General features: G+C 43.7%; 3 protein-coding genes across 5 annotated transcripts; 1 reads left to right on the top strand and 2 right to left on the bottom strand.

Moving 5' to 3' along the window:
• LOC8076834 lies at positions 19,814 to 22,205 on the bottom strand. Its single transcript, XM_002439680.2, has 4 exons — positions 22,048 to 22,205; positions 21,761 to 21,929; positions 21,179 to 21,251; positions 19,814 to 20,637 (listed from the first exon to the last, which is right to left on the bottom strand). The coding sequence occupies exons 1-4, from the start codon at positions 22,076 to 22,078 to the stop codon at positions 20,386 to 20,388; spliced, it is 525 nt and encodes a 174-aa protein (XP_002439725.1). The 5' UTR covers positions 22,079 to 22,205; the 3' UTR covers positions 19,814 to 20,385.
• Positions 22,948 to 27,053, bottom strand: LOC8077954 (UDP-D-xylose:L-fucose alpha-1,3-D-xylosyltransferase MGP4). The gene is made up of 4 exons (XM_002439679.2): positions 26,511 to 27,053; positions 26,266 to 26,427; positions 25,968 to 26,183; positions 22,948 to 23,630 (listed from the first exon to the last, which is right to left on the bottom strand). The coding sequence occupies exons 1-4, from the start codon at positions 26,979 to 26,981 to the stop codon at positions 23,421 to 23,423; spliced, it is 1,059 nt and encodes a 352-aa protein (XP_002439724.1). The 5' UTR covers positions 26,982 to 27,053; the 3' UTR covers positions 22,948 to 23,420.
• Positions 35,551 to 51,217, top strand: LOC8076833 (histone-lysine N-methyltransferase, H3 lysine-9 specific SUVH4). Of its 3 annotated transcripts, XM_021448454.1 has the most exons (16): positions 35,551 to 36,145; positions 36,368 to 36,433; positions 38,658 to 38,747; positions 38,872 to 38,952; positions 39,039 to 39,093; positions 39,228 to 39,337; positions 43,329 to 43,508; positions 44,395 to 44,493; positions 45,397 to 45,495; positions 47,500 to 47,549; positions 47,686 to 47,774; positions 48,052 to 48,250; positions 48,481 to 48,586; positions 48,666 to 48,848; positions 49,288 to 49,521; positions 50,811 to 51,217. In XM_021448454.1, exons 1-16 carry the CDS (start codon positions 35,660 to 35,662, stop codon positions 50,922 to 50,924), a joined length of 2,241 nt encoding a protein of 746 aa, XP_021304129.1. In that variant the 5' UTR covers positions 35,551 to 35,659; the 3' UTR covers positions 50,925 to 51,217. The 3 variants fall into 3 exon arrangements, with proteins under 3 accessions (XP_021304129.1, XP_021304130.1, XP_021304131.1); XM_021448455.1 differs by lacking the exon at positions 38,658 to 38,747; XM_021448456.1 differs by lacking the exon at positions 44,395 to 44,493.

The raw sequence follows: 72,089 nt of genomic DNA, 5'->3' as shown, positions 1-72,089 counted from the left end.
GATGACACTATCAAATACTCCCTCCATCCCTTTCTTGAACTAGGAAAATACCCCACGCGTTGCCGCGGGAATTTCAAATAATTTAATAAAAAATTAGACTATTTATATTTATAGTTATATGAATGAAATTATCTTAAATTAATTTTATTGAATGATTTGACACATCAATATGAACAGCTAAATGCATGTTAGTAGATAAAGAGATGACTATCATAATTACATGTGCTAGTTGGCTATAATTGCAAGTTTTAGTGGATTGTTGATGTGGATAGCTTGCATGTTGAGAGAAATCTCTAGTGGGGTTTAGCTTTATAAGAGTATAAGATAAGACGAGTGGTAGTAGTAGTACTAACAATTTAGGATGGATTGAGTATTTTGGTAGTAGTAGTACTAATAGTAGTAGTACGACTACATTTGGTTCCATTACATAAAAATTAGTAACACAAACAGTTATTGCTAATCGATAAGTTTGTACATTATTACAAATAAAGTAGTACGATTACATTTGGCATACATCTCATTTTGGGAGTGATCCTATGACACACTTCTTTTGACCGTCGGAGCGGAACCAAGGCTTCATGCCACTCTTGGTTAAACGGTTCTCGACTTGATTGATCTTGCGTGGATGGTCGGTAAAGAGCGAGAACTCTGCGTAGTGGTTGTGTTCTTCGGGACTCTGGACTCCATCTGCTCCCACGATCCTCTGCTTTCCAGACACAACCACATGCCTCTTCGGGTCTTTGGGCTTTGCATAGTAGGCTACCTGCACGACACAGTTTGCTAGTACCCACTGATCATCTTTATAGCCGACACTTTGGAGCTCCACAGTGGTTAGCCCATACTCGTCCACAACAATTGCCTTTGGCTTGACCCATTGGCACCGAAAGATTGGTATCTGTAGTTCACCACCGTAGTCAAGTTCCCATATCTCTTCAATCTGCCCATAGTATGTCTTAAAGATGGCAACGGGCAAGAAATATCCGCGTGCCCGCGGGCACCCGACCCGGCAGGCGCGGATACGGGCGTCACTTTGTGCCCGCGGGCACGGGCGCGGGCACACAGTTGTGCCCAGCGGGCAAAGATATACGGGCAAGAGAATACCTTGCCCGCACTCGCAAATCCGCCAAACCCGCACTGACAAGTGGGGTCACTTAAAAAGAGGAGGTATATATTCTTCAAATTAGGGTTTTTTTTCTCCCAAATTGTTGTCCCAGCAGCCGAGTAGTGGCCGCCGCCGCCACTCGCGCGACCCTCTCCTCGCCGTCACCAGTGCATGTTGCTCCCCTCCTCACCGTCACAACTCACAAGCCATGCGGCTCTTGCTTTACTCTCCTCCACTCGGTCGCATGCGCGGGCTCTGCTCTCCTCCACTCGGTCGCGTGAGCGGTCGCATGCTGCTCCTGCTCTTTCTCCACTCGCGGCGACTGCTCCTGCTCTTTCTCCACTCGCGGTGACTGGAGACACCCACTACCACAGACCCTCGCCGTCACCCACGTGACTTGACTTTTGCTCCTCCACTCGTGGCGGCTGCGTCGCGCCTCCCTACTTGCGCCGTGGTCAAGCTGCTCTGCACCGGGTTACTTCACGCCGGCGCACATCCTCGTCCTCGTCAAGCTGCCTTCCCCGTCCAGTTGCCTTTCGTCGCCAGATCTGGCGGGCACGCGGGCACGCCCGCGGGCAAGGAATGCCCGCGGATGGCGGGCGCGGGCACATGATGGCACCCGTGACGGATGACGGGCGCGGATACGGGCACGCAAGTTTGCTCGCGGGTGCGGGCATGCGGCACTAGTATCCGCGGGCATTGTGCCCGTTGCCATTTTTAGTATGTCTTGGTCTCCCCTGTGGCCTCGTCGATGCCCTCATATCGAACACCGCTATTCTGTGGTGCGCTCTTCCTGTCCTTCTGTTTTGTGTGAATCCTGTATCCATTGATATCGTATCCATGCCATGAGGTTATCTGGGAGGATGGACCGGATGCAAGCCTCGCTTCATCAGTTTCACCATAGGGAGGTATGCCCTGCTGTTGGATCCACATTGTGAAATTCATCTTGTGCTGTCTCTGTACCCATGCCTCTGTGCGTCCGTTACAACCACGGCGAATCTCCTCTAGGTGCATCTCAACCCAAGTGTCCATGACCACTAACTGATTAAGGGTGCTGTGATGAGCCTCTTGCAACTGTTCTTCTTGTACATCTGTGCATACTTTCCTCCCCGTGCACCCCATACCCATGGTTCTGCCTTCATGCACAGGGACGGGCAGCCCAATTGCATTTCCATCCCAAATGTATTTCATGCAGCAGTTAATGGCCTCCTCTGTTGTGTATGCCTCAATCATAGAGACCTCCGGGTAAGCACGGTTATGGACATATCTATTCAGGGTCGACATGAACCTCTCATACGTCCACATCTCGTGTAGGTAGACGGGCCCAAGTTCCTGTATCTGATCAACCATGTGCATCATCAAGTGTGGCATAATATCAAAGAATGATGGCGGGAAGCACATCTTGAGTTGGCAAAGTGTCTCTGCAATGAACTGTTTTAGTGCTGGCAACTCAGCTTCATTAATGACCTTTTGTGTGATAAAGTTGAAGAAGTAACCTAGGCGTGTGATTACCATCTTCACGTACTCTGGTTCCATAGCCTTGATCACAATTGGGAGGAAAACTGTGAGCATGACATGACAGTCATGTGCATTGAAGCTGGTGAGTGTGAGGTCCTTCATTGAGACTAGGCTCTTGATGTTGGAACAGAAACCGGTTGGCACCTTGACACCTCTAAGCCACTGGCAAATGTCCCGCTTCTCATCTGTCATGAGGTTGTAGCTCGCACCCGGAAGGTCCACTTTCCCGCTTTGTGCGGTCGGTGTTGGATGAATTTCGGTCCTAATGTCCTGGTTCACAAGATCCAGACGTGACTTCAGACCATCCTTCGTCTTAGTCTTGATGTCTAGCAGGACCCCGATCGTGCTCTCAAACACATTCTTCTCTAGGTGCATGCAGTCGATGGCATGAGGCGTATCTAGCTCCTTCCAGTACGGAAGGTACTTGAAGAAACACGACTGCTTTTTAAAAGGAACAACAGGGGTAGGCTTTCCTTCTTCCTCCATCGTACCCCGCTTCCTCTTCTTCGTTGTTATGGTCTCACCTTGCTCAACTTTCTTCTTCTTCCCAAACTCAAAGTTTATGCCCTTGACAATGTCAAAAACCTTTTGCCCATAACCCGTCTTCTTGGGCTCAACAGTTTCAGGTTCTGCCTGGTTATCAAAGAATTGATTCATTGAAGGGTGTCGGTACCTGTGCTTTTTGTCAAGGAATCGCCTGTGCCTCATGTACACCAACTTTTTTGATGCACTAAGGTAAGTATAGCATGTACCGTCAATGCAGACTACACAACCTGACTTACCTTTGATCTGCCCCGATAGTGAAAAGAGGCTAGGGTAATCGGTGATGGTGACAAAGATGATGGCTTTAAGAGTGAAGTACTCCTTTCGTGATGCATCCATCATATTGACCCCTTTTTCCCATAGTATCTTCATGTCCTCCATGAGCGGCTCTAGGAACACATCTATATCATTGCCTGGCTGTCGTGGTCCAGAAATAATCATGGTTAGTAAAATATACTTGCGCTTCTGACATAGATATGGAGGTAGGTTGTAGATGGTTAGGATGACTGGCCATGTGCTGTGGGAGCTACTGAGGTCACCAGACGGATTCATCCCATCGGTACTTAGTGCGAACCTAACATTCCTCGCCTCATCACCGAACTCTTTCGGAAACTTGGCGTCAAACCGCTTCCACTGCTTGCCATCAGAGGGGTGTCGCAACTTGCCATCATCCTTCATTCGTTCTGCTGATGCATGCCACGACATCAGTTGGGCATCCTCTGGGTTCCCGAATAGCGCACGTAGGCGATCGATCACTGCTAGGTACCACACTGAGAGTGCAGGGCTTTTCCTCTGCATGTAACCCCCTTCTTCCTCATCCTCGGGAGATGGGATCTGTTTCTTGGCCATCTGGATCTTCGCTTTCTTGTTCCCTCTCTTTGTTGGTCCCTCAACATCCGCGTCTGCACGACAACCGGTATTCCTCTTATATCGGCTTGCGCCGCAGTGCGGACAGCTCTGCAAGTTCTCATACTTACCCCGATATAGAATACAGTGGTTAGGGCATGCATGAAACTTTTTAAGCGTCATCGCCACTGGACGGATCATCTTCTTCGCTCGGTAGGTATTGGCAGGCACCTTGTTACCCTCTGGGTATGAGTTAGCAAGCCTCTCTAACAGGTCATTAAAGCTTGTGTCGGACCACCCATGGCGAGCCTTCAGCATGAGCATCTGGAGGTTAAAACTCAACACCGTCAAATGCTTTGGACAACCCTCATACAGGGGATCAATTGCTGTCTGCTTCATCTCTTTGAAATTCTCCAACCACTTCGGATTTCCAAACAGAACGTCATCTTGATCCATACAGTTAGCAACATTTAAAAAAATCTCCACATCTTCGGGCCCCAAGAAAACATCACCCTTGAAAGGTCCTATTATGGCTAGAGGGGGTGAATAGCCTATTTAAAAATTCTACAAACTCACTAGAGCAAGAGGTTAGTAAATAACGAAGCGAAGCTTTTTGCTCTAGCTCTAAAGGGGTGTTTGCAAGCCACCTATCCAACAATTCTAGTTGATATAATCTGTAGGCACACAAGAGCTATGTCACTACTTACACTAGAGAGCTATCTAAAGTTTCTATACAAGAAGTAAACTACTCTAGTTTGCGGGAAAGTAAGAGAGATAGTTTGATCTTTATACCACCGCGTAGAGGGGATGAACCAATCAATAATATGAAGTCCAATCACCGGGAGAAATCCAATGAACAAGCACAATGGAGACAAACAATTTTTCTCCCGAGGTTCACGTGCTTGCCGGCACGCTACGTCCCCGTTGTGTCGACCAACACTTGGTGGTTCGGTGGCTAAGAGGTGTAGCACGAGCCTCGTCCTCACTAGGACACCACAAGAACCTACCCACAAGTGAGGTAACTCAATGACACGAGTAATCCACTAGAGTTACCTTTCGGCTCTCCGCCGGGGAAGGTACAAGACCCCTCACAATCACCGGGAGATGGCCACGAACAATCACCAACTCGTGCCAATCCTCCTCCGCTGCTCCAAGCCGTCTAGGTGGCGGCAACAACCAAGAGTAACAAGAAAACCGCAGCTAGAACGATCCCCAAGTGCCACTAGATGCAATCACTCCCAATCTCACAAAAGATGTTTAATCTATGAAGGAGATAAGTGGGAGGTGTTTGCTTAGGCTCACAAGGATGTCAAGTATGTTAGAATGCCAAGAGTGTAAGCCCCAAGCCGGCCAAACATGTATGTATAGCCCCTCAAACAAATAGAGCCGTTGGCTCTTTCACTGGGCGAAATACGGGGTCACCGGACGCTCTTAAAGGGGCACCGGACGCTCAACACCAGCGTCCGGTGCTCCAACGTTAGCCACGTGTCACCTTTTGAAACGCTCGTGTCAGAGTCTAACGGTAACCTGCAGAGCACCGGACGCTTAGCAAGTTAGCACCGGACGCGTCCGGTGCACACCAGACTCATGCGCAGAGAGTTCTGCAAACCTGCGGGTCACCGGACGCTAAGCACCGGTAGCGTCCGGTGCTCACCGGACCCATGCGCAGAGAGGGTTGCAAAACGCCCGCACCACCGGACGCTCAAGCCAGCGTCCGGTGCCTATCGTCCGATGCCTTACCCTAACTGGGTCAGGCACTGTCTGCACCGGACGCTCAGACGCAGCGTCTGGTGCTCCAGAAGCCAGCGTCCGGTGAGTGTTTTCTCAGCGAGAAACACTCCCGCGACTTCTCCAAATTTCCCATCAGCGCAATAGAAAATATGCACTTCATTTTCTCGAAAAGCGCCGAATCTCGCCTCGCAAGCTCGGTGGGAAGGAGAGAGGAACCCATCCTCTCTCTACCCTTCAAACTCCACCTCCTTCTCAAAGTGTGCCAACACCACAATGTGTAAACCAACAAGTGCACATGTGTTAGCATTTTCACAAACATTTTCTTCGAAGGAGTTAAGTTAGCTCACTAGGTTCTAAATGTATGCACATGAACAATGACACCTAGTGGCACTTGATAACCGCTTAGCCAAAGAATTCCCCTCTTTATAGTACGGCTATCTATCCTAAATGTGATCACACCCTCTATGGTGTCTTGATCACCAAAACCAAAACCCTAAGCAATACCTTCGCCTTGATCTCCATAGAGTTTTGTTTTTCTCTTTCTTCTTTTCCAAGTTGAGCACTTGATCATCTTGTGGTCATCACCATCATCACCATGATCATCACTTGCTCCATCACTTGGCATGTACCAACCTCATTAAGTCTACACACACTTATTATGGAGGTTAGTACTAGGGTTTCATCAATTATCCAAAACCAAACTAGGGCTTTCAATCTCCCCCTTTTTGGTAATTGATGACAACCCTTTTTACAAAGATTTTCAATAAAATTTTCTTGGATTCATGTTGCTTGCCCAAGCATTTTACCATGTGCAAAGGTTATGGACAAGTTTCATAAACCCAAATTGGTAGCAATTGCTCCCCCTACATATGTGCTAAGAGTTTGGATTTGAAAGCTTGCACATATGCTTGAATAGGAAATATAGGAGTCAATTTCTACCAAATGATGCTAAGGTGTAAAGAATGGACCTTTGAAGCGTGATACCAATCGGAGTTGCCAATATACACCATCCTTAGCACCATTAGTAACTAGACATTCACAAAACTAGAACACCCCATGAGATCAACGTTAAAAACAAGGTTCTAGTACCACTTGTGAAACAAGTAAAGGTCTAGTTACACTACCTATGCATGCTAGTTCTTAATTTCATCAATCAAACCTATAACTAGCATACACCACACAAGCAAGGCATCAGAGAGTAAGCTTCTAAAGCTAATGCAAATGCAAGCAAACATATGTGATGCACATTCAAGTGCAACATACAAGTTTATGAGCTTGCTCCCTGTACTTGTGTGCTTCAAAATTTTAATTGATCCCCTTCTTTTATCATGTTACTCTTATCATGTTACTCCTCTATCTTAAATCTTTGGGAAATTCTCTCCCCCTTTGTCATCAAAGACCACAAAAGGTGAGCTCAAATTTTAGATAGGTTAGTGTGAAACCATGTGAAGTGAGATCATTTTCCCAAATTGGTCCAATCTAGATTACTTGCCTAAGATATTTAACTCGGTTTGATCCAAGGACAAGCTTCTTCACACCTCCAAATAAGGGTTATCTTGTACCATGTTGAGTTAAACACTTATAGCTCATATCCTAGATCAAACACTAGGATTGCAAGCCCACAAACATGTCATATGCTACCACTAGATCAAGTCAAGCATAGAAGCAATAGTGGTACCATATAAGCATCAAATTCATTTGATTTTCATGAATGAGCCTAAGACATGTAAAGAATGACTAGATGCACTAAACAAGTCCTTAGCAAAGATGGATGACATGTCAAACAATTTCACCTTGCTTTGCTCGAAAGAGAGGCATGTCATAAAGTGGGGGTGCATCAACACATATTTGAGAAGTCAAGTATGTTCAATTCATTCCTTAGCTTGCAAAACCTCTTCTCATCAAGTGGCTTGGTGAATATATCGGCAAGTTGATCATCGGTGCCTATACTCTCAATGCAAATGTCCCCTTTTTGTTGATGATCTCTTATGAAGTGATGGCGGACATCTATATGCTTTGTTCTTGAATGTTGGACCAGATTGTTGGTGAGCTTCACGATACTTTCATTGTCACATAGCAATGGCACTTGCTTGAAGTTGATTCCAAAATCTTTCAATGTTGCCTTCATCCATAGGATTTGTGCACAACAACTATCGGCCGCAATGTACTCCGCTTCGGCAGTTGATAGTGCAACACTATTTTGCTTCTTGGATGACCATGAGACAAGTGATCTTCCCAATAGTTGACATGTGCCCGATGTGCTTCTTCTTTCAACTTTGCATCCCGCATAGTCCGAATCGGAATATCCAACAAGTTCAAACTTTGCACCTTTGGGATACCACAAACCAACATTTTGTGTATGCTTCAAGTACCTCAATATTCTTTTAGTTGCCTTCAAATGGCTTTCTCTTGGTGAGGCTTGGAATCTTGCACACATGCATACACTAAACATGACATCCGGTCTTGATGCGGTCACATAGAGTAGGCTTCTAATTATAGACCGATACAACTTTTGATCCACCATATTTCCACTTGTATCATTATCTAGGCTTCCATTTGTTCCCATTGGAGTGCTAATTGCCTTTGCATCATCCATTCCAAACTTCTTGAGCATGTCTTTTATGTACTTGCCTTGACTCACAAATGTGCCATTCTTCAATTGCTTGATTTGAAGACCAAGGAAGTAACTAAGCTCTCCAATCATTGACATCTCAAATTCATTAGCCATCATATTTCCAAACTCTTCACAAAATTCTTGGTTGGTTGATCCAAATATGATATCATCAACATAGATTTGCAACACAAACAAGTCCTTGCCAATCTTCTTGGTAAAGAGAGTGGTGTTAACCTTGTCCATCTTGAAACCTTTAGAGAGTAAGAAATCTCTCAATCTCTCATACCATGCTCTTGGTGCTTGCTTCAAACCATACAATGCCTTTCTTAGCTTGTAAACATGGTTGGGTTTCTTGTCATCTTCAAAACCGGGAGGTTGCTCAACATAGACTTCTTCATTGATATAGCCATTGAGAAATGCACTTTTCACATCCATTTGATATAGCTTGATGTTATGTGCACAAGCATAGGCCAACAAGATCCTAATTGCTTCCAATCTTGCAACCGGGGCATATGTTTCACCAAAGTCAAGACCTTCAACTTGAGTATAGCCTTGTGCTACCAATCTTGCTTTGTTCCTTACAACTATCCCATCTTGATCTTGCTTATTACGAAAGACCCATCTAGTACCAATAACATTGTGATCACTAGGCCTCTCAACTAATTCCCATACTTGATTTCTCTTGAAATTGTTAAGCTCTTCATGCATAGCATTGACCCAATCAACATCTCTCAATGCTTCATCAATCTTCTTTGGCTCAATGTGAGACACAAAAGAGAAATGCTCACAAAATGATGCTAATCTTGATCTAGTTTGCACTCCTCTTTGAATATCACCAATGATATGATCCAATGGATGATCTCTTGCAATATTTGTTGGTTGGAGTATTTGCACTTGATTGCTTGCGCTTGGTTGATCATGGGATGATGTACTAGCTTGTTGATCTTGCACTTGAGTACCACTTGTACTAGCTTGATTTTGATCATGAGAACCACTAGCTTGCACATTAGAGGTAGGAAGCACTTGATCTTTGTCATCTTTAACATCAATCACTTCTCTAGGCCTTAAATCACCAATGTCCATATTCTTCATTACATCGGCCAATTGAGTGCCTCTCACATCATCTAGATTTTCTTCTTCCTCTTGAGAGCCATTGGTTTCATCAAACTCAACATCATGCACCTCCTCAAGAGTACCACTAGCCAAATTCCAAACTCTATAAGCTTTGCTAGTAGTTGAGTAACCAAGCAAGAATCCTTCATCACATTTCTTTTCAAATTTGCTCATTCTAGTGCCTTTCTTCAATATGTAGCATTTGCAACCAAAAACCCGAAAGTATGTAATGTTGGGCTTTCTTCCATTCAAGAGTTCATATGGTGTCTTCTCCATCATTGGGTGACAATAGAGTCGGTTGCTATAGTAGCAAGCCGTGTTGATTGCTTTGGCCCAAAAAGAATGACTCACATTGTATTCACTCAACATTGATCTTGCCATGTCAATCAAGGTTCTATTCTTCCTTTCAACAAGACCATTTGATTGTGGAGTGTACTTGGCCGAGAATTGATGCCTAATACCAAAATCATCACATAGCTCATCAACTCTTGTATTCTTGAATTCACTTCCATTGTCACTTCTCACTTTCTTGATGGTTGTTTCAAACTCATTGTGTATTCTCTTGACAAATGATTTGAAGGTTGCAAAAGCATCACTCTTGTCACTAAGAAAGAATACCCATGTATATCTTGTGAAATCATCCACTATCACAAATCCATATTTGTTTCCACCAATGCTTGTGTATGTGGTTGGTCCAAATAGATCCATGTGCAACAACTCAAATGGCTTGCATGTACTCATGATGCTCTTCTTTGGATGAGTGTTGCCAACTTGCTTTTCGGCTTGACATGCACTACAAAGCTTGTCTTTCTCAAATGTGACATCTTTCAATCCTCTAACAAGATCATGTTTGACTAACTTGTTCAATTGTTTCATTCCAACATGACCAAGCCTTCTATGCCATAACCAACCCATGCTAGATTTAGTGAGCAAGCATGTTGACAATTGAGCTTCACTAGCATTGAAATCAACCAAGTATAGATTCTCATATCTAAAGCCTTTGAATATCAAGTTGGAGCCATCTACACTTATGATCTCTACATCATCAACTCCAAATATGCATTTGAAACCAAGATCACAAAGTTGAGCTACGGATAGCAAGTTGAAGTTCAAGCTCTCTACTAGTAGCACATTGGAAATGCTCAAGTCATTGGATATAGCAATTTTACCAAGTCCTTTGACCTTGCCTTTGCCATTGTCACCAAATGTGATACTATCAACACCATTGTCATCATTTTGATTGATTGAATTGAACATTCTTGAATCACCGGTCATGTGTTGTGTGCACCCACTATCAAGCACCCAATGCCTTCCTCCGGCTTTATAGTTTACCTACAAAACAAATCAATGTTTCTTAGGTACCCATACTTGTTTGGGTCCTTGGAGGTTAGTGACTAAGCTTTTTGGTACCCAAATGGCCTTCTTCTTTGGACCCACAATTGGTGTACCAACAAACTTAGCATGCACACCCTTCTCACCCTTGGTAAGCACATAACAAGAATCAAAAGGAATGTAAGGTACATTAGCATTTTTCTTGTTCTTGTTCGTTTTGTTGCAATTAAGCTCTAAGTGCCCAACTTGCTTGCATTTGTTGCAATACCGACCATTGCTCTTCACAAAGCTAGGCTAGTGAGTTGCAAAGGCTTTCTTGCCTTTCTTGGGGGTATAGCCTAATCCCTCTTTATTGAGAGAAAACCTTTGGCTACCCAAGCACTTTAGCAAGCGGGCCTCACCACCATAGGCTTTGCCTAGGGCATGAGTGAGCTCATCCACCTCTCTCTTGAGAGTCTCATTCTCAACCTTTAGTGAGGTGTCACAAGTGACACTAACACTAGAAGTGGAGGTAGAGTTGGTGGTGGTGGATGAAGACCTACAAGAAGAGTTAGTGGCAACAATAATAGGTTGGTTGGGTGATTCTTTAATTAAGTCACATGTTGTGCCCACATCACATGATACAACAACCTTTTCCTTGTTCTCTTCTAACAACAAGGAGTGAGCTTTCTCAAGCTTGGTGTGAGCCTTGCCAAGCTTCTCATGGGCTTCCACTAGCCTCTCATGATTAGCATTGAGCTCATCAAAGGATTGCTCAAGAGCTTTTAACTTCTTGGCCAATTCTTTGCACTTCTTGTTTTTAGATTGAATAAGAGAATCGGCTTGTTCTAACATGTCCATGAGTTGTTCATTAGTGAATTCATTTTCATCATCACTATCACTATCATGTTCATGTTCACTTTCACTTTCACTCTCATCATATTGTACCTTGTGGCCCTTGGCCATGAAGCATGAAGGAGTGTCGAAGAGTGATGGCTTGTTGTTGATAGCAATGCTAGCAAGTGCCTTCTTCTTGGATGCTTTGTCATCATCACTTGAATCATCATCCGAAGAGGCATCACTATCCCATGTCACAACATAGGATCCACCCTTCTTCTCTTTTTGAAGACCATCTTCTTCTCCTTCTTTTCTTTCTTCTCCTTCTTGTTCTTCTTGTCATGCTCATCATTGTCACTATTGTAAGGACAATCCGCCACAATATGATCGGGGCTTTTACACTTGTAGCATAGCCTCACATGCTCCTTGTTCTTGAAGTGATCTCTTCTCTTTCTTGTGTGATAGCCCTTCTTCTTCTTCATCTTGCCAAACTTGCGGACGAAGAGTGCTAGTGCTTCATCATCACTATCATCATTGGAGCACTCCTCATCACTTGATTCTTCCTTCTTGGCCTTGCCCTTGTTCTTACTCTTGGATGAAGAGCTAGCTTTGAATGCTACACTCTTCTTCTTCTTGTCATCATCATCCTTCTTCATGACTTCATCATCATCATTATCATTGTATTGATCTTCGGTCATGACATCTCTAAGTACCTCATTGGGAGATACACCCGTCAATCCACCTCTAAAGATAATTGTTCTCAATGTCTTGAACCTCTTGGGCAAGCACATCAAGAACTTGTGAATGAAGTCCTCATCCTTCACTTTCTCACCAAGGCCCTTGAGATCATTGATGATGACTTGGAGCCTATAGAACATCTCTGGAATTGACTCATCATCCTTCATCTTGAAGTTTGATAGCTTGTCCTTGAGCATGTACAACTTGGCACTTTTTACCGTTGTAGTGCCCTCATATGTTTCTTCAAGCCTTGTCCACACCTCACTAGCCTTCTCAAGATCTTTGACTTGCTCAAACACCTTTGAATCAATACCATTGTATATTGTGTTGAGAGCCATAGTATTGCATTGCTTGTTTGCTCTCTCATTGTCGGTGGGGTTAGCCGGATCAAGAATCACAAAGTCATTTTCGGTGACTTCCCACACTCTATCATTTATTGATCCAAGATACATTTTCATCTTTCTTTTCCAATAGTCAAAAGAACTTGTGCCATCAAAGAACGGTGGTTTGCCCCCAACATGGTTGAACACTATTTGATCCATAATTTGAGCACCAAGGTTGTTAAGCCTTCACAAAACGGTGACCACGGCTCTGATACCACTTGAAAGGTCCTAATATGGCTAGAGGGGGGTGAATAGCCTATTTAAAAATTCTACAAACTCACTAGAGCAAGAGGTTAGTAAATAACGAAGCGAAGCTTTTTGCTCTAGCTCTAAAGGGGTGTTTGCAAGCCACCTATCCAACAATTCTAGTTGATATAATCTCTAGGCACACAAGAGCTATGTCACTACTTACACTAGAGAGCTATCTAAAGTTTCTATACAAGAATTAAACTACTCTAGTTTGCGGGAAAGTAAGAGAGATAGTTTGATCTTTATACCACCGCGTAGAGGGGATGAACCAATCAATAATATGAAGTCCAATCACCGGGAGAAATCCAATGAACAAGCACAATGGAGACAAACAATTTTTCTCCCGAGGTTCACGTGCTTGCCGGCACGCTACGTCCCCGTTGTGTCGACCAACACTTGGTGGTTCGGTGGCTAAGAAGTGTAGCACGAGCCTCGTCCTCACTAGGACACCACAAGAACCTACCCACAAGTGAGGTAACTCAATGACACGAGTAATCCACTAGAGTTACCTTTCGGCTCTCCGCCGGGGAAGGTACAAGACCCCTCACAATCACCAGGAGATGGCCACGAACAATCACCAACTCGTGCCAATCCTCCTCCGCTGCTCCAAGCCGTCTAGGTGGCGGCAACCACCAAGAGTAACAAGAAAACCGTAGCTAGAACAATCCCCAAGTGCCACTAGATGCAATAACTCAAGCAAATGCACTTGGAATCACTCCCAATCTCACAAAAGATGTTTAATCTATGAAGCAGATGAGTGGGAGGTATTTGCTTAGGCTCACAAGGATGTCAAGTATGTTAGAATGCCAAGAGTGTAAGCCCCAAGCCGGCCAAACATGTATTTATAGCCCCTCAAACAAATAGAGCCGTTGGCTCTTTCACTGGGCGAAATACGGGATCACCGGACGCTCAACACCAGCGTCCGGTGCTCCAACGTTAGCCACGTGTCACCTTTTGAAATGCTCATGTCAGAGTCTAACGATAACCTGCAAAGCACCGGACGCTTAGCAAGTTAGCACCGGACGCGTCCGGTGCACACCGGACTCATGCGCAGGGAGTTCCGCAAACCTGCGGGTCACCGGACGCTAAGCACCGGTAGCGTCCGGTGCTCACCGGACCCATGCGCAGAGAGGGTTGCAAAACGCCCGCACACCGGACGCGCACCACCGGACGCTCAAGCCAGCGTCCAGTGCCTATCGTCCGGTGCCTTACCCTAACTGGGTCAGGCACTGTCTGCACCGGACGCTCAGACGCAGCGTCCGGTGCTCCAGAAGCCAGCGTCCGTTGAGTGTTTTCTCAGCGAGAAACACTCCCGCGACTTCTCCAAATTTCCCACCGGCGCAATAGAAAATATACACTTCATTTTCTCGAAAAGCACCGAATCCCGCCTCGCAAGCTCGGTGGGAAGGAGAGAGGAACCCATCCTCTCTCTACCCTTCAAACTCCACCTCCTTCTCAAAGTGTGCCAACACCACAATGTGTAAACCAACAAGTGCACGTGTGTTAGCATTTTCACAAACATTTTCTTCGAAGGAGTTAAGTTAGCTCACTAGGTTCTAAATGCATGCACATGAACAATGACACCTAGTGGCACTTGATAACCGCTTAGCCAAAGAATTCCCCTCTTTATAGTACGGCTATCTATACTAAATGTGATCACACCCTCTATGGTGTCTTGATCACCAAAACCAAAACCCTAAGCAATACCTTCGCCTTGATCTCCATAGAGTTTTGTTTTTCTCTTTCTTCTTTTCCAAGTTGAGCACTTGATCATCTTGTGGTCATCACCATCATCACCATGATCATCACTTGCTCCATCACTTGGCATATACCAACCTCATTAAGTCTACACACACTTATTATGGAGGTTAGTACTAGGGTTTCATCAATTATCCAAAACCAAACTAGGGCTTTCAACCCTGCTCATCATCATCACCGACACCGTCTTCAAACAGATCATGGAGGCCCACCGATGCAGATGGTTGTCGTCCCCCATCATTCACCGTTGACGAGTTACCTCCGCCAGATGCACCTGTCACACTTGGATCTGCTTCTTCACCGTGATACTTCCAGATGGTGTAGTCCTTGACGAAGCCATGCCGCATCAAGTGAGACTGCACCACGTTATCTTCCTGTACAAGGTTGTTCTTACAACTATTGCACGGACAAATGATGCGCTCTCGACCCAAAGACACACGGTGCTTTTTCGCAGCGGCAACAAACTTTCTCACATGTCCTAGAAAAGCTAAATCGTTACTGACCCTCGGTATCTTATACATCCACTCTTCTCTGTCCATAGCTGCGACCACCTAGCACACACAAAGGGAGAAAAACAAATAAAGATATATGAAAACATGTGAGTAGCCCTAAATCTAGTTTTATTTCTCTCCTCCATTTGGATCTAGATCTAAAACATTTGGATCTAGATCTAGATCTAGCAAACCACCTAAATAATGCAAAGGGAGAAATGAGAGTTAGAGAGTAAGAAATCCACCTCTTGCAATGCCCCCCTTCACCAAATAAAAGGGCAAAAAGTTTTCCCCTCTAAGATATTAAATATTAGGGTTTTGAGGTCAAAACCCTAATAAATGAAGAAGGAGCCACGGGGAAGAAGAAGGGGGTCGGGGTTGTTGCTTTTATAGGCACAGACTTAACTGTGGCGGGCAGTTTAAAGAAACCGCCACGGTTAATGAACAATTAACCGTGGCGGTCGCTGTAAAAGAAGCCACCACGGTTGAAGCATTAACCGTGACGGTTCGCTTAAGCGGCCCGCCATGGTTAAACGATTAACCAAGGCGGTTTCCCTAAACCAACCGCCACGGTTAATAGATTAACCGAGGCGGTTTATTTACGACAACCGTCGCGGTTAACGTAAGATTAACCGCGGCGGTTTGCTTACAGTGACCGCCACGGTTAAACAATTATCCGTAACGGTCGCTCGGCTGGCAGCCCAGCCCAGGTTAACCGAGGCGGGCCGCCAGCCGGCCGCCTCGGTGGCCCAAAACAAAATGTCTCCTAAAATTTTTTTTGTAGTAGTGCTTCCAAATGCAGTTTCGCTTTGATGTAACACTGTCTCCCATGGAATTTTATTGTTTTGGCAGATCATGTGAGTATGAATACTCCAACACAGTTTTGTTGACTTCCAAATGTAGCTTTGCTTTGATGTAACAATGTCTCCCATGGAATTTTGGGGTTTCAGTGGTTCATGTGAATTTGAATACTCCCGAATTTCTGATAGATGGGTTGCTGGTGATTGAGATCCATAGTATAGTAGGGTTCAAATATTTCAGACGTTTGTAGTTTTCTCTTGCTGACCATTGATATCCCCAATAATTTCAAGACCATTGCATCAACTCATATTTTGCCAGCAGCTCTTGTTACTCTTGGCTCTGATCAAAAGTTAAAAGTAAAATATGCCAGTATATATGTGCCGCACGTGCATGGTTTGATTCGTTGTATGAGTTAGGATCTGAGTTTTAGTTTAGAGCTCGTTTATCTTATCTGCAATTGTAGTTGGGCATCTAGGTTGTTCTGTGGATGAACTTCCCATTGGCATTTGTTAGAATTTTACATTCTTTCTGGCATGTCCTTAGTCCTCACAGTTATACTAAAAATCACAGTCCATTAGAAATTCAGATTGAGAGGTGCTTATAACTGTAGACATCTATTAGGCATGGTATTTAGGCTTTGCAAATGTTGTTGAATTTGCTCTCTTAATGTTAATGACACTTTGAATTGATAGACTTTAGTTGAGATCAATTGAATCATCTTTTCTTTCGGAAAATCATATTATAAATTCAGTAAAGTTCATTTCACATAGCACATCAACTAGCTAATTTGTATAAGGTGTTGCAGATTGAGAAAGATATAGGCCAAAAGAGAAAAACACAAAGGAAGCTACCATAAAAAAGGACTAAGTTTGCATGCACGTAAAGAAGCTTTGAACTACACTGCAATTATGCAATAATAACCAGAACTAGGTTTGCATGCTCAAACACGTGAGGAAGGCTTCCATGCCTGCGCCTATGTATTTCTTTCATTTCAATGTCCTATCTTAGCAAATGCATTGAGTAGCTCAGTAACTAATGAGCCTCAGGTTCACTCATGTGAAATCATTGTCAAGGTAGCACATAAATTTTCTAAAAAAATGCTCCAGTAGCCTTCTACATTTTCATTTTTTGCCAATCTTTCTGAAATCCACCTACTTCAACTACACTATTGAAGTAGCTGTTAGGGTCAAAAAAAATTGTATGCATTGAGAATTTCTATGAATTTTGTGTTGCATGGCTTCTTTGGACACTTTATCATGTGGGTTACTCCATGCGTTTCCATCCTCTATTGTTTATGTTTTCCACTAATATTGGGTGGGTGGAGGCAAATGAAGTCTCGGCCCATGTAGCCCTCCTGAGTCAATGCCACATTCTCGCATTCACTAGGGCCTTTGTTTAGTTCCAAAATATTTTGCAAAATCGACACCGTAGCTCTTTCGTTTGTATTTGACAAATATTGTTCAATCATAGACTAACTAGACTTAAAAGATTTGTCTCGTCAATTCCGACCAAACTGTGCAATTAGTTTTTATTTTTATCTATATTTAATACTTTATGCATGTGTTTAAAGATTCGATGTGACGGGAAATGCAAAAATTTTTGGGAACTAAACAAGGCCGGAGTTCCTGCACTTGCTACATCTGACAATGAGCAGCAATGATCTAGTGAGTGGGAGAAGCGTTGTTTAGTTCTAAAAAATTTTGAAAACAGACACGGTAGCATTTTCGTTTGTATTTGAGAAATATTGTCCAATCATGCACTAACTAGACTCAAAAGATTCGTCTCGTCAATTTCGACCAAATTGTGCAATTGGTTTTTATTTTCGTCTATATTTAATACTCCATATATGCGTCTAAAGATTCGATGTGACGAGAAATGTGAAAAATTTTGCAAAATTTTCTGGGAAGTAAACAAGGCCATGCAAAAGAGGAAGGAGGCTAGACCAGTATTAAATGGAGATGGTGTTTTTTTGGCATTGGAGAGATGAGTATATATTTCAATGACATATAAGGTGCTTTTTAAGTTGATTGATGTTCCCTTCCTGTGGAGTGGAGACTGTTCAAGAAAAGTCGAGAAACATGGTGAAATGCTGCAATTACACAAAGAAATAACACTCATGCTAATATACATGTTCAAACTTAATATTATCATGATATTTTTATTTTGTTCTCATTGCAACGTATGGACAATTACTTGGGAAGGAGCAGCTTATGCTCATCAATGGTGTTCAGTGTCGAGAATGCACAAGGAATGTCATTTTCAGCAATACTCCCTCCATACTCGAATTTGTTGACGTTTTAGACAGGATTGCGCTAACCAAGGAATGATTAAGTAGGGATTAGTTTTCCTGTTTCGCCCCTATTAAATAGCGTTGTGATTGCTTCTTTGACAATAATCTGTCATAGCTCGAGTGGCGTGAGCTCCATAGGCCGAGGCCAGAGGTCGCTGGTTCGAGTCTTGGGGCCAACCTTTTTCTTTTGCATGGCTGCAGCGCGTGTTGCGGCCTTTAATCACGCTCGTGCGAGAGTCCACAAGTTGCTCGCGCGAGAACCTTTTTCTTTTGCATGGCTGCAGCGCGTGTTGCGGCCTTTAATCACGCTCGTGCGAGAGTCCACAAGTTGCTCGCGCGAGAGCCAAGAATAGGTGGCGTCCAAGTAACGAGGCATAGAGTGATTAATGGCTAGAGTTGAAAGGATGCATGCTAGCCAAGGGCAAATCTGTCCAGGCGGGGCAGCGCGAGCGTCTAACGTCAAGCTTTACGAAATCGTGGAGGGAGCCCAGAACGTCAACAAAATCGAGTATGGAGGGAGTATGAATTCTTGTGTGACAGTGTGAGAGGTAATAGATGCAAGTCATAATACTCAATCAAACATAGGCAATTTCAATGTCCTTTCTTTCTAATGGCTCAATGTATGTCTTTGTGTCGAATAGATCTAAAGCCACATATATTTATATAGTAAGTATAACATATTTTGTTTTAAGGTTTTGTGAGAGATTTTTCAAGACTTTATTACTCATGTGACAGACATTAATATTTACATATATATTTGAACTTGTGTACATGATGGTATGAAGATACGACAAAACTTATTCGTGAATTTATTGAAGCACAAAAGAAATGGATATCGAAAAAATTTTCCGGCTGATATAAAATATTATCTTAGCTACATCACGAAAAGGTCTATACATATATTAATTTCATGAACTCTGTTTTTAGATTAAATGTTAATTTAACATTAGTAAATAGTTTACAGTATTATTATCTTATTGTGCGATCCGTATATTTTTTAATACAAAAGGTTAATTGTCCCGTAGCAACCTATGCGTATGAACCTAGTTAGGATGACGAGTGTAGCTGAGTTGTTATTTTCTTTATACTCGATGGATGTTCTGGGTGATGCCAAGTTTAAAATGAATATTAATATTTTCTTCCATCAAAAAAGACAAAGAAGAGGGGAGATTGATGATCCAGAATTACTTTTATTTTAGTACAAATTTTAAACTCTGGATCCGAATAGAAGGAGCACTAAATGGTATCATACATCAGGATTATGAAATAACGAAAAAATTAAGTCAATTCTTGCAATTTTTTTAAGAATTGATTTTTGCATTTTTAGGTGTCAAAATAAAGAAAACCCATTCTAGTGGATCCGTGTGGTAAGGAAAAATGGGTAATCTATTCCTTAACAAAAAAAAAAATTGGAGATTATGTAATGCTTACTCTCAAACTTTTTGTTTATACAGTAGTGATATTCTTTGTTTCCCTCTTTATCTATGGATTCTTACCTAATGACCCAGGACGTAATCTTGGGCGTGAGGAGTAAAAATCCAAAATTTTTGGGAATTTTTTCTTTTAAATTAAAATTGAATTTATTTCGTACATTTATTTATGAGAAAATCCGGGGGTCAGAATTCATTACAATTTGAAAGTCCCAAATGATCCGAGGGGCGGAAAGAGAGGGATCCGAATCCTCGGTACAAAAAAAATTGTACAACGGATTAGCAATCCGCCGCTTTAGTCCACTCAGCCATTATAATTCTCACGGACCAAACAAACAGCCTATTCGCTTGAGCTTATCAGGCGAATCATGTCGGTCATTCAGCAGTGTTTTTTTCTCACAAGAAATCAGCCAACGGTACTTTTTGCTATGGCTTATCAATCAAACCAAGAGTACTAATGGCATGATCTACGAGAAATCAGCCAACAGTACTATTTTTTAAGCCTAGCAGGTCACAACACATTGGCATTTATTCCGGTAAAATACATGTACCACCCTGTTGCTTCCTGGAAAGTGAATTTTGAATATACAATACACAATTTCACCCAAGGGGTCTGCCTGTCGCATTACATTAGATCTTGTTGGACTTGACGAGGTACACGACGGCTCCGGAGGTGGCCGCCGGGATGACGATGTCGTCGGAGATCGCCTTGAGGCCTGGGACGACCCTCTTGGCGAGGAGCGCGCACACCGGCGCGCCAAAGAGGATGACGAGCATATCGATGGCAGCCTTGCCGAAGGTGAAGCTGTCTATCTTGAGAATTTCCCTGGCGATTTTCTCAAATTCCTCTGCGGTCACGTTCCCCCTTGCCCTGTGGAAATCCTGTGCTTGAGGGAAACAGGAACTGCATGAAAAGTCCACTCTACGGTAGGGTTAAGGATGAGACGGTGTTCTAAATGGATACTTGTGGTTTTTTTCTAGTGTAACTAAATAAACTATATTTAAATGAATTAAATATAGTTTATTTAGTTACACTAGAGAAGAACTGCGGGTATCCATTTGGAGAGCCACCCCCATTCTTAGGTAGGGTGTCGTTATTTCAACAACACGAAAATGTCGGCAACGAGTTTCGTGGGTTTCGACTGAAAAGGATGCCGCAAAACAAAACAAAATTCTAAATTATATGCCATTTTGTCTTTTCTACATACATTATTTGTTATATAATATATATATATATATATATTAATTAAAAAGAACAAAATATCTTATAAATTAGAATAGAATAGAGAGAATAGGCACGAACTCATGTTGGAAGTCAAGTACTACTTCTTGGTATTGGAGCAGTCAAAAAAGAGAGATACTTGTACTTGTACAGAAGAAACCTAAAGAGATTTCACATCGGCACAAAAAAATCACCCCTCACCTGGTACTTTTTCTTGAGGTCGTCTTTTGATGGTATCCTGTACTGCAACTGCCCACGCTGCTCGCAAAATTTTCTAAAGAGTGCAAGAGAGAGAGAATGCGTAAGAGCAAAATCTTGTTTAGGTATACTCACTTCATTCTAAATTATAAAGCCGCTTTGATTTTTGGTTCATCGGTTTTTCTAGGTAAATCTAGATATGTAGCAAAATCAATTAACCAAACAAATCAAAACGACTTATAATTTAAAACGAAAGGAGTGTAATAGTATTTGATTGCGCCATTTTTTTAGCACTCGATGACCCATACATTGAACGACTCCATGTGCTATCATCTTCTACGAATGATCCATAACTGCTTATAACTAAAATGAACATTCAGGGCATGCTTAAGAATCATTATGGGAATTAGGGTTACTCAAACCATTCATCTAACCACGCACATATACTATACATATAGCTAAAATGTAATAGAACTGCATTCCGTGCACAAACAAGGCCACAAAGGGAGCAACCAAAATTCACAATTTCTGTCCATTAAGAGCCCAGGACGTATATATATATATATATATCAAAAAAAAACTTACTCGATAAGATCGTAAATGGCGTGGTAGAACTCATCGAACTCCGTCACATTCTTCACTTTGGCGTCGTAGTTCTTCTTCATGAATTCGATGAGCGCGTTTGCGTCGCTGGATTTCTGCGCTTTCTTCGCGTCCTCCTTCTCGGGGGTCTTCTGCGCTGCATCCTCACCCCCTGCCATTCAGAGCGACCAGTTCAGTTTTTCATTCGCATGCGTGCCTCATTGAAGTTCAGCATGAATAATAAGAGCCGCTGCATTTCCACAGTGAATTGGTGTGGTGTTTTGCCATACCTTGCTTGGCCTTGGCAGCTCCTTGGCCCATCGAGTCCCGAATTCTTTCTTGTTGCCACAATTCACAGTTGGGGAAGTAGTTTCCCGTGCGTGCACATACAGGCACGGCCGCCGCGAGGATATATATGTGTATAGGAGCCGCAGTGATGTGCCTTGTGTGAGACAAAGGCAACGGAATCGCTCCGTCTGAACGCAAAGTCAGGTACGCATCAACCAAGGAAAGGGCACAACACAAGGACGCCAGTGACTCTGTCCTAACGCAAGCTTAGATTCCCTAGCTTAGCACATGCCATACGTACACCGTCAGCAAACATTTCTGGGATTGGCAACGAACCTAGGGGGCTGGGATTGGCAACGAACCTACGGGGCTATTTGGTTGCCTGCATCCACAGGTTGCCTGCATCCAGTGGAACCAGGCTGGCTAGATGCAGGGCAGCTTTGTTTGGTTGCCTGCTCATGCCCGTGGCTAGGCTCGGCAGAAACGCCAGAATCGGCCGTTTCTTCCGGACCAGGCTCGCTGGCTGCAGGGATTAGTCTGGTTAATGATATATTAGTGTATGATTAGTAAATATCAAGTGATATTAATATGTTTTAAAGATGTTTAAGATATAATTAGGTAAAACAAAAATTTTTAGAGCATATTTGTAAAAAATAAAAATCATAATTCATAATCATGACTTTATATTTTTTTTATCTCATATAACATATCTTCATATAGGCAACCAAACAGTATCTCTTCTCAGCTAGATTGAATAGATACAGTCAACCAAACACAACTGTGTTGCATCTTCTCAGCTGTCTCATGTGAGTCTGGCTCTGAGATACGAGCCTGGCTCCACTGCTACGCGAACCAAACAGCCCCTAGATGTCCTCCCAAAAACAGCGAACGCACGGTCGACATTGCGCAGATTAAAAGACTAAAGCTTCAGTCCCAATTCATTGGAGCAATAACATTCACTAAACCCCTAAAGCTAAAAAGTATAACTTAATTTCAGCATTGACGATACAGCCTAACAAACTCTAACGCTATACAATAAGTGAATCAGCCAATGTACTAACCAAAGGGTCTGTTCTGCCACACCCTAAGATCTTACTGCTCTCAAACACACCATTTTCGGTAAGAACAAATACAATCATAAAAATAATCATCATGCCTCATGGTAAAGGATACCTCTACAAGCGCTTGACATACAGCCAATAAAAGATGCTGGCAAATAATATCTTCTGCATATGGATTCGATCTTTGACTGCTGCATCTTGTGTGGTGAGCCGAACATTATCCACCATCTGGTTAGGTAGACACTGGCTTCAAGAGTCAAATACCAGTTACAAAATTGTGATGCTGCAGCAAGAAGAGCGCCTTGATAGCATGCTCAGATTCTGCCAAGCGGTGACTCGTCACTGTGCTCATCTACCAACCACAGCCCATGATCACGGAACCGTTTTATCTTCTTCTCAAACCCTGTGATGTAGTTATTATGTATAATGACATGCTTGCCCTTTGTCTGCTTGACCCATGTTTTATTCTTGAAATATAGGCCTCCAGTTGGAAATGCAGACTGAGGCAGGAGGTAAACATCAACCTGCAAACATATTTTCTGTTAATAAATAGTTTTATAAAGGACACTACCGTTGAAAGGAAACATGAGCTATATGTCAGATTGTTATGCACTATTTGTTTCAGTTTCCAAAGGACATGTATTAATATACTTGCAGAAACAGAATAATCTAAAAACGAGAACTAGAATGCAGCAAGGTTGTTGCCAGAAGACATTTACAGGGACACTATGAAATACAGTACCTTAGAAGCTATTCCTAATGTTTACAGACTTACTCCTAGTCTTTAATAAAGCTTGTAGCTCGTTAAACATTACTTTCCATATGCATGTACAGAATATAATAAAATACAAAAATATTAAATTGAAACATTTTTAACTACATATCCACTGTTCAGATTTCCATGTGAAACTTTTTTGGTATATATTAGTAGTCAAAGTTTTAGAAGCTTGACTACATAAATTCTGAAAAACATAATGCATCCATATGGAAAACAGAGGAAGTAGAAGCCTAAAACTAATGCGATGATGATCCAGTTACTCTGATGTAGCGTTAAGGATTATTTAATTGTATTTAAATACAAAATATCTACTTGATACTGAGATCTGGCACAGACGAACAGAAATGCAAAAGGCCTCACCAAAGTCCATAAATTATTTTAGACCTAAGGGAATATCAATATCATCCAATTGCAAAGAAAAGTCACTATATTTAGGGGATATGTGCAAGTGTTATTAAGAATCGCAAATAAAATGCGGATGCGTATACTGTAAAAATCTAGATGGTTTCATATTATTTACAGGCACAAATGTAATGTTACAAGTCACAAGTCGACTTCACCCGTACATAATAGCACGAGGACATATGGAGCCACCCAGAAAATACAGGCACATAGAAACAAAAATGAGGGCCCATGTTGTAGAGGGAGATCTATATCCACAAATGCACTTATCATTACAGAAACTTTGAAAATCATAAAGTGCTGTGCCAAATAGTCAAAAACTAGTTGTTTTTAGAAGAAAAAAATTCTGTGCACTTTGTAAGAATGTTCTGGGAAATTTGGCAAGTAGCCTGTATTGTTTCAAAATTAGGCTCAACAAGTCTTTCAGATTAGTTCAAGGTGAAAACAATGGTTTCAATTTCCTCCTGTTCATAAACAAACAACAGAGCAAGGCCATATGCATTTAAGACCAGATTGGATCAATTAAGCCCACATCATCCACTCATCCTGCCCAACGGCACAACCTAATATCAATGTAGAGTGGTTATGCTAGATCATAAATCACAAACTCAAATGTGTGATGGGTCATTTGTTTGCGCACTCACGAGACCCCTCCACGCGCCACTACCGGAGAAGAAGGGTTCAGGGTTAGGGTTCCCAATCACTGGCGACTCTAGAAGGGGGTCTGGGGAGGTGGCCATGACACGACGGTGAGCTACATCCTGGCAGTGTGGCAAGGACAGGAGGGCAGTGGGCAGGGCAGGTGGCGGGGGTGCTGAGGCGCGAGTGATTGCTAGTGGACGTGTGATTAGGGGAGGGTGAGGTCGAGGAAGCGAGAGGTGGGAGGGGCGGTGAGGTAGCAGAGCCGCTGACCACCGGTGGTGGAACAGAGGGGTGGGGGGCAACAGAGGAGAGGCACACGAGGGAGGCAGGGAAGACGGTAGGGAGAGGGGTTGCGCGCTGCCCGAAGTTGTGGCAGGTCGCGCGTTAACCTCTCCATCCTAAATTGGCTCCAAACAGTTCACAGATTATTAAAAAAACACTCGGCCTGCAAGAAAAGACCGCCCCTGCGGCATTGGGTTAAGAAACTTCTCACGTGTAGGCCGAGAAACACCCCGAAGGGCTGCCCTGGACGTGCCACCGAGTGCCCAAGACACATGCTTGTGGCCATGTGGTTACACATATAGCTTAGGAGCACAGCTGAGTAGGGGTGCTCCCATGAGGAGTCAAACTCAGGACCTGAGGTGCAACTAAGGCTCCGAGGAGCATTAGGCTACAGACAAGTTCACAGATAAGCCCTGCCCTGGCACCCCAATGATGGCACAGGCCCAATGGTGCTGGAACATCCTCCATCACAGGCAATGCGTATTTTGCTCTTTCATTTAGCATTACGAATATAAAAATTGACTGCACAAGTGCACAACTAAAGCAAACCACAAATTTGTTCAAGCAAAAGTTGGTACCTAAGATTTATTACCCTAAGGTATGCATATTACCCGTTCAACCAAATGCCCACAAACCACTAAAGAAAAACTCCAAGGTAATCTGATTGGATACAAGAATAGAAGACAGTCTATGGTGTTAGGATGTTCTCTGGCATGTCTCCTTGCATTGTAAGAGAAGAAATCTAGAAGAAACAAACCTGTCCGGCAGTCTTGTTCAAAGCCCAGTTGAATGCTGGCTGATCATTTGCCTTCCTCTGCTTCGACCAGGGCTGCTCCTTAAGCTCCTCGATCCACTTCCTTAACAGGAGCTTGGCACCTTCAGTTGGCCTGAGGAAAATCATGCAACTGCAAATATAAGTCCGCCCTTTCTTCCCCGGTGGTGGCAGCTCATGTGAATGATCAAGTGGTTTCACCTGCAATGCAATCCACACTTCCCCAGTAAGCTATCTTCCAACCAAACCCCCAATTGCAAACGCAGCAACGACAGACACATACAGGAGTCATATCGTCCATGAAGTACACGTCGTGATCCTCGACGAGGTAAGGGAACGGGTCGGCAAGCCACACCATGTCGACATCGTTGTACATGACACTGTACCCGAGCTCAAGAATCTGCAGCAGGTGCCGTGGCCGGCGCGAGGTGAAGTTGAAGAACCCCTGTAGCCACAGACGGAAAAGATAGCCACAGTCACGCATGGAGACATTTCATCGAACAGTCTGAGCGGTGGATTCCTCCTCACCTGGGATCCAAATTTGTGGGCGGTCTGGGCATCGGGCGCGGGGGGCACAAGGACGGCGTGTCCTGGCCAGGCGGCATTGATGCGATCGAGGGTCTCGTAGTCCTCGGCGATGACAAGCACCTGATCCGCACGGCCGGCGCGACGGACGCTGATGAGCCAATTGGAGAGGAAGGGGAGGTACGGTCCAGAGACAGCAGCCAGGAGCACTGTGCCGTTTCCCGCTGCGGCGGCGAAGGCGGCGGCCTCCTGGAGGGTGTAGGAGCGCCACGGCGACGAGGGAGGGCGCGCTGCTGGGCCCCAGGGGAGGAGGAGGGCAGCGAAGAGGAGAACCGCGAGGAGGGAGAAGAGGTAGGGGAGTGTGAGGAGGGGGTGCGGGCGGGAGGGGGCGGTGGCGGCGGTGGGGGAGGAGACGGCAGGGAGAGAGTCGCCCGTGCCCGGCGGCTTCTGGTGCGGCCGCTGGTGGAGCGACATTGCCGAACGCCGGAGTCCGGGGTAGCCTTTCGGGAGGTGGGGAGTCAGGACTCAGGAGTGTGGAGCAGTCCTACTCTAGACTGCGCTGGTCGGTGGTATACCGGTGATCTATCGGGGCCTTGTTTGCTTTCATCTGAAAACCTAAAAAATTTTAAGATTTCTTGGCACATCAAATCTTTAAACGCATACATAAAATATTAAATATAGATAAAAATAAAAACTAATTTCACAGTTTGGTTTAAATTTACATGACAAATTTTTTGAGCCTAGTTAGTTTATAATTAGAGAATAATTAACATAAATAAACGAAAGTGTTACATTATCGTAAAATTTTTCCCTTCAAAAACTAAGGCCTTGTTTAGTTCCCTAAAAATTTTGCAAAATTTTTCAGATTCTCCATCACATCGAATCTTTAGACGTATGCATGGAGTATTAAATATAGATAAAAATAAAAATTAATTGCATAGTTTGGTCGGAATTGACGAGACGAATCTTTTGAGCCTAGTTAGTCCATAATTAGACAATATTTGTCAAATAAAAACGAAAATGCTACTATTCCTATTTTGCAAAAAAATTTAGAAGTAAACAAGGCCTAAACACGGCCTGACAGCCCAAATCTAGGAGCTATTCGGTTATTTTTCTCTTATAAATTAGCAAATAGTATTTTAAGTTAAAATAGCTGATAGCGCGTGGCTGATTAGTTTCGAGCGGTAAGGGCAGTCCCACTACACATAGTTTCTATGTTTATTAACTTTTGTAGATATTATATATAAAAACTATGATTTTAATAGATAGTTTCTATAGAATATTTTTTATTCAATTATATTTATTCTCTCTCTATTTTTAACTAATTATATTATTTTATGTCTTGGATCTCGTGTAGACATAGTTCCTAATTTAGACTCGGTTTCCATGATTTTTGCTCTTTCTTTTCAAAAACTATGTTGCCACATACAATAAATGTCTCTAAAAACTATGATAGTTTCTGCATTGGGAGTACCCTAACGTCATTGACGGTGGGTGTAATAATACCTTCGTATTTAGTTTTCAAACAATTTAAACTTTAACTAAAGCTACATGAAGTACTGACTATCAGATAAACCATCAAGTTCACCAAATTGATTTTGATACTGCTAGCGCTCAGACGTCTGATCCGAGCGTTAGTGTCTGGACGCTAAGTTTATACACGCCTCTGCCCACCCTCCACATGGACAAGAAAGAAAAGAAAAGTAGAGATGCGAACTCGATCTCGTCTACCCCTGTACGAAGAAGAAAGGAAAGAGGCTCTTTCCCCCACTCGCCACGCGCACAGATTCGCCCGTCCTCAACCTTGCCGACCCCCAACACCTTCGCCGCTATGTACGAAGAAAGGAAACCGGTCCTTTCCCCACTCGCCACGCCAGGAACACGCCCCCACCCCCACGTGCACAAATCTGCCCACCCTCAACCTCGCCGACCCCTAGCACCTCCGTCCGCCACCAGCTCGTCCCCCAAGCATTACTAACGCAACATCAGAAAAAGAACTATTTGCAACTGTGGCAGAACCTCCTGAATTAAGTGGCCCACATGCACCCATCATTGTCTCAAAGACTTCTGATCGGTGTGCACGAGTTCCAAATGACTCAAAAAGTCTGTCGGGTGTCCTCGGGAAACCCGAATCATCCACGTTTTAACTCATACAGGATCAACATGGAGTTACCACAACATTACAACATTTGTTACAAAAAAAATAACTTACATCAGAGTGCGGAAGATTTATAACTTAAATTACAACATATGATGAAGTACAAACTTAACTAAATTTTCAAAAGGTGTGTAGAGTAGCGAAAGCATCTTAGGTGAAGCTTCTAAGGTAGAAGAGGTGGATAAATCATGTCGCGCACACCGACATGACCTCCAATAGCAGTCTAAGTCAGCACCTGCAACAGGGGTTATGAAACCCTGAGTACAAAAGTACTCAACAAGACTTAACCGACTAGAAAAGAGGTGAAGACTCAGGTATGCAGGCTATAAGGATTTAAAGTAAGGCTTTAGCAAGATCAAAACATTTCTTTTGCATAAAAGCTTACTAAGAGTAAAACTTACTTTCAAGTTTTAACTCAAGATCATCATTTATGACTAATCAGAATTATTTATCAAACTTTCATAAGCATACCACCTCTTTCTTATATCAAAGATTCATTTATTACTACGATGATGGTGTGAGGATTGAGGCTCCATATCCGAGGAAACACGGCGATTCGAATCGATTAAACCCAGCTGGGGATTCAGTACCACACGACATATGTAGAACTTAATCTTGCATATGCCAACCTGTTTCTATAGATCCTCCCATACAAGAACGGGTCCAGCGTCACCCGAGAGTACAGTACACCACCATCCTACAGCCAATCCAGATGTTTCCCGGTCATCTCAGATCCGTAAGGTGGGTACACGCTACTCTCGCCATCTCTCCACTCCCAGTACGCGGTTAGCCGTTCTCAAGTATTGGAATAGCTATAGGTAAGGCTTACCATCGCATGTGGGCTGTACCCAAAGGTCTCAATCACAGCAGGCCACCAATGGAACGGTCCTTAATCGACACAGTTGGAGACACTACTTTAAGACTCCATTCTTAAAGCAAGTCCACCGACCGGTCTCAAGTTGAAACATCATTGACCATAAAAGTATTCCACAACAACCCTTCAAACTTTCTCATTTGAAAACCTATCTAATAAGCAGGGCTAAGCATACTAAGTATTTTCATAAAACAAGTATCAAGGTTAATATGGAAATCATCAAGGTGGATAATGCAGCAAATAGGATTCACTCAACTCTTATTCACCTAATGCATCATATTAACTCAAGTGATATAAATAACTTTATGAAAATACAAGGATAGGGTTTAATGTCCGGGGCTTGCCTTGGCCGGAAGAGAAGTCCGACAACTCAGCAAAACCAGAAAAACCAGCTGGATCCACAAACTCGGAAGCAACCCACTGAGGATCAGATTCCTCCGGAGCGTAGTCTACACGTAAAAGTGCATATGCATGATTAATGAGATGCTCATGACATGATAAAGACAGGTTACAAGTTCTTGGATGATAACAACAAACATAACTACCTCGAGTACAACTTACCTTCACGGTATAGAAACAAACTAACTTAGTTATCAAAGCATAGATTATTACTAAGTAAATTTTATCATCTTCATTAAGCAAGGTTGTGTAGCTATCAGGCAACAAAGATCATTTATATGAAATAATCTATAACCAAGGAGCATATCATGCTATGTAACCACTGGTTGTCAATCAATCCCAAAGATCAAACAAAACCTAAAATGATTAGGTTTTCTATTTATCTTAATCAATCCTTAATTAAATATTACTGGCAGTAATTAAGTATTAACATCAAACAATAATTAAGTGCCAAAGGTCATTGAAAGATAATGACCTCAGGTCATCACACAATCCCAAAAGCACTCAAATTCTAATTTGGAAATTAAGCTAATCATTATTTAAGTAAAGGCTAGCTAAAAACAATCAACTCTATTTGCACACATAACCAGGACAGCAGCATATACACAACTTCATTCAACCACAATTAGAGATCCAAGCATCCAACAAAGGTGATATTAGGCTTTCTGGAAAGCTTATATAATTTTCTACAACTTTGTTATTATCTTCGAGAACTGATTTAAAAGATAAAATAGCCAAACAGCATGAATAAACAATTCTGTCCAGACTTTGGACAGAATCAGACATTAAGCTTTATACCTCTATAACCAGAGTTCTAGATCACCAAACGTCATGATCCATAACATTTTGGAAAGCTTATGAAAATTACTACAATTTATCTTTCATCATCAAATCATGATTCACAAGTTTAGTAGGTCGAAATTGCACAACTACAGAAACTGATCCAGAAATCACTAATAATTTAATTATAGACAAATAACATTTCATTTATGTTTCAAACTTGGACCTGGGCAAAACTCAGCTCACCAATAGTTGAAATACATCAAAGAGATACTAGAAAACATCATGGTCATCCCTAAATAAATTCCTTTCATGTCTTTATTAATTTATTTAGGTAAATAGACAAAGTAATAACCATATATCAAAAGTACACAGTAAATTCTGAGAAAACTACAGCAGCTCATATATGCTCTCCAAAGTCTACTGTATAAGTTTCATGCCATTTGGATAAGTATAGCAATTTTCATGAAAAAGATAAATTTCCATCACAAGGAAGCATGTAACGGCAAGATAAATAAGAAACTCAACATTTTATACAAACACATAGCTAAATTATGTATCTATATGTTATAACAACCTCATATAAAGGCAGAGGAACTGTATTTTACATTTATTCATTTTTAGTTTAATTGTGAACTATTTAATAAGCATTAAACAAGATAAATTAATAACTTAACCATATATCATCTACTGAACATGAAATTTTTACTGCAACATTCACATAACATCATGAGAATACCATAAAAATTTCAGGGCAATAGGATCTACACAGAATAAGATATGAATTTCTCCTTTTTAAACATAATTAAAAGGCATAAATCATAACCAATTATTTTACTACAAAACATGGTCAGTTTCATATTTTTAATAAAAACTAGACATCTCAAGGAGCACAACAAAATTTGGTTCAGAAAAATTGGAGCTACCAAACTCTAGATATGAATTTTCAAACATTCAACAAAACATCTACAAACAAGTCCTTATAGCACTATTCACCTGAGTCATGGTCTATCCAGCTAGGCCCCTGCAGAAGTTCTAATTGTTGCACTAGGTCCCTGGTCGCGAATGGAAAACAAAGAAACTCGTCGGAAATCGCCGTTTCAGCGTTGGGGTGCTCCATGGCTGCAACGGAGCAGTGACGGAGTATCTCCATGGTCCGGCACACTTGTTGGCAGCCACTTCTTGGACCGAGGTAGCCTGTGGAAGCCTGGCCACGGTGAAGCTCCCACGGCGGCGCTTCGGTCGGACTTGGAGAAGAACGGCTCGGTGGAGGGCTTACGGTGGGTTAAAGCTTGCGCTCGGGGGCGCAATCGGTGGCTGGGTTCGGGGCGGAGCTGCCGGTGCACTTGAGTGGTTTGGAAAGGGAGCGAGGAAGGCGAATTGGAGGAGCGCAGCAGGGTCGTCGGCGTCGGGTGCGAGAGAAGAAACGAGCATGTCGTCCGGTGGAAAGGCTTTTATCGCGAAAGAAGGAGATGCCGTGCCTCCACGTCGCCTGGCGACACAGGCAGCCAAGGAGCTGCGTGCCCTCACGCACGCAGGCGGCGCTGCGCGGGCGGCGACCGCGCTGGACAGGGCGCCGAGAACCACATCGGCTACTGTAGCCATCCATATCCCCTCTTTTTGTCTGTTATCCGAAATTTCGACCAAAAAGCAAACTGCAGTCAAAATTCTACCAAAAAGAAAGTTGTGCAGAATTTTACAAGCTACAAAATATATTTTGGTGCCCAAAACTGATTCTAAGTGGAAAAACTTGAATTTCAAATCTCAAATTGGGGAAAATTCCAATTTTGAATTAGGGCAGATTAGAAATTCTAAAATTACTTTTGATTTTTCTCAATAACTTGAAAAATTCCCAAAATGAAAGTTGTTCATCTTGTTGAGCTCTACAACTTTCATGTTGGTCACCTTTCAAGATTTCAAATATATTTTGAATTGGAAATTCAAATTGGAAAAGGGGACAATTTCTAGAAATCTGTATTTTCAAAATTACTTTGAATTTTGTACTGAAACTTCAAAAACTCAAAACACCAAAGTTGTACATCTTGACAAGATCTACAACTTTGCTTTTGAACTCAACCTCAAATTTTACTTAGTTTTCAAATTGCACCAAAGGGGGCAAAAACTGGGGTTGAAATTAGGGGTTTTTCTTAGCTATTCCCTTACCACCCTCCTTAGCTAGGGATTAAACAACCATCACAAGCATGATAAACACACTTTTATTCCCTAAGCACAATCAACCAAAATAAACTTATTCTTAAGTTGATGCATAATGATGTGCTCAACAATTATGCTTTGCAATGCTTATGATGACATGATCCAGTTTTAGTATTCGTAACATCAGGGATGTTACAGCAACAAAAAGAATGCCACTGTAACATTTCCAAATCGCCTGTTGCAACACTGAAAAAGAACCATTCCAACGAACACAAGAGCTGAACACCGAGAGCTCACTGGAACCTTAAACACCACCACATCCCTTAGATCCAAAACGGGAGAGGAGGAGGAGGAAGGAGGAGGAGCAGGAGGATGATGTGGAAGGAGTTGGGGGGGGGCTCAAATCCAGATCTAGAGGAGGAAGAAGACCTCATATCCAGATCCATGTGCCACCTATATCGTCGGAGCCGCCGCCGTCCTCCTCTCCGGTGGGGTATGTGGAGAGCGTTGTGCGCGAGGGAAGAAAGGGGAAGGCAACACAGGCAGCGTGGGGCGCGCTTCGAGTTCACAGGCGCGCAGGCATGCTGCCTCTCTGTCCCGGCAACGGCGCAGAAGAGTGGCATGAGGCGAGCGAGGTGGAGTGGTGGAAAGAGCAAGGGGGAGTGACAGAGAGAACGAGGCGATGCAAGCGGAGAAGACATCATGAAGAGTGGGAGGCACCGCGAAAAGTAGGTGGGGCCTTCGACGCGTCCGGACGCTCTGTCTATATCATTACCGAATTAATTTTTAACATCATAGGTTACCTATCCTACCATGACAATGATAATATCAATTAAATATAATATCTTTTTCATTTTTTGATATACTTTTATACAAGAAAAAAATACTGTATGACTCCTCAGTTTCCACGTACTCTCTCCATCCAAAATAAGTATTGTTACGATAGCCTGCGTGTACTATTTATACCGAGGCGTAAACATGAGTCCTGTACTTAGAAAAGAAGAAGAACTTTCTAAATTAAGATAAATTGTACTCTAATCTTTCTCTCCTGTGAAGTCTGGTCTTGTTTCTTTAATTATTGTCACCTTCTCATCGGCAGAGTGTAGCCTCAACTTGATGATGACGTCATAGTTATTTAGCCGATTCATAGCAACCCGAGTTAGCCGATTCTGCAGATATCACAGCTTCATAACAAATCCCCCAAATCTCAGGTTCTCGTATATCCATTCCATTTTTTGTGTTATCAATAAGGATACTAATTATGTACTAGTCAAAGTTAAAAACGTTTGATATTCAAGAGGTGAGAATGACACTTATTTGGAACCGATGCAGTACTATCTCATTTTCCTTTTGCAATCTCATTTCTCAAACTGCAACACAACTTTTCCAGAAGATCTCTCGAAAAAAATAAAAATCAGAGGATCTTTTGGATTAACACATGGGGAACCATGAAATTGTCTTGCAGGTAATTCCCTATTTCAATATCTCTGATTTCATTTGTTTCCATTATCTTGTGTTCTTCCATAGTTGTACCTCTCGCTGCATGCAACCTTTTATGATCAAGGATGAATGTATTGAGGTGCTAAACTTTACTTAAACGCAAACATTTATTTTTGTGCTGGGAGCTGTAATTAATAAAGGGCATTATATGCTTATTTCAAATAGATTTACATTTGTTTTTGTGTTGGGAGCTGTATTTGTTTTTTTTCTCACATGACTATCCATTGTCTCACTTTGCATCTTCAGAAATTGGAACATTATGCAACAATAATGGTGTGTCCAGCACATGTTTGTCAAGTTTATAGTTTAGTTTAGCCAAAATTTGCTAATTTGTTACTATCCCGAAAAACACTATTAGAAATTTCCTTGGTGTTTTTTCATTCAGTTTGCAAAATATGTTTCCTTTAATGTGATGCTATGTATGTTCATAGGGGTGAGTATAATGTGTGTTTTGAGCATCTACGTTGTACTGTGTAATTCTCAAAAGAAGACTGAATTCATGGGACAATGTAAGTGGAGCGATGTCACAAGACCCTCAAAACATTAGGACCCCAAATTTTACTTAAGTGCGTATACATACTTAATTCCATTAATACAAATTAGATACTGTAACTCTTAATATATACCCTACGTAGTTTTTTATGTTGTAAGAACAAAAGGCCTAAGAAGGCGCATGAGAAGAGAAGAAGGAAAGAATACTCGCTTTATGATGTAATTCTTAGTAAGGTTAGAAAAGCATATGTTATAGTTATACACCTATCCAATAAATATAAAGTCCTGTTAACTTGGTGTAGTTTTTAAGGTCACAAATTAATTACTAATTTCTCTCATAGTATATTATATATGGCAAAAGTTTTGACATTAGAATGTACTCCTAAATATAAATCAAATTTAAGCACATTTGTTGTAGAACTTTTCATACAATTAGGTTGATTATTGACCAAACATAAAGTTCAAATCTCAAAAAAGTGCAGCTTATATTTTTGAGATAAAGGGAGAAATGACTTTATTTTTTTTATATTGGCACGTCTTACATGTTGAGCCCTTTTTAAATTTTGCACCAGGGCCTTAAATTCTTAGGTACCGCCCTGCTCAAGGGCAACGCTGTAAAAGCGCCCCTCGTTCCCGGAAATGGTTTAAGGCAAGCCTCCCCCTCCCACCTGCCTCCCTCGCTTTTTTTACCCGTTTTGGCCGTCTCGTCCCGTTTCCCCTCCGCCGCTCACCTCTCTCCAAAACCCAGGCCATCGTCACGGGAAGAGGAGGGGGCTCGAGCGATCCGGCCGCCACATGGTTATTCCGGGCGCCGGCGCCGAGCCGCGCCGCCCGCGTAGCGCGCGGTACGCCGAGAAGGGGTACCCCAACTACGCGGAGCACGACCAGTGCCCCGCGCCTCGCTGGAGAAGTGGCGTTACTGGCGGCCGGGCGAACAAGCCGGAGGCCCGACGCGGCAGGAAGAGGGGGCTCGGGGATGCTGCCGCCGAGGATGTGGTGGTGGCGGAGGGCAAGGCTCCGCCGCCGATCCTGCAGCGCGAGGAGGAAGCGGCGCAGGATCAAGGGAGGAAGCGGCGCATGACGGACGCCGCGGCGAGCGTGGCGGCAGCGGGAAAGGTGTTTCCTCTGATCGCGGACGAAGGCGATGAGGAGGTGGAGGTGTCAGCCACGGAAGGCGGGGGCGACGAGCGTGGCGCTGCTGGAGTCTGCAGCAAGAACCCGAGGCTGCGGGTGATGAAGACGCTGCGGGCGTTCAGCACCAATTATCTTCATTTTGTTCAGGTTTCCTCTTTACTCTGATTTTATACCATTGAAAGGCAAAACGAAATCGGAGGGAGTCTACCAGGCTGGTTTTGGAATTGGTATTTGTTCTCTATCTATTGTTTGTTGTATTCGGAGGAGTCCGGCAGGCTGGTTTTGGAATTGGGATTTGTTAGTTTTCTATCTATTGTCTGTTGTATTCGGGTTTTTTTTTTTCAGACTGACAGTTTGTGCCACATGCAGGAGGAGCAGCGCAGAGCAGAGTCTGTAAGGCAAGAGCTCAAGGCGTGCAGGACCCTTAAACGACAGGTGTGTGTTGTTTGTTGTGTTTTGTTAATCATTTAGGTTGTGAGACTAAGCTCTGTTACCTAGATTTGTCTCAGCAGACTAAGGTCTGACCCATCGGTTCAGCACGAAATATATACAGATTGAGTAGGAGCGATATATGTGTGCTTCGTTCAGTTTTTCGTGGTATACAGTTAAGGAAGCCGTTGTGTAGTTTCATTCAGATTCTTTCATGTGATTCAACTACAGTTACATGTCAGGCCTTTGGGACGTGAGAATTTTTCCTGTTTCGTGTGTTTTTCATGTGAAATATCCTGCTCGATTCCTATGAAATTCCTACTCGATTCTTGTAAAATCTTGCATTAAGGCCCCCAAATTTTAGTGACACTGTACTATTATAGCAGCCGCATTTGGAATGCAGGATTTTCCCATGTTTTCTATGTTTTTCATGTGAAAATTAACTGTGATTCTAGTGAAATTTCATTACGTTCCAAAGGGCCCCTAAATCTTAATGACTGTACTATTATAGCAGCCACCGTGTTTGGTATTCAGCTACTATGCACTGGCCAGTTGGTCCTAACTAGTTTAACTCATGGAAAAAGATGCCAATGTACTTATAACTCAATAAATACTCCCCTCATGTGCAGCCTCACCTTACCTATCCCCAAGTGAGAAATTAACTATTTAAGTTGGTGCGAGCTAGGATTTGAACATGAAACCTTTGGCTCTGGTACTACGTTGAACTACAATGCGCTAGTTAGTTGACCTTAAAAAGCTTGTTTGGTAGGGAAAACTGGACTATTAACTTATACTTCAACACCTAAGAACATGGTGGCTTAAACTTACAATTACTTGTTTTCTTACATGTGCTGCATCTACTTATCTTTATTATGGAATGTGCTATGTACAAAAAACGTAATGAATCATATGTTGCTTGTGCTGCCTTGTCTTACTCCTAGATTCTAACAAAAATAGACTTATCATAGACTGATTTTGCATATGGTCTAGAGGCGAAGGTACATTGTGGATAGGGCGCTCCCTCCCCCCCCCCCCCCCCCCCCAAAAAAAAATGGTTTTGGTTAAAATTTTACCATATATGCACCCATAAGGCAAATGCACCCCCTCTAATTTGCTCTAGCTTCGCCATATAAACTTCATTTCAAAATGGTCTGGTTTATTTGCTTATAAGGGGCAGATTAGCGGAGTAAGGCCTTGTTTGGCTGCACATCTATTCACCTCAATCAACATGTGGTGGGGTGAGTTTGGGTGGAAATTAAACTAACTTACATCCCAATCCACCCAACACATGTGGATTGAGCTAAATATTAGTGCATCCAAACAAGCGCTAAGTGTTTTTTTTGTTGTGATCTTTTGACTTGAACATATCTTCATTCAAAAAAATGCTGTGTACCTACATGTAATTCAATGAATTAAGTATTGTAATTTGTTCTACATTGGTCTTTCTTTCATGCATATTTTTATTTCTGTATGCCGGAAACATTTTTTTAGATTCAAGGCTAATTATCCCAACTTTAATACAGTATCAACTGGGGACACTAGCTTTACAAAAGGCACAAAATTGATGGCCACAACTGAAACTAAAGCCCTGTTTGGTTCCCCTTGCTAAATTTTAGCCAACTAAACTTTAGTCATTTTAGTAGCTAAACTTCCAAACACACTGACTAAAAAGGAGCTAAAATAGTTTAGTCCTACTAGTCACTCAAGAGTAGCTAAAATAATTTTAGCTGACTAAAATTTAGTAAGAGGAACCAAACAGGGCCTAACTCACCACGAATAGACTGGAACAAACTACATAAGAACCTTCACCCACTTCTAGCAAATACTCTTAGTTACTTGTTTATTTTCTAGGATGCCTGAAACTTAATTTGAATGTATTTTTCCCCGAGATAACACCATGTGCAATGGATCAAATAACATATTGTTGTTTGTTCTATCAGCCTTTTCTCTGATTAGTTTCATGGATGCATCTGTTTATTTTTCTCTATACCTGTAGTCTTTTCTGTTAAATAGACCAACAACATATAAAAACACACTAGGTGGATGTCTCATAGTTACTTGTTTGTTTCTCTATATTCACCTTACTAACATATCTTCATTTTGAAACTTGGCAATATATTGTACTTTGTATCTAGTACTTAAGTTATTTCAGTATTTAGTCCTTAATGGCTGTAGAAGAGCTTTTTATTTCTGAAAATTTCTATATGTTTTTTTACATGTCAAAATGTAGATGCCTGTTAAATATGGGAAAACCAAGTCTCTAGCTAAGCAACATGTCAAAGGAGGTCCAAGTGGAAGTACTAGAGGCCGTAAACCGAAGGTGCATACATGCACATATCCTACTAGCCGTTGTTTGTTTTATCAGTTGCGCAACTTGATACTGTCCTCATCTGCATGGAAATGCTAGGTAAATTATCTAATTTTCTTTCATCTTTTGAACGCAGAATCGTAACAACCAACACAATGGAGGCTACCAGGAAGCAAAACAGCCATCAAAGCGACCTGATCTTAAGGCACTAACAAAGGCATGTTCCTATGAATTATGTTTTTCAGAATTAATTTTATTCATCTGTAATCTGTTGATTAATGATATTCCTAAAAATAAAAACAGATGCGAAAAGATGGTGCCATACTTTATCAAGATAAAAGGATAGGGCATCTTCCTGGTTAGTGTATCTTTCATTTTCAAATGAGAAATACATTATTACAGATAAATGAAGTAGTTTTGCTTGTGTTGGTACTTGCCTTATACCAATTAATTATACAAGGTAAAGGTTATAACTGTCTCCATTTTTATTAGGGACTGAAGTTGGGGATCAATTCTACTCACGTGCTGAGATGGTTGCCCTAGGCATTCATAGCCATTGGATGAAGGGTATAGATTATATGGGTATGGAATACCGAGATAAGGTAAATTTAGTTGAATGAATATTCATACTTTAGCTGCAGATATATAACAAATCATGATATTGATATGATAGTTATAATCTATTCTGTTACATTGACCCGTTTATATAAGAGTTGAAATCAGTTCAATGGCACTTGTGAAATTTGATATGAGCAGATAGACTGCTTCAGTATGTACTTGATTCATTACGTGTTAGAAGGGAAAGTAGGTTAATTATAGGAACCAAGCTTAGTTCTGTTGGTTCAGCGTGTGGATGTATACCTAGATCTCCCAAGTACAAGTTCTCGTTGGTGCGAATTTGGATGCCAGTTTTTCTCTTCTCAAACTACACAAGGTAACTGAATGCCATTTTATTAAGAAGAAAGAAATACAAAGGAAAGAGGTGAAATGCCTTTTCCAGACCCACAACACACACAAATGAACAAACAAAAGCTCACCAGTCACCACACAAAACAATAAGCAACTACCAACAGGCCCTCAGTTAAAAACACACACACACACACACACACTTGGATGCCTATTTATGCTTTATTAATTACACATGTACTTCCTCCAACGTGTGTTTTATTTTTTGTTCCCTTTTTTTTATTAAAAAAGGGTTCAGTATGAACTTAGATACAACACATTCAGCAGTTATAGGTTACTAGTTCTGAAACTTTTGCATTTACAGCTTAGAATAGACATTGACATTAATGTGTTTATTCCACAGTGGTGAATTTGTTAAAGACTTCAAAAGTAGTCTTATCACATGGATTTTGTATATATAGTGTGAATCACTTGTTAATAACTTGTCGTTATGTAACTTATTAGTAGTCATGTGCATATATTGTATATTTTTGTCATGTGCCTTGAAAAAACGAGTGCAGAAAACTGGGATATTTTTTTTGACACGGGAGAGCTGCATTTCATTGTATTAGAGAGAAAAGGAGGGTTCCCATACAACTCCTTCCTCTCATACGGGGACCGGATATGAGAGTCAGGGATTCAAAATAAAAATTCTAGCCTTAAAGAAAACAGAAAAAACCAAGACTGGACCACACCTAAGGAATTAGGTGACCCTTCCAAGGTCCAGACCTTGCAATTTCTTAGCGGCCGCTAAACACTAGAGACTGTGTTTATCCTTTAGCATACTCAAGATTGAGAGAGTTGTGTTTCATTGTATTATAGAGATGAAAAATAGGTGGGGTCCGCAACAGGATCCTCACTCATACGGGGACCAGATATGAGTGAGGCGTGGTGTTGACGCTAAATTAGGTCGAACACTTGATAAGGAGCTAGATCGCTCAATGTAGGGCCTAGCCGATTTTTAGATCGGCCGGCGCCTAGGGGATGTCCACACCAGAACCTTGTGCCTCTAGCGATGAGCGCGATACGCAAGACACGTCGCCGGAGGAGCCTTGCCGGGAGCGCGATACACAAGACACACTAGCAAGGTCTCTTGAGACCCGAAACCCCACACGCTCGAGAGGGACCCCGTCGGGGCGTTAGGCGGCTATGGGCTGCTCTAGCCGGCCTAGCCGCTCTAGAGCTTTGCCATCGTCGATACACTGTCCATGCAGCGCCGACGAAGAACGAGGAGAAGTAGAGGGGAAGAGAAGATAAAAGAGAGATAGTAGATTGATTTGATGGGTTCTTATGTCGATTGGATAGATGGGAACTCAATCGGCCATGATCCTCTCATAGATATAGAGGGGTTGGTTTTATCCCAGTAGGAAACCTCTTCAAGTCTTATTTTTCAAGTTTCCCACGAGTTTGGAACAGTTCGGATCGGAATCCCGAAGGCCAGATCCGAATAGTTATAGGTCTACCGGAAGTCAAGTCGGAACTCCCGACTTGGGTCGGAACTCCTGACGTTTGTCAGAACTCCCGACGTGAGTCAGAACTCCAGGCGTGGGTCAAAACTCCTGACTCGGGTCGGAACTCCCGATGTTCGGGTCCCGACAACGGAGCATCTACTCGGGCATAACTTCTTCATCCAGGCTCCGAATTAGACGTTCCATATATGTTTTTTAACCGTCTCGACAAGAGGAACGCAATGGTGAAGTCCGTTCCATATTTTGACAAATTCACAAAATGGACAATTTTGGTTGTCAACACATGGTTTAAACACATAGTGAGAACACGACTTGACCTTAGCTAAAAGAACCTAGTCTGCAAGTGCCAGTCCTAGCCCTTGAAGCTTCTTCACCCCAGCCATGCACCAGAGGCTGTTCTCGTTCATCAGCTCACTCCAAATCATGCTAGTCGAAGGAGAAGCCCCTCAAAATCACATGCATTCCTATGTTTCCAAATAATCCAGGCCCCTAGAATAATTAAAGACTTCACTCCTTTCCTATGCTCTTTGCTAACTCTGCTCATTGTCTTGTGCCACCAGATTGAGTTAACTAAAGGAGAAACACCCTAAAAACACAAGCATTCCTATGTTTCCACTTTTCCAGATCATCCGAGCACCCAAAATGATTAGGGAATTAACACCCTTTCTGTCCTCTTTCTTCACCCTTTTAATAGTCCTGTGCCACCAATCAGCGAAGCTAGATTCATGCTGACGCGGAACCGACCCAGAAAGATTCAGTGGAGCAAACAAACTGAACCAAACTTGTCTTACTACAACACATGAAGTTAACAGGTCCTGTATTGTCTCCTCTTCTTGATCACAAAGGGGGCACTTATCTGGATGGGGCAGAACCTTTTAGCCAATCTATCTGCTGTCCAACACCTATTATGGATTGTCAACCACAGAAAAGTTTTGCACTTATTTGGGCCCCAAGATTTCCATAGACGTCTCCAAGGTTGAAAACTAGGATATTGGATAGTTGATGTGAAAAGTGCACTGATTGTATTGGCAACAAAATCCATTAAGGCCTTGTTTAGTTCCCAAAAAAATTTGCAAAAATTTTTAGATTCCCCGTCACATCAAATCTCGCGGCACATGCATGGAGCACTAAATATAGGTAAAAGAAATAACTAATCAGTTTACCTATAATTTGCGAGACGAATCTTGTGAGCCTAGTTAGTCCATGATTGGACAATATTTGTCAAATACAAACGGAAGTGCTACAGTGTCTATTTTGCAAAAAAAAATTGGAACTAAACAAGGCCAAAACCTGATAGCTTAATCCTAATGCCTTTTTACTTGATCATATCCAGTAGAGATCCAATTGATAGTTATGATACATAGGGTCCTCCCTAAATTGGAATATGTTTGCTACAAGTGAACAATGCATTGGTATATAGGGCATGTTTGGCACAGCCTAGCTCCAAAATTTTGTGGCTCTACACTGTGTATATTTGGTTAAATCATCTTGTTTCTGTGTTAGTCTTTTTTTAACACAATGGTAGGAGCTCTGCCTTTCAATTAAGAGAGCAAATAGAGCTAATTATAGGAGTGTTAAAGGGGCATGTGACAGGCTCCCCCAGCTTACCAGAGCAAAGGGGCACAGAGAGCCCAAGCGCCAAAATAAGCTCAAAAGACAATGCCTTTACAATACACGAGCAAAAGCCCTCCTCAGCGTTAAATCCTCCCAGACTTTGGTAGCGACTTGTTGCGCCATTTGAACCTCATTGTTAAAGATTCTTCTATTTCTCTCGTTCCAAACATTCCACCATGTGTATATTACTACTAAATTGAAAGTGCGTTTTTGGTCTTTGGGTATGGTCCTTGGCTGCAGCTCCCTACCAGGCTACCATTCAGCTATGTTGTTGAAATTTGATTGCTGAGCTCTAAATATAAATATTAAACCACTTTAACTTTGCCTACAATATCTAGATCTAGTGCAGGGATAGAATATGGAGCTCTGCCAAACATACTCTTAGTTATGTTTTTTGAGCAAGTTAATGTTAAACTATGAGTTAATAAAAATTATTTATAACTTTTCACGTTCGTTCATTCATATGAAATGTAAGCGGCTACACTTATGTTATATTATCTACAGCTTTACCATAAGAAAGTTTTGTTTACACTTTACACAATAGTGTTTTCACTTGATTATGCAGAAAGGGTGCGAGAACTTCACGTTCCCACTTGCTATCTGCATTGTGATGTCGGGGGCATATGAAGATGATGTTGATAACGCAGACGAAATTATATACACTGGCCAAGGTGGGAACAATTGGCTTGGCAACCGTCGCCAGAAAGCTGAGCAAACATTGCTCCGTGGAAACTTGGCATTGAAGGTTTGTTCTTATGGTTCCTTTGATCTTTTATATAAGAAGTAAAATGCATGATGTCCTTTTATAGTTGCCCTGTTGACTGAGCTCATCTCTATTTGAGACACCCTGCTCGATTATTGCGATTCAGAATTGAATTGATTCTACCATTGATATATTTGCAATTCAATTGGAATGAATATATCCAAAACTTTCTCTCTCCCACCTCCCTCTTTCCTTTTTTAGAGTATTCAAAATCATACTATAACACTTGATATTCATTATCTTTTTCAAAGCTGAATTAGAAATTTCATTGGCTATGGTTTTATCTTCTCCTTAGTGAACTATTTATCCTTAAATAGTCAGTTGATTACCCAAGTGGGACGTGATATGATATTCCTCTGTTATAAATTTGTTCTAGAACCACGTTTTGTTGGGGTTTTTGGTTTGAGGAATGGGTGGTCTATCATCTTCTCACTCTTCACTTTTTTGTTTTGTTTTGTTTGTGGAATGGAATGAGTCAATTCATTATCACCTCATCCCTCAAAAGCAAATAATTAGTACAAGCATGAGGAATATGGTCATTCCACCAGAATCAGTGGCGGACCCAACACTAGGGCCACTAGGGCTATGGCCCTAGTCTTAGCCTTTAATTGCAGTGGACAAATCATATATTTTCTATAGCTAAGCACAATTAGCACTCATGTCTAATGCAATGGCCTTAGTCTTTGGCCAATTTTGACTCCGCCCCTGACCAGAATCATGTAATGAGCTCATGACCCACCACCTCATCTGGAATGAGGCCGTTCCACAAGCCAAAACCTCCCTTAAATTATCTCTCTCTCTCTCTCTACAAATTTGTAAATATTGGGCTTCTAATTGTCCACAACAATCTTTTTTGTTGACCCTGCAGAACAGCAAGGACAATGGGAATCCTGTACGAGTTATTCGTGGACATATAGAAAAGAACAGCTATTCTGGAAAAATTTACACCTATGATGGCTTGTATAAGGTCTCATCTCCCAAATGATCTCATTGGAGCATATTTTTCTAATGCTAAGTGTTTATTTTTATAATTTAAACTGGCTCTCTAAGCTGGCCATTCTATTTTGTTTTATCATGAAATATTTGCATCATCATCCAACTATTTCTTACATTAAGCTTACCTATTAATCTTATTTTAAAAATAAAAGGTTAGATAGTACTCCATCAGTTCCAAATTATAAGTCGTTTTAGCTTTGCTCAAATCAAACTTGTCTAACTTTGACCAAGTTTATAGAAAAATATATTAACATCTATAAAATCAAACAAATATACTATCAAAATGTATGTCATGGTGTATCTAATGAATCTAGTTTGATGTTGTAGATGTTTATGCATTTTAAATTCGACCTGCAGAGGGTAAGAGTAAGACAGCCCCCGGGCATTGCATTAAGAAGAAGACCTTGTCACACAGGTCGAGAAAACCCCCGAACCCTTGCCCCATCCATAATAAACAACACCGCAGCCCATGTGAGAACGACCACGATCGGGGCCGGGCCTTAGATGCTTTGGCGTGGGACAGTCGAGGTTTTTTTTTGTAACCCCAGCTTGAAATTCGCTCCCACAGGGAGTCAAACTTGGGACCTGAGGAGTGCTACACAGACCACCTAACCAACTCAGCTAGAGGCTCTTTTGCATAAATTTGACTTAAGACAAACCTAGAATGACTTACAATTTGGAGGGAGTAATATTTTTCTGAACAAAAAGTTTGGATATCAATCTGAAGGTGACTAAACTAATACATTACTTACTGAAACAAGCAAATCTATAATGTTTTTTTGTATCATACATATGTTTACTAATTCTGAAACTTAATTTATCTCATATGTGATCCTTGAGAATGACTTATTGGTAACTTTCAACGTTACGATAGGTTGTGGACTACTGTCAAGAAAAAGGAGTGCAAGGACATTTGGTTTACAAATATAGATTGAAACGGCTTGAAGGCCAACCACCTTTGACAACTTCTCAGGTAACACCTTTGACAACTTCTCAGGTATATTACAGCAAATCTTATTTTCAGCCCTTGGTTTCTTGTTGCATCAATATTATATCAGCATTTTTAGCGAGAATACAACATGGGAAGCCCCCACTGTAAGGTTTTTTTATCAAATAAAAAAGAGGAAAAAGAACAAGCCTGTACAACTATACAGCAGACACCAAAACAGAAAGAGCAACGGGTCTAAGGATGACGGAAGAAGAAACTAAGCTAGGGAGTCTATTTTGATGCAGCATTGACTTCCCCACCCGGACAAATGCCTGCTTTGTGACCAGGAACAGGAAAACATTCAGCACCTCCTGATTGGGTGCGTTTTTGCTAGGCAGTTCTGGTTTTCTTTCTTGGAGCGTGCCGGACTCTCTTCACTAACACCTCAGCCCAATGATTCATCTTGGGAGGACTGGTGGGAAAAAGCGGAAGCCGCTACCACTGGGGATGTAAGAAAAGGCTTAAACTCCATCATCATCCTTGGAGCCTGGAGCATCTGGAAACATCGTAATGACTGTGTCTTTAATGGGGCTGATCCAAACATTGTCACGGCCCTAAGTATGGCTAGAAATGAAGCCCACTGGTGGTGCTTGGCAGGAGCAAAGGGTCTCTCCTTGCTCACGGCTTGGGGCTCCTAGTTCTTTAGCCCGCTCGGTCGATGTTTCCTTAGAATCTGGAGATTAAGTCTTAGTGATCAGGGTTGGCGTAGAGATGTGGGTGGGTGTGTGTGTGTGGGTCTATGTATGACTCCTCTTTCTTCTTTTAATACAATGATACGCAGCTCTCCTGCGTGTTCGAGAAAAAAAAAAGAAAAAAAAATCCTTGTTGCAACCATCTAGTAAACTGTGAATTGTTGTATGCTCCATTCCAAAATGTAGGTCGTTTGAACTTTGTCCTAAGCCAAACTTCTCTAATTTTGACCAAGTTAATAGAAAAATATGTTAACATCTAAAGTACCAGATAAATGCACTATCAAGTTATTTCATGGTGGAATGAAATTAATTTGATGTTGTATATGTTCGTGTATTTTTCTATAAACTTAATCAAAATTAGAGAAGTTGGACTTAGGGCAAAATTAAAATAGCATACATTTTGGAATGGAGGGCATATAAACAGCTAAATTTGATTAGAATATGAGTCCCTCCGTTCTAAATTAAATGTTACTGTAGCTTTGTCCTAAGTCAAACTTCTCTAACTTTTACTAAGGTCATAAAAAAATGCACCAACATCTATAACATCAAATTAGTTTCATCAAATTCTCCATGAAATGTCTTAATAATGTATGTACTGTACTTATTGATGTTAATATGTTTTTCCAGTTTCTTGATCAAAGTTAGAAAAAGTTTGACTTATGACAAGTCACCCATAATTTGAAATGAAGTAGCAAAATCACTCATGCTAGTTTTGAGGTTGTGAAAGTTTTTTTTTATTTAAAAAAAACATGTTTACAAGTGTACATAGAACTGAATGAAAAATATGAGTTGACAATATGACCACCGGGGAGTAGTTGGCAATTGTCTACTCTATGGGAATCAGGAGGCTAACTCATGCTTTAGGACCTTGGGTCGACATTGTTTCACATTCATTGCTTACTGTGCTTTTGTTCAAATATTCTGTTTTGCTCCGGATTATTGTCCAAAGTTGTATTCATTGTTTCAAATGATATTTAAGTTAAATTGTTCAGTAACACAATTGTTCTCCATGATAATAATGCTGTTGTGACAAGATATAGCAGGCAGCTCTCTCCTGCCGGTTTGTTTTTCTAGAAAAAGTGAAGCTAAGGGATTACAGCCTTGAAAGAATCTACAATTCATGTAGATTATAATATCCAGTGTAGATCATTGTTACTGTACCTGTGTTTCAAATTTTAGTGTAGCATTTGTAAGCACTGATTTCTGTTCCACTTCTTAGTTTCCTTTGACACTTTGCTTTTATTCTATTCTATCTATTTTTTTGCTTTCAAATTCTTTTAAATACATATGCATGTAGGTACTGTTTGCCCACGGAGATGTTCCCATGACAATATCTGAATTGCCTGGGTGTGTTACTCAATCACTCATCATATCAATGTTACAGTTTTTACTATTCAATTATTGATGTTGCCTTTTGTTGTGAGTTTTAAATTTCCATTTTACTTCTCAAGCTTGCATTTCTTTCATTTTATTGTTTTAATAGGTTGGTTTGTGAAGACATTTCAAATGGTCAGGAGAACTTTCGAATTCCAGCTACAAATTTAGTTGATAATCCTCCTATCCCTCCTTCTGGTATGCTACATACCTTAAAGGAAACTTCTTACCCACTGTTATTAGCTCTGTTGCACATTTTTTGAACTTCATTCATTATTTAAGTTATGCAATTGTCCTTGTTTTCTGCTGCTTGTATCGGAAGATCGATTGCTTCTTTTATGTTTGAGGTTATTTGATCTTTTGTCTTCCTTTACTACAACTTTGATTTTGAGTAATAAGTGTTGCTTGGAAGAACAGAAATGTCAAAAACTAATGAACAGAGTTTGATCTATTTCGTGCCTTTCACACATTGTAGGTTTTGTGTACTCTAAGTTGCTGCAGATTCCAAATGATATCGAGATACCGATTGATAGTACCGGTTGTGATTGCAGTGAAGATTGTTCTAGCTCTAAAAATTGCTCGTGTGCTGAGCGCAATGGTTCTGATCTACCTTATGTATCCACGCAAAGGAAAAGTTCTAAGCACAATGGTTCTAAACATAATAGTATTGGAAGGTAATATTTCCTGCTTAAGATTTTTGGTGTTTTGCCCGCTGGAAACATGTTGACTGAAAACAATCTTTTTCATTGTCTGTGGGTGGTTGGGGCCATGGGCGGGCATTGAGAGGTGGGTGGGGGTGTTTTTTGGGTTGGGGGGGGGGTTATATCCCTAATTGGATATTAAGTTTTCTTTTTACACTTTCTTGTATTGTATTCTAAATTTTTACCATTTGGTTAACATTCAGGTTAGTGGAGCCAAAGGCTGTTGTGTATGAGTGTGGTACTAATTGTAAGTGCCACTGCAACTGTGTTAATAGAACCTCCCAGCAGGGATTGAAGTATCGCCTGGAGGTTATTATTTTCTTTAGTCTTTTGTGTTGGTTATCATGCTTCATTTTTCTTTACAATGTTTATTGAATTGTGAATCCAGGTATTCAAGACAAAATCAAAAGGTTGGGGTGTTAGGACCTGGGACACTATTCTTCCTGGGGCCTTAATTTGTGAGTACACTGGGGTATTAAGGAGGACTACAGAAGTCGAAGGATTGTTGGAGAACAACTACATATTTGATATAGATTGTCTTGAAACAATGGAAGGGCTGGATGGAAGAGAGGTATTGGATGTTTTCTTTGTTTGCTGGTTAAACGGAACTGTTCTATTGGACCCCTTTCTTTGTGGTGGATTTCTTCTTGGAAGTGAAACCATTCTAACCTTGATTCTCATCTTTTGGACAAATCTTAACTCTTAAAAGAGCCATTGATACTTTGTGATAGCACAAGACTACCTGGTATTATGTTATTGATTTCGGTTGCTTCACAAGTAGTTTTTATTCATTGATATCGACGAAGCAGCAGAAATATTGGAAAAAATGCTGAGCTGCTCTGTCCCTGCTTGAAGTTGTCATTATTTTTCTTCTAAAAGAAAAACATTGTCATTCTTTGCCCTTGTCATTTTTTTCTTCTGAACACGTATAGTTACAATGCTAGTTTTTTTTCGAAAATTGTACTAGAGAGATGGTCAGAGTGCTGTTTAATTGTTTTTGTTTTCTACAGCAAAGGGCTGGCTCAGAACTGCACATGGCATCACTTCATTCTGAGCATGACGCGGAGATGGCATCTCGAACACCTGAATACTGCATTGATGCTGGGTCTGTTGGCAACGTTGCAAGGTTCATAAATCACAGTTGCCAACCCAATCTTTTCATCCAGTGTGTGTTGAGCTCACATAGCAACATCAAGCTTGCCAAAGTTATGCTTTTTGCTGCTGATACCATACCCCCGCTTCAGGTGAGCCTTCATCACTAATTTCCCCCCTTTTTGGTGAAAATGCCAAAACATGTTTATCTAGAAATTCAGTTAGGATTAAATCATACATGTTGAAGCGACAACATTTAGTAATTTGACCCTAGAAATATTAGTGATTTAATGATTGACTCATTTATTTCCATGTTACATTATTTTTCTATTCAACCAATTTTTTTTTCTCAGTTATCAAAATATAATACAGTTGCGTCATATATTAGGCCTGTTCAGCATTGCTCTACCTCCAAGACCCATGATGATAAAATTAAGTGGTCTAGACATATGTGTCTAGTCCAAATGAGATTAAATTTGTTTAACAAAACACCTGTAATGTGCCTAGAGCTCCGGCCCCATCCCTAGCTCTAGAAATTCTTAGAGCTAGAGTTGAACAAAACAAACACATGATGCAGTTATGTTACTAGAGGCCTACATATGTAAAGAGTTTTTTTTTTTTTAAAAAAAAGGAAAAAGTAGACCAACCTAGGAGGAAATAGTGGTTTTTATATTAAGAACAAAATGGGTATCTAAATTTGCGTTGGCAAGGACTTCAATCTAGATGGTATGGACGTACATCAAGTACACCTTCAACTAAACTGAGCTAGGCTTAGCTTCATCATATGTTAAGAAGTAGTTGTTTTATTAAAAGAAGTATATAATGCACTAAGAGCCCCAAAACTTGCAAGATTGTTTCACGACCACACTCTTTGAACTTACAATTTCCTTTAACAGGCCCTTGAACTTGCACGATTGTCTCACCTAACCATAATGAGGGCTTGTTTAGATTGGGGATGAAAATTTTGACTGTCACATCGGATGTGTCGGAAGGATGTCGGGAGGAGTTTTTAAAAACTAATAAAAAAATAAATTACATAGTTTGTGTGGAAACTGCAAGACAAATCTATTAAACATAATTAATCTGTCATTAGCATATGTGGGTTACTGTAGCACTTAGACTAACTAGGCTTAAAAGATTCGTCTCGTGATTTTCAACCAAACTGTGTAATTAGTTTATTTTTTTATCTACATTTAGTGTTCCATGCATGTGTCTAAAGATTCGATGGGATAGATGAAAAAATTTTGGATGGGGAACTAAACAGGGCCTGAATTGAAAAACATATGATAATGTATCATTTATGCAACTGGTGTACCATAATATGCCTTCTATCTTCCTGCTGTTGGTTTGCTGATTTTGGTCAAATAAAGTGTTTTGCAGATCTAATATATTTCTTTTCCCCCAGTTTTTTTTAACCAAAATCATCATGTAACTGTTGCAGGAGCTCTCGTATGACTACGGGTATCGGCTGGACAGTGTCACTGGGGCAGATGGCAATATCGTGAAGCTGGCTTGCCACTGCGGTGCATCTAATTGCCGCAAACGGCTTTACTAGATTCTCCAGCCATGTTGTATGATTAAACTCAGACACCATACTCCATTATGCCGTCCTTTTGGATTATACTTCTTCAGGGATGCTTCGTAAGAGAGTGATATGCTCATTGTGCGGCATAGTAGAAGTAAACCTGATGAAACTTCTCAATGCATGCCCTGGGTAGTTGAATATTCCATCCATTGGAATTCCATCTCGATGAGGCACTCTTGCTAACATGTGGGTCTTCATTGATGAGGCATTGTTTAGATCCAATTTTTTTTAAATTTTTTTTGATACGGTAGCATTTTCGTTTATATTTGATAATTATTGTTCAACTATGTACTAAAAATTACAGGCAAACTGTACAATTAGTTATTTTTTAATCTATATTTAATGTTCTATGTATGTGCCGCAAGATTAGATGCGACGGGGAATCTTGAAAAGTTTTTGAATTTTGGGGTGAACTCAGTTTATTCCAAAATTTAAAAACTTTTTAAGATTTTCCATCACATTGAATCTTCTGATGCATGCATGGAGTATTAAATATAGATAAAAAATAACTAATTGTACAGTTTGACTGTAATTTGCGAGGCAAATCTTTTGAGCCTAGTTAGTCCATAATTGGACAATATTTACTACGGTAGGTAAATCTAAAAATTTTCACCATGGCCTTGTTTAGTTCGAAATTTTTTTTGGGAAATCGACATTGTAGCACTTTCGTTTGTATTTGACAAATATTGTCCAATCATGGACTAACTAGGCTCAAAAATTCGTCTTGTCAATTCCGATCAAACTGTGTAATTAGTTTTTATTTTCATCTATATTTAATACTCCATGTATATGTCTAAAGATTCGATGTGACAGGGAATCTGAAAAATTTTGTAAATTTTTTTAGAAACTAAACAAGGCCCAAGAGTCCCCAAACAAATTCATTGTTTATTTTCACCTCAAAACCCAAAATTTTTCAAGATTCTTCGTCACATCGAATCTTTAGACGTATGCATGGAATATTAAATATAGACGAAGATAAAAACTAATTACACAGTTTGGTCGTATTTGATGAAACGAATCTTTTGAGTCTAGTTTTTTTAGATAAAAGGCATTGCCCGGCTTTGATTGAAAGCGTAACAGGGAGAAACAGAGTACGTTGGGGATACCAGCTTAAAAAAAAGGGGACCAGATAACAGACGACAGAACGTCTCACAACTAACACCTCTAGCTGCGACCAAACGGAGGAACAGCCTAAACAGAAAGGAGGGACCAAAACAACCAACAAGCCGAATTACAGATTGTTGGCACTAGAAGTGGCTATTTGAATCATCTCCTCTCCTAAGGGCTTCAGCTTAAGGCCTGTTTAGATTGGAGATGAAAATTTTTTGGGTGTCACATCGGATATGTCGGAAGGGGTTTTTAGATACTAATAAAAAAAACAAATTACATAGCTCGTTAGGAAACTGAAAGACAAATCTATTAAGTATAATTAATCTGTCATTAGTACATGTGGGTTACTGTAGCACTTAAGGCTAATTATGGAGTAACTAGGCTTAAAAGATTCGTCTCGCGATTTTCAAACAAACTGAGTAATTAGTTTATTTTTTATGTACATTTAATGTTCCATGCATGTGTCCAAAGATTCGATGGGATGGATGAAAAAATTTTGGACAGAGAACTAAACAGGGCCTTAGGCTTCAGTAAAGGGATCCAAGTCTTCACCAGGGAAAACGTCTTGTAGACCAGGGCCGCCGGCGTCGCCACCGTCTTCTTGTTGAACACCACATCATTCCGAGCTTTCCATAATGTCCACATAGCACCTGCACATACAAAAATCAGTACCTCCTGCTTTACACCTCTATGTCGATCAACGATTTCTCTGAAAAAAGAATCGCAGCATATCGGGGATCTGTCCCAACCAAAACTATCTCTAAGAAAGGATCACAGAAAAACAGCAATGGGACATTGGAAAAGAATGTGATCTGAAGATTCTAATCCACCGCAAACAAAACAGTCCTCTTGCTCTGACCATTTTTTCTTCTTCAATTGAACAGCACACTGAATCCTATCATGAGCTTCATCCACACAAAAATCTTAACCTTCAAAGGAATATTGCTTTTCCAAACTAGCTTCATTCGCCTATCAATCACACCCCCACATGTCATCATTTTGTAAAGAGATCTCGAAGAGTATTTTTTCGAACTTTCCAAGAGCCAAAACACTTGGTCTCTCCCATCTGTTAGCTCTATATCACTACAAGGCCGCTCAAGGTTTACTCAAGGCGTCGTCTTCGAAAGCACCAGCGCTCTCCCTGCCGTCGCAGGACCAACTCGCCCTCGTACCTGCTTGCTTCGGATGAGGGTGCTCCACCTGTCGGGGATATGGTAGCGGCAATGGCAGCTCCATCCTCGGTCTCCTCCTCCAGTGCAGCTCTGGCAGCTGCGCTACCTTCAGAGGTACGCTCAGTCCCCTCCGGCTCCCATACCGTGGTGGGCTCTGCTCCGGTGGATCCTGTGCAAAATTCCCCGGACCTGGGCGCTGTAGTCCCCTTGGTGACTCCGCCCCTGTCTGGGATTCCCCCTTCTTCCGAGGCCCGAGCTGCCTTCCTCAATGGTCTCGCTCGGTGTACAAATGCTCTGTTACCAATGCCAGTCATCAACAAGCGAAGGTACAAGTCTGGAGTCACACCACGTCGCAGTCGCCGCCTTGCTGGTGCTGATGTAGAGTTTCAGCTGGATGATCTGAGTAGAAGGTCGAAGAAGAAGGCAATGCGATCGCTGAACATCCTTGGTGAAAATGAAGGCATTGACCAACAAGCTCAGGATGATTACGCCAAGTTGTTTGCACATCCTCTGTGTGATTCACACATCCATGCTTTGGCTGCTCTGTTCAACTGGTCCATGCCCGAGGATCTTGGCCAAGGGGTTGAGAGTGAATTGTTGGGATAGCTCTATGTTATCTGGTCGGCTTCAAATGTGTGTTTTTATGGATCCTGCAAAAATATTAATTTGGAATGTTAGGGGTTTAAATTCTACCTCTAGGCAAGACTCTGTACGCTCTATTGTGGATTCCTCTCGGTCGGATATTGTATGCATTCAGGAAACCAAAGTCACAAATATGTCTCGCAGAATTATTCTCTCTAGCCTAGGCCCGGATTTCTGTGACTTCATTGCTGCTCCATCTGTTGGAGCCAGTGGAGGAATATTGATAGCTTGGAGACGGCATATTGGAGTTTCTCTAGCTCGGCGAGTTGACAACCACAGTGTAACAGTTCAGTTTTCTACAGCAAATGGCCAGTCATGGTGGTTAACCAGTGTTTATGGACCCCAAGGTAATGATGACAAAATTCAGTTTCTACAGGAGTTAAGGGAAATTCGTGCAGCATGTCCGGGGCCATGGTTGGTGGCTGGAGATTTTAATTTAATCTACAGAGATGAGGACAAGAATAATTCTAATTATAATAGGGCAATGATGGGTCGTTTCAGGAGGTTCATCAATGACTTGGCTCTCAAAGAAATACCCCTGCATGGTCGTAAGTATACATGGTCAAATCAGCAAGATTCTCCAACCTTGGTGAAGTTGGATCGAGTTTTATGCTCTGTAGACTGGGAGGAAAATTTTCCCAAGTGCATACTTCAGAGTATGGCCTCTGATGATTCTGATCACTGTCCTATTCTGCTTGGCCTACAGGATAATAAACCAGGACAACCTAGATTCCACTTCCAGTCCTTTTGGACCAAGCTCGATGGTTTCCAGGAGGTTGTTGCTACGGCGTGGGCTTCAATCCCTGTTGGCCCGTGCCCTTTTTTTAACTCTAAATAAGAAGTTTAAAGCTGTTTCTAAAGGCCTGCAGAGTTGGAGTGATAAGGCGGTGGGCCAGGTTAGCTTTCAGCTTGCTTTGGCAAGAGAAATTTTGCACCAGTTTGAGATCGCTCAAGACAGCCGCCAGCTTTCTCCTGAAGAACTATGGCTCAAGAACAATTTGAAGAAACATAGCTTGGCCCTAGCATCTCTCAGGCGTACAATGGCTCGCTTGCGTTCAAGGATCAGTTGGCTCAAAGATGGTGATGCTAATACAAGACTCTTCCATATGCATGCCCGACACCGGAAAAGAAAGAATTTTATTGGGAAGCTTATCTCAGGAGAACGGGTGTGCACCAGCCATGAAGACAAGGCTGCAGTCATTGATCAATTTTATGAAAATCTGCTGGGAACCTGTACAGTAAGGAAGCACACAATTAACTTGGCTGACTTGGGAATTATTGCACAAGATATGTCAGAGCTTGAACTTCCCTTCTCTGAAGATGAGGTGTGGAGGACGATCCAGCAGCTACCTTCAGATAAAGCCCCTGGGCCTGACGGGTTTACAGGTCGTTTCTATAAAGCCTGCTGGTCTATTATAAAAGAAGACATTATGGTGGCAATTTCTGCTATTTGGAGCAGGAAGCTGGTAAATTTTGGTACTCTCAATTCAGCTTATATCACCCTCCTCCCCAAAAAAGAAGATGCAATACAAGCCAATGATTTCAGACCCATAAGCTTGGTTCATAGTTTTGCCAAACTAATCACAAAACTGCTTGCTAATCGTCTTGCCCCTAGGCTGCAGCAGATTGTATCCCCTAACCAAAGTGCCTTCATAAAAGGACGTTTCATTCAAGATAACTTCATGTTGGTACAACAGACAGCGAGGTTCCTGCATCAACAGAAACAACCCCGAATTCTTCTAAAGTTGGACATTTCAAAGGCATTTGATTCTGTGTCTTGGCCTTTCCTCCTTGAGATCTTGCAGCAGCTTGGTTTTGGACAGATTTGGCGGGATATAATCAGTGGACTGCTATCCTCTTCGTCAACTCAAGTTCTGCTAAATGGGATCCCGGGTGAGCATATTACTCATCGGCGAGGGCTGCGGCAAGGTGACCCCCTCTCTCCGATGTTGTTCATCTTGGTTATGGATGTATTGGGACACATGATTTCAAAGGCCGCAAATGAGGGCTTCTTGCAGCCACTATCTAGACGTAGCTTACAACACAGAATATCCATTTATGCGGATGATGTGGTTCTGTTCCTCCGTCCAGAAGCTGGGGATATTGATATAACTTTGGGTATTCTCAACTTATTTGGAGAAGCAACGGGGCTCAAGGCAAACTTACAAAAGAGCAATGTGCTGCCCATCCGATGTGGTGACACGGAGCTTGCAGCAGTGCAAAACATGTTGCCTTGTGCACTTGCAGATTTCCCATGCAATTATTTGGGATTGCCTCTCTCTTTGAAGAAGCTCACCAAGGAACAAGTCCAGCCCATTATTGATCGTATTGCTGATCAGCTTCCTAGCTGGAAAGCAGATATGATGACCAAGTGGATAAAATTCGGCGTGGTTTCCTTTGGAGAGGTCGCAGAGATGCAAGAGGAGGGCACTGTCTGGTTGCTTGGGGTAAGGTTTGTATTCCTAAAGAACTTGGGGGTCTAGGAATTTCAGACCTTAAAACCCTCAGTTGGGCTTTGCGAATGAGATGGGTTTGGTTACAAAAAACAGAACCGCATCGTCCATGGGCTAATCTTCCAATTCATGTGCCAGAGCAAGTCAAAGCCTTCTTCACAGTGGCTGTTTTTTCAGAAGTTGGGGATGGAGCGAACACCCTCTTCTGGACAGACCGTTGGCTCCATGGACAATGCATCGCAGATCTTGCACCCCGTCTTTTCGCCGTCATCCCTAAAAGAAGGCAGAAACAACGAACTGTCCAGGATGCCCTCACTAACCAGACTTGGATTGCGGATATAAAAGGAGCTCACACTGTTGGTGTAATGGTTGATTACTTACTCATATGGGATATCTTATCAGATTTCTCTTTGCAGCCAGATGTTGAAGATAGTCATATTTGGCGGTTCTCCTTAGACGGTCAATACTCGGCCAAGACTGCATACAAGGGATTTTTTGTGGGGTCAACATCTTTTGAGCCTTATGAAAGGATTTGGAAGACTTGGGCACTGCCAAAATGTCGCTTCTTCGTTTGGTTGGTGGCTCACAATCGATGTTGGACAGCAGATCGCCTTGCACGTCGTGGACTCCCTCATCCTGAGCAATGCCCGCTGTGCGATCAGGATGCAGAAACTATTGATCACCTCTTAGTCCAGTGTGTCTTTGCAAGAGAATTTTGGTTCCGCTTCTTTACTCGGTTTGGACTCCAAGGCTTTTATCCGCAGTCCACAGAAACATCCTTTCATTCATGGTGGGAGAGAGTGAGCAAGGCTGTTAGTGACTTGATAAAGAAAGGAATCAACTCTCTCATAATCCTGGGTGCTTGGACCTTATGGACACACCGTAACAGATGTGTTTTTGATGGTGCAGCCCCAAATGTTACAGGGGCTCTTGCTGTAGCGGAAGATGACAGAAGGTCGTGGTCTTTGGCGGGGGCTCGAGGATTATCCCTCTTGGATGCCCTCGCTCCGGCGGGTTAACGCCCTGTATTTTGCGGTAGTGTCTCTACTGGCACGGGTGCGTTAGTTTTCTTGCAGCTGCAGCAGCAGCAACATCTCCTGCTGCAGAGTGTGTTTTGTGTTGTGTGTGTTGAGTTGTATGGGTTCTTACCCTTTTTATTATCTTCTTAATATAATGAAGCGCAGCTCTCCTGCGTTTTCGAAAAAAAAAAATAACTCCAAAAGATTATCCCACTCTCTTGACAGCGGTTCATCAAGCTGCCTTCTGAATTGTATTGCCCACTGACCATTCACAAAAGCTTTAGAAACCTCTAACTCTGGATATGAGGTAATGTTGTACAAGTTTGGATGACTGATCTTCAAAGGACAACTACCTAGCCAACAATCTTGCCAGAATCTGGTTTGTATCCCTGATCTCACATTAATCCCTCTCCCCCTTTGATACCAGTCCCTAATATCCAGTAAAGATCTCCAAAATTGGGATCCTTTTCTATTTCTAATCTGAAAGATACTCTTATTACCTAAATATTTTCTTTTCAGTAAAGAACAACACAACCCACCCTCATCTCTCTCAAGTTTATCAATCCATTTAGCCAAAAGGCAAACATTCATAACTCTAACATCAAGAAAACCAAGACCTCCAAATTCTTTAGGCCTGCTCATAGCTTCCCATTTAATCATGTGGTATTTTCTCTTCTTAGATGTCCCTTGCCAAAAAAATCTTGATCTTATCATGTCTAGCTTTTGGTAATTACCCTCATACAGCTGATAAACTCCTATAGTGTACAAGGGAATATTGGACAGGCAAGAATCAATCAGAGTAGACTTTCCTCTAGATGATAGGTATTCACATTGCCAAGTCCCCAGCCTCTTCTCAGTTTTCTCATTTACATAGCTCAATTGCGCTTTGGTAATCTTCCAGCTACTAACAGGCATACCCAAATATTTCATGGGAAACACTCCAATCTTACAACCCAGCCAGGTTGCAGCTGCTTTTTGCTCTTCCTCAGACAGACCAATGGTAAAGATTTCACTCTTCTCAAAGTTAATTTTCATTCCTGACATAGCCTCATAGCACGATAAAATCAGTCTAGCATTTCTAAGATTCTCAGGAGAAAACTTCAAAAGTATGACTGTGTCATCTGCATATTGTAAATGTGAGAGACCTCCTTCAACTAAATGTGGTACCACCCCCTGAATGATACCTGCCTCACAAGCTCTAGAAAGCATTGCTGAAAGAGCATCAGGCACCAAATTGAAAAGAAGAGGAGACAAAGGATCTCCTTGCCTGAGACCTTTATAGCTCTTGAAATATTCACCTCTCTCTCCATTAGCAAACTCTACCACCTCTAACTGACTTATTTATCCATTGAATCCAAGTATCTGAAAAACCTTTCCTTTCAAGAACTTCTTCTAAAAACTTCCAACTCACTTTGTCATAGGCTTTTTCGAAATCCAATTTGATAAAAACTCCATTAGATTTAGAAGACCTCAACTCATGCATAACTTCCTGGAGAATGACTATCCCTTCTAGAATATTCCTGCCAGGGATGAAGGCTGTTTGGAAGGGACTAATCACCTTATCAATCACTGATGTTAGCCTTAGAGTTAAGGTCTTCGTGATAATTTTATAGATGACATTCAACAAACAAATTGGTCTGAACTGTTTGATAGAAGTTGCAGGTTTGACTTTGGGCAGTAAAATGATCACTCCATAGTTCAATCTCCATAGGTCTAAATGGCTGCATGCAAATTATCTAACATCTGTTTAATATCACCCCTGATTAAAGGCCAGAAAGCTTTGAAAAATTCAACCGTAAAACCATCTGGTCCAGGAGCAGTATTGTTCTTCATTTCTTTAATAGTAACATCTATTTCTTCTAAAGAGAAAGGTCTGGTAAGGAAATCATTGTCAGCTTGCTGAACTCTAAGCTCCCTGGGCCATAAATGAGCATCTAAATGCATATCTGCCACATCTTCACTTCCAAACAACTGCTTATAGCACTCTGTGATATGAGTTTTCAAAATTGTATCCTCCACTATCTCTTCGCCATCTATTTCTAGCATCTTGATCTGCATTTTCCTTCTTCTACCATTAGCACATTTGTGAAAGTAACTTGTATTAGAGTCCCCATCCAGAATCCATTTCTCACCACTTCTCTTCTGCCATTGTATCTCTTCATCCTCCAATATCTTTTGTAGCTCTCTGACAAGTTCATATCTCTCATTCCATTCAATTGGTGCCAAAGGTCTAGAGTTACTCCATTCATCTAACAGTTTAATTCTACTCAGGATATTATATTTTTCTTTCTTCTGCTGGCTATCTTTATTCTGACCCCAACCTTTAATAGCTCTTCTCAATTTACTTGAAACAATATGCCAATGATCCAGCGGATCAGCTTTAACTCTGGCAGGCCATTTACTTTGTACCCATTCCTTGAAGCCATCCTGAGTTAGCCAATGAGCACTGAATCTAAAATAAAATTGTTGGAGCCTCAAACTGTCACCAGTGTCAAGCATGAGGGGATTGTGGTCTGAACCAATTCTTGGACCTGTGACTAAACCAGCTAAATTGAATCTGTCTTCCCAAGAAGTAGAAACCAAAACTCTATCAAGAACACACATGATTGGGGATTCCGTTTATTGGACCAAGTATATCTACTTCCTGATCTAAACGACTCTCTCAGATTAGAATTATTGATCATGTCATTAAACGCATCCATCAGATGTACATCAACGTTTCCAGAGGATTTCTCCTCAACTTTTCGAACCAAATTGAAATCTCCACCCAGCACAATGGGTAAATCTGAATCTAGAATTTCATTTTGTATTTCCTCCAAGAACTCTAATTTCCTGTCATCATGAGCAGGTCCATAGATATTCATAAGAGTCCAACTAAAACCATCCTCTTTCATAGTCATTGTACAACTTTGGAAGAACACACCTTTGTTCTCAGCTGTAACAGTAGCTAACTCCTTATCAACTCCCATTAGCATACCACCAGAGTGTCCAGAACAAGGGACCCATGACCAAAACATATCCTTTGTACCAGCAAATCTGTCTAGATCTCTCTGTCTGAAATTGGACTTGATAGTTTCCTGAAGACAGATACAATCAAAATTATGCTTGTTTACTAACTCTATTAACATTTTTCTTCTTCCTGCACCCCCCAATCCTATGATGTTCCAGAAAAGAATCTTCATCCTTTATCCATATTTAAGTTAATTTCCTTAACAGCCCTGATCTCTGCTTCATCTATTGGCAAACATGGATTAGTAACACAACTCTCATCCAAGGGGAAATCTCCACATTCTTCCCTGCCATCATCTAGACATAGATCTCTATTTTCATTAGAACTCAACACAATTTTTTGTTTAGCATTCACCAATGCTGCAAAAGCAGCCTCTTTTGCCTGAATCAGTGAAATATTTGTGTGGGGGTATAAACCCCTATACCCTTACGGCTAGACTTCAGCCAGGAAGCTTGGCCCACTACGAGACGAGTTCAAGGCTTGATCCGACAGCTCGGAGTTTCGCGCAAGGAAACAAGACGTGGAGATCAAGCAGGATTCTAGTCGGTTAGAATAGGAATTGATATCGAATTATCCATGGCAATTGTAACCGACTAGGATTAGTTTCTAGATCTGTAACCCTGCCCTCCAGACTATATAAGGAGGGGCAAGGGACCCCCCTAGGACAGATTATCTCTCAACACAATCCAATACAACCAGACGCAGGACGTAGGTATTACGCCAACTCGGCGGCCGAACCTGGATAAAAAGCTTGTCCGTGTCTTGCGTCACCATCGAGTTCGTAGTTTGCGCACCGTCTACCGATAAACTACTACCGTGGGTATACCCCAAGGTAGACTGCCGACCAGCTTTCGTCGACAGTGGCGCGCCAGGTAGGGGGTGTGCGTGCAACTTTTCCGGCGAACAAGATGGTCACGATCCCAGCTTCCGCGACCGTGCCCGAAGGCCTCACGTTCACCGTCGGCCAGGTCACGTGGACGACGTGCAGCGGCGGCTTCGCGACCACGGTTCCGAAAGAGATCCAGATCCAATCTGAGATCACGCCGTCTCCGACCACACGCATGACGGCACCAAGCTCCCGACCACCGTTCCCACTCTACAAGGGAAAGGAGATCGACTGCTCGGACCTCCTCCAAGCGCTCGATCGCGCTGACTCCAAACTACTCGAAGTCTCCCAACTAATAGATGGAGTTCTGCGCCGGCCCGACCAAGCTGCTCGAGCGGATTTTTCGAAATCCCGCCGGCCAACTCGTGTCGCCACACACGAACGGCTGGGAATGTCCCTGACGATAACCTCAACCCCCTCAGGACGATCCGTCGAGCTCAAAAAGGAAGACTATCCTTGCGGCCTGAACAACTCGGCCTCTGTTTACTCACAGCATGTCCAATCCGTTTTCAGCAAAGCGGGCTGGTCGCCGACAAGGAACAATCGTCACCATGTCAACATGGTGACAATCCGAGAGCTCCGGGACGGCCAGGTTTCCAGCACCAACTCAAGCACCGGCTCCGTCCCCACCGAGGTTATAAACACCGAAGACGAGGGCTACGACCTGGATTTTCCTTCACACCCTCCGGGTTTCGACCGATTCCCGATATTCCCCCCCCGGCGAGGGGATATTGTGTTCAATGTCAGCGCCGACGAACCGGCTGTTGACGGAGAAACAGATGACCAGAGGCAACTCCGCGAACAGCGTAACGCCGATCGCGCCCGACGGCGTGCGGACGAGCAACAACAGACACCACCAAGTAACCTCAACGATGCCTTTGACATGGTCGGGGACCAGCCGGTCTACAAAACGCCAAGCGCCAACGTGGCTGTCGCCATGGCCAACCTGGATCGGCTTCCTGACACCCCCGAATGCCAGGGAGTCCGGACCAGCATCCGAGCACACCTGATCGCCGCAATGGGACAGACAGCCACTCTGCTCAAGAGAGTCCAGGACGTTTCTTATACGGAAGCCGCCTCCGACCAGACTAATCGTAGCCGGGCCTCACCCAGCAGGCGTCACCGCAGCCGCTCCCCCGACAACCGTCGAGGGGACTCACGGCGCGACGATGGTGGTCGGGACGCCGATGGCCGCCGCCAGCAGAACCGCGCACGCGGCCAAGAAGAAAATCAACACAGGGATCTCCGCCACAACATCCCTCCCAAAGATGCCCGGGACCGCATCAACAGGCGCGCCGCAGAGAGGGCAGCCCACGAAAACCTGCGCCGCATCGAGTACGATGCAACTCACGGTCCTCCGGGCCTAAGGCAGTTCTCCTCACACCTCCGCCAGGTCGTGTGGCCCCGCAATTTCAAACTCGAAAAACTTAAAAAGTACGACGGCAAGGAAAATCCAGAGAACTGGATCACTCTCTATGAAATCGCCGTCCGATCAGCGGCAGGAGATGAGCACGTCATGGCTAACTACTTCCCCGTAGTCCTCGACCAGGCCGGTCATCAGTGGCTCCTCGGCCTGCCCGAGGACTCCTTCGACTCTTGGGAAGGGCTACGACAGGCTTTCATCGACAACTTCATCGCCACATGCGAGCAGCCCGGAAACAAGTATGACCTTGAAAGGATAAGAGACAGGAGGAATGAACCTCTGCGCGATTACATCCGACGATTCTCGGATATGCGCCTCAAAATCCCGAAGATTTCTCATGACGAGGCCATATCAGCCTTTATCAAGGGCTTGCGTTTCCATGAAGCGCTGAGGAACAAGCTGTTGCGTAAGCGCCCATCAACGGTAGCAGAGCTCCTCGCCACGGCTAAAAACTACGCCGATGCTGATGACGCAGAAAAACTAATCCGAGACGACGCGAGAGGCCCCGACCAGCCTTCTCGGCGAGATGACGGTCGTGGTCGCTACGACAACAGAAATCACCGCCGCTCCGACAACCGCGATCACCGAGAGGGTTGGGATCGGCGGCGCGACAGCCGCGACGACTTCAGAGGAAAGCGCCCTCGTGAATACGACCACGAAGTAAATACGGTCAAACGTCCCAACGGACGACGGGACTACCAAGACGACTACAACAAAACGTTGAAGGGACCGTGCCAGCTACACCCAAAGTCTAACCATACCATGGAAGAGTGTCGCGTCCTCAAAAGTATCTATACACGGCGGGCCGCCCAAGAGGACTCCGCCAAGAAAAATAACAAACGCGACGGGCACGACCACGAAGATGAGGATGAGGACCAAGACAGGGACCCCCGACACCAATACGTCAGCCCCACCGACGTGGTCCACTCCATTTTCGGGGGCAAGGTCTCCACTGAGACCAAGCGAGAAAGAAAACTGTTAAAGAGAGCCTGCCTCAATATAGACAGCACGGACGGGCTGATCGCAGATCCAAAATTTCCCGCGTGGTCCCACAGGGAGATCTCGTTCAGCAGGAAGGACCAGTGGGCCGCTATCCCAGAGCCGGGTCGTTTCCCACTGATTCTTGATCCCTGCATCAATAGCATCAGATTCGAGCGCGTGCTCGTGGACGGGGGAAGCTCCATCGACATCCTCTTCCGCAACAGCCTGCCCGCCCTCAAGATATCACCGGCACAACTAAAACCTTACGACGCCCAATTCTGGGGGGTTTTGCCAGGTCAAAGTTCGGTGCCCCTCAGACAGATAACATTGCCTGTCCAATTCGGCACACCCGATCACTTCCGGACGGAGTTCATCAACTTCGTAGTCGCGGATTTCGACGGGACCTACCACGCCATACTGGGCCGCCCATCGCTGACAAAGTTCATGGCAGTCCCGCACTACTCATACCTAGTCCTTAAGATGCCCACGGAGAAGGGTGTCCTAACCATCAGAGGCAACGTCTACACTGCGTACACCTGCGAAGAAGAAAGCTTCAAGATCACCGAGGCAATTGACCTCTCGATCCGCATGGCGGAAACAGCAAACCAAGCCGCACAGCTGCCTCCCGACCAGCTCCGATTACCTGAGCAGGAGACAGCCAGAAAGAATTCGAAATCCAAGGAGTACAAAGAAGTGCAGCTGGTCGAAGGCAACCCCGAGAAGACAGCCCTCATCGGGGCTAACCTGGATCCAAAATAGGAAGACGCGCTCGTCAGGTTTCTAAGGGATAACGTGAGCGTTTTCGCATGGAAACCCGCAGACATGCCCGGTGTCCCACGAAACCTGATCGAGCACTCCTTAAATGTCTCGAAGACCGCAAGACCAATCAAGCAAAGACTGCGACGGTTCGCTCGTGACAAAAAGGAGGCTATTAGGACAGAAATAACACGGCTTCTAGCAGCCGGATTCATAAAAGAAGTGTATCATCCCGATTGGCTCGCCAATCCGGTTCTTGTACGCAAAAAGAATAATGAATGGAGAATGTGCGTTGATTACACCGATCTCAACAAACACTGTCCTAAAGATCCTTTCGGTCTTCCTCGCATCGACGAGGTGGTCGACTCAACGGCCGGATGCGAACTCCTCTCCTTTCTAGATTGCTACTCTGGTTATCACCAGATCTCGTTAAAGGAAGAAGATCAGATCAAAACATCCTTCATCACACCCTTCGGCGCATACTGTTACACTACCATGTCTTTCGGACTCAAAAACGCCGGGGCCACTTATCAAAGGGCCATCCAGCAATGCCTCCACGACGAGATTCGTGATGACCTCGTCGAGGCCTATGTGGACGACGTGGTCGTAAAAACAAGGGGCGCGAGCACCCTAATCGACAACTTAGACCGAACCTTCAAGGCACTCAATAGGTACAAGTGGAAGCTCAACCCCAAGAAATGCATTTTCGGCGTTCCTTCCGGTCTACTGCTCGGCAACGTCGTCAGTCGCGACGGCATACGACCAAACCCTTCAAAAGTCAAAGCCGTACTCGACATGCGACCACCGAAGAACGTCAAGGATATTCAGAAGCTAACCGGATGCATGGCCGCCCTCAGTCGTTTCATCTCAAGGCTGGGAGAAAAAGGCCTCCCTTTCTTCAAACTACTGAAAGCGTCAGAAAAATTCTCTTGGACAGAGGAAGCCGACGCTGCGTTCACTCAGCTTAAGACCTTCCTCACTTCACCGCCTGTCCTCACAGCGCCTCAGCCCAATGAAGACCTACTCCTTTACATTGCCGCAACCGACAGGGTTGTTTCCACGGCAATAGTGGTCGAGCGAGATGAACCAGGTCACGCCTTCAAAGTCCAGAGACCAGTTTACTTCATAAGCGAAGTTTTAAACGAATCCAAGGCCAGGTACCAACAAATACAGAAGCTTATATACGCCATCCTGATAACGTCAAGAAAGCTAAAGCACTACTTCGATGGCCATCGAGTCCTGGTGACAACCAGCTTTCCTCTCGGGGACATCCTGCGCAATAAGGACGCCAATGGCAGAATCGTGAAATGGGCAATGGAATTATGTCCATTTTCCCTAGAGTTCCAGAGTCGCACCACTGTTAAGTCTCAAGCCCTGGTCGATTTCATTGCCGAATGGACGGATCTCAACGAGCCTTCTGTTCCAGATGTCTCAGACCACTGGTCTATGTTCTTTGATGGGTCCTTGAACATCAACGGTGCAGGCGCTGGGATATTGTTCGTATCACCCAACAAGGACAAACTCCGTTACGTCCTTCGGATCCTTTTTCCGGCGTCAAACAATGTCGCCGAATACGAAGCATGCTTACATGGCATACGACTAGCCGTTGAACTGGGGGTCAAGCGCCTCTATGTCTACGGCGACTCCGCTTTGGTCATCAACCAGCTCAACAAGGAGTGGGACGCAACCCACGAGAAGATGGATCTCTACTGCAAAGAAATTCGCAAATGGGAAACTAACTTCTATGGCATAGAGTACATCCACGTGGTCCGGGATAAGAACCAAGCAGCAGATGCGTTGTCAAAGTTAGGCTCATCTCGGGCCCAAATCCCGCGGGGTATTTTCGTCCAAGACATCCATGAGCCGAGCGTAAGCTCCCCCCTGGTCGACAAGCAACCCACCGAGGCAATGCTCATAGATGACGTCGCCCCGACAACCGGTGGGCGTGACTGCCGTACCCCGTTCATCAAATACATATCAGACGGGACAGGCTTTCAGGACAAAACAGAGAACGAGCGCCTCATCCGACGATCAAAGAACTACATCCTGGTCGACGGAAAACTCATGCGGAAAAACGCAAGCTCCGAGGTACTGCTCAAGTGCATACCCCAAGATGATGGTATCAAGCTCTTGGAGGACATACACGCCGGATCCTGCGGCAACCACGCCGCATCTAGAACGCTGGTCGGAAAGGCTTTCCGAGCAGGTTTTTAATGGCCAAACGCGGTCGGCGACGCAGAAAAACTGGTTCGGCATTGCGAAGGATGTCAGTTTTTCGCTAAGAGGACCCACGTACCTGCCCATGAAATTCAAACCATCCCGTCGTCTTGGCCCTTTGCTTGCTGGGGGCTTGACATGATCGGACCATTTAAACCAGCCCCGGGCAATTTCAAATTTGTCTTCGTGTTAATCGACAAGTTCTCCAAGTGGATTGAATACATGCCCCTGGTCAAGGCAACCTCCGAGAAGGCTGTGGAGTTCCTCAATCAAATCATACACAGGTTCGGCATCCCGAACAGCATAATCACCGACCTGGGCACTCAGTTTACTGGCACCACTTTTTGGGATTTCTGCGATGACAGAGGCATAGTCATAAAATATGTGTCAGTGGCACATCCACGTGCCAACGGTCAAGTTGAACGTGCTAATGGAATGATCGTTGACGCCCTAAAGAAAAGGTTGTACACCGAAAACGACAGAGCACCCGGTCGATGGATGAAAGAATTGCCGGCAGTGGTCTGGGGCCTCCGAACTCAGACCAGTCGAAACACAGGGGTGTCTCCCTACTTCATGGTGTACGGTGCAGAGGCGGTCTTGCCGTCTGACATACACTTCGGATCTCCTAGAATCGAGCACTTCGACCAGGCGACCGCCGACAACGCCAGAGAACTCGAAATCAATTGCATGGAGGAAAAGCGTTTAGTTTCGTGTCTCCGAACAGCAAAATATCTCGCAGCAGTCAGGCCATACTACAACAGGAATGTCAAGGACCGTTCCTTCGTGGTCGGCGATCTGGTGCTTCGATGGAAAACAAGCCAGGAGGGAATGCACAAGCTATCCACCCCCTGGGAAGGACCCTTCGTGGTGACCGAGGTCACACGACCTACGTCCTACAGATTGGCATACCCAGACGGAACACGAGTGCCTAACTCTTGGCACATCGACAAACTGTGACGTTTCTATCCATAAAGTTTTAATGACTTTCTTTTGTAAGTATCTTATAATTTTTGATAACGAAATTCTCTATTTTTGGCCCATACCTTGTCACACACAGCACTTGGCAAAACTCCTGCAACGGATGCTCTTAGCGACAACCAAGACAAATGCGGTGACACGTCACTCAGATATTCTTACAGCGCTCAAAACAACAGTCATGACAAAAAGCAAACTTTATTACAAACTTTACATACAAAGTTTACAATAAATACCCTGACGGGCAGACACTAGTCTATTCCAACAGACTACTTTATTGGCCTAGCTGCTCGGGTTGATCACCCGCCTGGCCCTGCTGCCCGGACGAAGGGGTCGGGGCCACCGGCGCCTGGCTGGTCGAGACCGCAGGCGTCGACCGCCCATCTCCCGCAACGGACGCGCCCGACAACTCCCTGGCCGACCTATCTGAACTCGGCTGGTCTGGAGGAGTGGCCGTTCCGCACAGATTGATGTCGCCGATCACTGTCGACGACAAGTCCAGCAGATTACCCCGAAGTTCGTCCGCTTCCTGCGGGCCGACTTCCTTCGGGTACCCCTTCTCCAGCCTGCTCAAGTCGACCAGGGGGTAGTGGGCGCGCACCATGCTGAGGACGTGCGCGCCGGCAAACTCCCCGGCGTCCTTCACAAACTGCTGGAGCCAGTCCCACGCCCGTTGCGCCTTCTCGACCGGGGTCAACTGCGGCGCGCGGGGCTGGCTCTCCGGGAGCTCGGGACTGATCAGGTCTAGGACCGGGGACACTCCTTTCCAGATCCTGCAACAGTTGACCTTCCAGGAGTCCCGGTCCTTGATCAGATCATCCAGGTGCTTTTTGGTGTTCACCTTGAGCACTACAAACGAAACGAAGCGTTATTTTCGGCATACTAAACAAACAAAGGGGCAGGCAGCAACCAACAAGGCGACACCCATTACCAGCTAGCTCCCGGTCTTTTCGACCCAATTCCTCTTCTGCTCGCCGCCCGGACTCCTGCGCACCGGCGAGCTGTTGGCTGAGCTGCTCCTTCTCTTGTCGGAGGCTCGCCACCTCCTCCTCCAAGTCTGCGTGAATCCTAAACTGGTCAGCAAAGCACACTATACAAGTACGCGAAGCTGCTCGGAGCGTGTGACTAACCTTCTTGCAGCCGGTACTGGTCGGCCAAACGACGAGCGAGGTCGAGACGACGCTCCTTTTCGGCACTCATCTCGACCACCTTCTCCCCGACCTCCGCCCGCAACCGGTCTACCTCCGCGGCAAGGGCCTTGTTCTCGGCCATGACGCCTTCTATCTGGTCAAAGCACCGTTTCCGGTACTTCGCCGTTTTCATTACGTCCTACAAAGCAAGCATATAACGACCATGCAAGACAGGGCAAAAGAATGCGCAGCAGTACAAAAAGCCGCTTACCTTGACTTCGTCGACGAGGCGCTTGGCCGCGCGCTCCACCCTGGCGGCCTCTTCGGTCTCGGCGAGCTCCTCATGCCCGATAAAGTGATCCCCGCGTTGGCGCCACACATACACGTGTTGGCGGCCATCACGGGGACGACCCTCGATCTCTTCCACCTCGTCATCGGAGGCCGCCCGGGTTTCCTCCTCCTGTGCTGCGTCACCCCCGGTGGTGGTCCCAGGTATTACTGGCCCTTGGACCAGACCTGGGGAGCCCGCAGCTGAAGAGGCCCCTGCTCGGGGCGGCGGGGGGACTTCACTCCCCCCGGCAGGAGGAGCGGTCGGAGATCTTCCCTTCCCTGAGGAGTCTGTTGGGGGAGCCTCTCCAGCCCTGGTCGGGCTGCTTGTTGTAGTCGGCGCCGCGCTCGGGAGCCCCTCGGTGCTCCCAGGCGCGACTGCAGCTGTTGGCTGCTCTGTGGTCTGGGGGGCCGCATCCCCAGAACCGCGGGCAGGCTCGCCCGTTCCCTGGCTGGCAGTTTGGCCAGGGTCGACATCCGATGCCGCACTACAGGAACAAAAGTTAAAAAAAATAGAAAAATCAAAGAGGAGTCCAAAAATACGTAAGTCGAACGCTTACAGGTCTGATCGACGGTGGGTGGCGGTGAACCTCCTCCTCGCCCGGCCGGTCAGCACCTGCGCCCCCGTCTCGACAACTTGCGGCGCCGGGGCGTCGCTGGCCACTTGATCAGTAGCGGCCGGCGCATTATCTGGGCGACCCCGGGGCCGTCGGATCAACGACGGCGCAGCCTCCTCCTCGTCGTCGTCGTCGTCAAAGATCCGCACGAGCCGACGACGCTTCGGTGCTTGGCTGCTCTCCACCGGAAGATCCGCCGGCAAAGGATCCGCCGGCAATGGCCTCTTCCCCGCTACTCTCTCCTCGGAGGTCGGGATGGGGCGGGCTTGGTCCTCTTCACTGCTAGTGTAATGAGTACACCGAGCAGCGGCCTCCTCTGGCGGGTCTTCTCCCGCAGGATTTTCCATCCCCGGTGCCAGTGATACATACACTGTGCACCGGTCGACACCGCCGATCTGCAAAAGCAACAGAGATGAGTCAATTGCCGACGATATACGAATGCTAAAGCAGAATCTGCTACATACCTTTGGTGCTGGTCGTCCTAACTTGAAGGCTTGCACCCGATCACTACCACGGATGAAGCCTCCGTCCGCGAAGTTAAACAGCTCGTTCAACAGTTGTTGTACCTCCGCTTTCTCCAAGATCTCCGACCGCATCCTGGTCGGGTCTGCGCTTCCGGCATACTCGTACGCCGAGTGTACCCTCTTCTGGCAGGGCATCACCCGGCGGCAAATGAAGTTGCCGACCACGCCAAGCCCGTCCAGACGCGACCAGTCGATCAGCTTCATAAGATCCGCCACTGGACCGTCGAACTCCGGGCGGTCGGTCCAGCTCGTCCTCTTCTCAGGAATGTATCCCACGTCGCAGAACGTGGAGCTGCCCGGTTCCTCCCTGATGTAGAACCACTTCCTGTACCATTCGGTCAAGGGAGTGTTCCACGGACAGTGCAGGTAGCGGTTCTTCATCCCATCACGAAGGTTGAGGTATACTCCACCTGCAACCTTGGAGCCTCCAACTGCTCCCTTCTTCCTCAAGCAGAAGAGATACCGGAAAAGATCGAAGTGCGGCTCTATGCCAACATAGGCCTCGCACAGGTGGATGAAGGTGGAAATAAGGAGAATTGAGTTCGGGTGCAGATTGCAAATCCCGATCTCATAGTACAAAAGAAGACCTTGAAGAAAAGGATGAACAGGAACACCAAAGCCTCTCTTAACGAAATCTTCAAAAACGACGATCTCACCGGCGCGAGGGTCGGGGTAGCTCTCCCCCTCCGGTGCCCTCCAGCCGCCGAGCTCTGCGCCGTGCAGAAGCCCCATATCGACGAGGTCACCAAGAGATTTTGTGGTGCTGCGAGACTTCTTCCACTCCTTGGCCATCAGTTCGGCCCTCTTCCTGGAGTCGCTCTTCGCCATTAGAGGTGCGAATGTGGGTTGGAGTTAGGAAGATGCAGGAGATTGGAGAAGATGAGAGCGGAAGGTTTGAAGGCAATGGCAGGCGAAGCGGTACAGGCGGACCTATTAGGCCCTTATAAACCCGCAACTCCACCTCTCCCACTTCCTGTATTCTCGGGAAGTGGGCAGGCCATGCGGCGGACGCGGCGTTTCGGTTTACAATGATTATAGACAATTAATGCGGCGGAGTTTTCGTACCAATTGATGGTTTCCTTTTCTCAAACCATGCAAAGAGCGGTTGTACAGTTGCCAGGCGCAACTTTTCATGCATCCGTCTGACATATCGTCAGGAGACCTCGTCACGTCAACTTTAACTGGAAAGATCTTTTCAAAAGTAAGAAGACACATACGCCAGCGAGTCAACAATCCGGGGACTGCACCGACCACCGAGCACTCGACGCTCGGGGACTGGTCGCTTAGTCTATCAGCTCGGAACTTCAAGGACTGCACCGACCACCGAGCACTCGACGCTCGGGGACTGGTCGCCCAGTCTATCAGCTCGGAACTTCAAGGACTGCACCGATCACCGAGCACTCGACGCTCGGGGACTGGTCGCTCAGTCTATCAGCTCAAAGCTTTAAAGCATGCACCGACCACTGAGCACTCGACGCTCGGGGACTGGTCGTACAGTATAGCAACATATAATTCCAAGAAGCACACTAAGTGCTTGGGGACTGGTCGATTGGTCTTTTCAATTGCAGGCGAGCATGACATGCTCGGGGACTGGTAAATTCACTTTAGACCTTGCTACAAGGCTCATAATTCGCCTTCCAGCAAGCTCGGGGACTACATCGGTACGATGCATCTAGCGATGCATCTCAGTCTCAAAACTACTTTGGGGAATTTTCTTTTGACCCTGGCACCACGTGCCTACGTCACCTACCACCAGGCTCGGGGACTAAGTGGGCACACTTCACCTAGCGGTGAATGTGCTTGCTTTTTTGATGCTTTTACCTTTCAAAAAGGTAAAGTGGGCACACTTCACCAGGAAAGAAATTTTTTTTAAGAGCACCATGCATTCTTCGA

The sequence above is a fragment of the Sorghum bicolor genome, chromosome 9, assembly GCF_000003195.3.
Source record: "Sorghum bicolor cultivar BTx623 chromosome 9, Sorghum_bicolor_NCBIv3, whole genome shotgun sequence".
NCBI classification, from domain to species: Eukaryota; Viridiplantae; Streptophyta; class Magnoliopsida; order Poales; family Poaceae; genus Sorghum; species Sorghum bicolor.
The sequence above is the reverse complement of the archived record's forward strand: the minus strand, read 5'-3'. Positions and strand labels throughout refer to the sequence as shown.

Excerpts from the sequence above, each read along its gene's own strand:
- LOC8076833 (XM_021448454.1), top strand. The coding sequence starts at position 35,660 with ATGGTTATTCCGGGCGCCGGCGCCGAGCCGCGCCGCCCGCGTAGCGCG. Across the intron at positions 47,550-47,685 it reads ACAATATCTGAATTGCCTGG|GTTGGTTTGTGAAGACATTT; the intron begins GTGTGTTACTCA and ends TTGTTTTAATAG. Across the intron at positions 49,522-50,810 it reads ATACCATACCCCCGCTTCAG|GAGCTCTCGTATGACTACGG; the intron begins GTGAGCCTTCAT and ends TAACTGTTGCAG.
- LOC8076834 (XM_002439680.2), bottom strand. The coding sequence starts at position 22,078 with ATGGGCCAAGGAGCTGCCAAGGCCAAGCAAG. Across the intron at positions 21,930-22,047 it reads AGCTGCCAAGGCCAAGCAAG|GGGGTGAGGATGCAGCGCAG; the intron begins GTATGGCAAAAC and ends TCTGAATGGCAG. Across the intron at positions 20,638-21,178 it reads ACCTCAAGAAAAAGTACCAG|GATTTCCACAGGGCAAGGGG; the intron begins GTGAGGGGTGAT and ends CCTCAAGCACAG.
- LOC8077954 (XM_002439679.2), bottom strand. The coding sequence starts at position 26,981 with ATGTCGCTCCACCAGCGGCCGCACCAGAAGCCGCCGGGCACGGGCGAC. Across the intron at positions 26,428-26,510 it reads CCCACAAATTTGGATCCCAG|GGGTTCTTCAACTTCACCTC; the intron begins GTGAGGAGGAAT and ends CTGTGGCTACAG. Across the intron at positions 26,184-26,265 it reads TCATGGACGATATGACTCCT|GTGAAACCACTTGATCATTC; the intron begins GTATGTGTCTGT and ends ATTGCATTGCAG.